Source organism: Amblyraja radiata, chromosome 18 (genome assembly GCF_010909765.2).
Source record: "Amblyraja radiata isolate CabotCenter1 chromosome 18, sAmbRad1.1.pri, whole genome shotgun sequence".
NCBI classification, from domain to species: Eukaryota; Metazoa; Chordata; class Chondrichthyes; order Rajiformes; family Rajidae; genus Amblyraja; species Amblyraja radiata.
Window position 1 is genome coordinate 39,070,784 of NC_045973.1, and position 72,089 is coordinate 39,142,872.

Consider the following 72,089-nt stretch of genomic DNA (forward strand, 5'->3'; position numbering starts at 1 on the left):
ATAGCCACAGGGGAAAAGGATCTCCTGTGGCATTCTGTGCTGCAACTTCTTGGGACTAGTCGGTTGCTGAAGGTGCTCCACAGGTTGACCAGTGTATCATGGAGGGGTGAGATGTATTGTCCAAGATGCTCCACAGCTTGAGGAGCATCCTCCTTGAGACCACCTGCAATGCATCCAACTCTACATAATCTTATGAGAATGGAAGGATTCCATTTCAGAGAGAGAGTGGTTGAGCAGGCTGGGACTATATTCCATGGAGCACAAGAGGATGAGGGGTGATCTTATAGAGGTGTATAAAATCATGAGAGGAATAGATCGGGTTGAGGCAGAGTCTGTTGCCCAGAGTAGATGAATCAAAAAACAGAAGACATAGGTTGAAGTTGAGGGGGGAAAGGTTTAATAGGAACCTGAGGGTAATGTTTTCACATAAAGGATGTTGGGGGTATGGAATGTGCTGCCGGAAGAAATAGTTGAGGCAGGTGCGTATGCAGGTAAATATATGGCTTCTGTAGTGGGCCTAAGTCCAGAAGTTGTATTGGCCTAATATCAATTAATTATTGACGTGGGTTTTCTCATGATAGATTCAATCACAATGTTGTGCCTCTATTTAAGAAGGGCAGCACGGAAAAGCTGGGGAACTACAGACCATTAGACTAATATATGTTCTAGGCACATTACTATAGAGGATTCTCCGGGATAAGATATATATGCATTTGGATAGACTGAAGCTGATTAGGGAATGTCAGCATGGTTTTGTATGGGGGAGATAGTGTTTTATGAATCTGCTTGAGTTTTTTGAAGAAGTAACTAAAAGACTTGATATGGGCAAATCCTTAGACGTTGTCTATATGGACTTCAGTATTTGATAAGATTCTGCATGATAGGCTGCTCTGGTTGGTTATATTGAATGGGTTCCAGGGAGAGCTGGCTGATTGGATAGAGAATTGGTTTCTTGGCAGGAAGCAGAGGATGATAGTGGAAGGTTGTTTTTCAGTCTAGATGCCTGTGACTAGTGGTGTGCATTCAGGATTGGAGCTGCACCCATTGCTGTTTGTGGTTTATGATTAATGTTTGGTGTTATGGTTTATTTTTGTAGATAACAGATACCAGATAATGGATGGTATTGTAGAGAGTGAAGATGGTTATCTAATATTAGAACAGGGTCTTGATCAGTTTGGCATGAGCTGATGAATAGTTATTGGAATTTAATGCAGACACTGCAAGCAAAAAGTGTTAGATGTTGGGAACGCAAACCAGGGCAGGACAGTCACAGTGAATGACAGGTCCCTGGGCATAATTTTTGAGCAGAGGGATCTAGGTGTGTGGGTACATACGTAATTCCTTGAAAGTAGCTTCACAGGTAGGAAGGGTGGTAAAGAAGGCATTCTGTACATTGATCTCTATCCATCAGGGTATTGAGTATAGAAGTTGGGGTGTTATGTTATAGTTGTACAAGACATTGGTGAAGCCTCATTTGAAGTACTGTGTTCAGCTTTGGTCACCATGCCATAGAAAGGGTGTTGTTAAGTTGAAAGAGTGCAGAGAAGATTTATGAGGTTGTTGCCAGGACTTGAGGGCCTGAGCTATGGGGAGAGTTGGGCAGGCTAGGACTTTACTTGTTGGAGTGCAGAAGGCTGATGGGTGGTCTTGTAAAGGTGTATAAGATCATGAGGAGAATAGGTTGGGTCGATGCACAGAGTATTTTATCCAAAGTATGGGGAATTAAGAACCAGCGGACATAGGTTTAAGGTATGATGGGAATGATTGAAAAAGGAACAGGAGAATCTTGATCAGTTGGGCAAGTAGTCTGAGGAATGGTTAATGGAATCTGAGGGGCAACTTTTCCACGCAGAGGGTGGTGGGTATATGGAATGAGCTGTCAGAGGAGATAGTTAAGGTAGGTACAATGTAGTGATATAGGGCAAATGTGGGCAGGTAGGACTAGTGTAGATGGGCATATTGGTTGGTATGGGCAAGTTGGTCTGAAGGGCCTGTTTCCATGCTGTATGACTATGATTTTATGTATTAAGGATAAAACTTCAGTTTCTGATTTGTATTTTAGAGATTCGCCTTAATCCCAATCATGTGAACTATGGATGGACACAAAAATCTGGGGTAACTCAGTGGGTCAGACAGCATCTCTGGAGAAAATGAATACTGTAGGTGACGTTTCAGGTAAACTATGGAATTGGAAGTGGCAAGACAATTAACAACCTCTCTTCACATTTCATTCCCACAACATTAACCAACATGGAAATTCATTGAATTTGCCAATTTTAGGTAACCTCCAACAATCCCCCTTCCCCTCTCCTTTCTAACCCACACTCCCCTTGCTCACCCCTCCCCCTCCCCTGTGCCCCACCTGTCACTCGCAGATATGTCTCCCCTCCCCCTCCACCTAAACTCCTTCTTCTGGCTTCACAATACACAATTCTTCAATCCTTTTGTCTCACACATTCTGTTTTCTCATCTCTGGCCTTTGTATGGAATATATTGAACAAGCTGCCAGAGGAGGTAGTTGAGGCTAGGACTAACCCAACATTTAAGAATAGGTACTGTACATGGATAGGACAAGTTTGGAGGGATATGGACCAGACACGGGCAGGTGGGACTAGTGTAGCTGGGACATGCTGGCTGGTTTGGACAAGTTGGGCCAAAGGGCCTGTTTGCACACTGTATCACTCTATGACTCTATGACTATATTCACCTCTAATCTGCCATGCTATTCCTGCCCCACCTCAGCTTTCTTCCCCACAATCAGTCTGAAGAAAGGTTCTGACTCGAAATGTTAGCTATCCATGTTCTTCAGGGATGATGTCTGACCGTTGTGTTACTCCCACCGTTTGTGTCTTTTTTGGAAAATCACATTCAGGAATAGAATCTCTTAATTTATGCTGTAAATATGAGACCTGGTGACCTGGTGAAACAGCTGAAGTTCCCACAGCACATTGCCACGACCACCCTGAGGCCAGATATCCTCCTGGTCTCAGAGGCAACCAAAAACATCGTCTTGTTGGAACTGACAGTGCCGTGGGAGGACCGTCTGGAGGAGGCCCACGAGAGGAAGATGGCCAAATATGAAGAACTGGTCATAGACTGCCGCAAGCAGGGCTGGAAGGCAAGGTGTATGCCCATCGAGGTTGGCTGCAGAGGTTTTGCAGGGCAATCGCTCTACAAAGCCTTGAGTGCACTGGGCATCAACGGAGTGGCGAGGAGAAGGGCCATCAAGAACACCACAGAGGCAGCGGAGAAGGCCTCGAGATGGCTCTGGATCAGGAGAGGAGGTCCATGGGGAGGAGCGAATGCCACCTGAACACGTCGTGGTCTGATCAACCACGGCTGGGTCGCCTGGGTGAGGGTGTCTGATGTTGAAAGACCCGAAACACCCAATGACCCCAGGTTACATCACTGATGATGTTCAGGAGCATCTATCGATGTATTTGTATCAATGGGTTTAACTTTTTTTTTAAATGTATCAATACATCCAATAATTTACTCTCCCTATGATTACCATTCCCCCCCCCCCCTTGTGTGGCATATATGCAGCAAAGAATGCATCAAATGGCAAATTATATTCATGCATAGTCTCTTCTTTGATTGGATAGCACACAAACAAAAGCTTTTCATTGTACCTCGGTGCATGTGACAATAATAAACTAAACTAAACTAAATTATATTAAGATACCATCTCAACAAATAAACAATGATATATATTCTTTGGAAGATACAGTGCAATTACTTATTAAAAATTATAAAAAAACATAATTTGTATTTGTCTATTAGAAATCATTTTCTATTTTCAGATTTGGTCCACAATTTCTGACCAATTGCATGTTCATAGTTGTATTTTATATTTAATTGGAATTAATTTCGAGATGAAAACAATGTTAAGGTTGAAGACAAAGCGGGGCTGTAACTAGGTCAGGAACCTGCCTATAGCTTTCCATTTGGTTCTGTAAAGGAACAGGAAGGGAGGAGATCTAAAACGTTGACCTAAAGGATATCTAAAATGTAGACACAAAAAGGTGGAGTAACTCAGTGGGACAGGCAGCATCTCTGGAGAGATGGAATGGATGACGTTTCAGGTCGAGAGCCTCTTTCAGACTGGTTAAGGATAAGGGAAATGAGAGATATATATGATGATATGGAGACGTAAATGGTTGTTTGAAAATGAACACCAACAGGTTCATTTTTTTTACATGTTCTATTTTTTTACAGGCAACTTTTGTTACATGTTCTATTTTTATGAAAACACTAGACTAAGTGGGACTAACACTAGACCCAGCATCACACGAGAGGGCTGGTCACCAACGCAATGTTCCACCTCCACCAATTCCAATACTGCTCGCCAGTGGGGGGGCCTGTCTGTTGCGCTAGTATGGGTGTTGCGGGCTGTAGGTACTGGTTTCCAGAGGGCTAGTATAGACATTGTGGGCCGTATGGATGCTTGGGCAGGCATCCAACTGTTGCAACAATTTTAAAAGCCAAGCCAAGGCAAACAATTGGGCTGCAGACACCCGACAACCAAAATTCATTTTGAGAACAGAAACTTGTTAAAAAAGGCGAGGCAAACAATTGGGCTGCAGACACCCGACAACCAAAATTCATTTTGTGAATACAAACTTGTTAAAAAAAAGGTGAGGCAAACAATTGGGCTGCAGACACCCGACAACCAAAATTCATTTTGTGAACGCAAACTTGTTAAAAAAAGGCGAGGCAAACAATTGGGCTGCAGACACCCGACAACCAAAATTCATTTTGTGAACACAAACTTGTTACAAAGGGCTGCAGCCACTTTACAGCTGCATCGAGGGAACTCACAGTGGAGTAGACGTGCGTTCAGTGTTATTCGCAGCTCAGAGAGCCGTGACCTTCTCGCTTCCTGGTCTGGCAGAGACTGTGAGAGGCAGACACTTCCTGGTTTTATAGTCCCTCCCCCTGCCGCCAGCGGGGGCAGCAGAGAGAATGGGGAATTTTGTAAAAACATTAATATCTCTCTCATTTTTCATCGACGGAGCAAATCCTCCGCACTCACATGGCGTAGGGGGGCTCTGATCGAGGTGGCCAAAAATGACAGCCGTAGGTGGCGGCGATCTCTCGGAAATCGCAGCACAGTCGGCCAAAAGCGGTCAAGATCAGAGATTTAGTAATATAAGATTAAGATGTTTTCTTTAAACTCCTTGAGAAGGCCCATGTAGAGAGAAATGTTTTTTCAGTTATTAGATTTGAGCATTATATATTAAATTATATATATATATCTTAGGCCTCCTTCTTGGTGGCTGACCTTGGGTGTCTCCAGGGTGCTATTCCCTATATGGAGGACGCCTGTGCGTGACTTTGTTTAACGTGGGGAGACTGGTCAGGATCCAGTGGCATGGAGTCCAAGACGACAGGAGACCCTTTTCTGCTGCAGCCTTCATCCGCCTTCCCAGACGTTGTGACGCTCCACTAAGGTCAGCCATCTTCCGCCTTTTCCACCGTTGAGATCTTGGTTGGATTGCTCATTGTCAGATTCCTCCCCCTCGACCTTACCGCTATGGGTGACCCTACCAGGAGCATAGCTCCAGACGGCATCACTCTCAGGATCTCACAACCTTCTCCACCACGACAAGGTGACAATCCACGGAGAAGATTATATATATATATATATATATATACATATATATATATATGTGTGTGTGTATATATGTGTATATATTATTGTTTATTTGTTGAGATTGTATCTTGGTATAATTTAGTTTAGCTTATTATTGACAAGTGTACTGAGGTGCAATGAAAAGCCCTTGTTTGTGTGCTATCCAATCAAAGAAAAGACTATACACGAATATACATATATGCTCGAAGACCATTCCTCTCCAGAGATGCTGCCTATCCCGCTGCGTGACTCCAGCATTTTGTGTCCACCTGCTCAATACTAAAATATATTAAGACTAGTTGTCACGTCTAGTTTTAATACTCGTGAAAAAAACAAACAAATGAGGTTTATTCGAGGGATTTGGAGCTATCCAAATACTCATAGTAATATTCGTTTAAATGATATAGAATTCACATTGTCCATGTAGATCTAAATGCAATAGATACAGTCGTGTATTCAGTTTTACAGTCGCGTATTGTGCTGTCAACAGTAAAACCTTGCACAACTCTCTCAGTTCAAATTTCAAGGAATTAGGGAACCCGATGCATACATTGGATGAGATTTACTTAGTTTTTTCCAAATGATTAATTATATTTTTGAGCTTAAAAAAATAGTTCCATAAGCTAGTTGTGAATGAAAATACCTGGGGGGGTGGGATGGCGAGTGGCCAGGGATTTCTGCCTGTGTTTAGCCACATTATTGTACAGTGGCAGAGATCGGTGAGAAATGTAGCTGGTTTAAGAACAATTTATCCCCACCTACATTCTATTAAGTGCATGTTTAGTTAAAAAGGAACTGCAGATGCTGGAAAATCGAAGGTAGACAAAAATGCTGGAGAAACTCAGCGGTTGAGGCAGCATCTATGGAGCGAAGGAATCATGACCCAGATCTATTCCATCACTCCATCGATGCTGCCTCGCCCGCTGAGTTTCTCCGGCATTTTTATCTACCTTCTATCAAGTGCCAATCTTTTAAGTTTCGGCCCATTGCTCGTTTAAATGTTGGTTTCCCTCCTGTGGATTTAGTAAACAAACTCCACGTATTTCCGTGTGCCATCCGGTAGTATATTCAGATGTAAAGTAAAATAAAACTGATCCATATGTTTATCAATTATTATCTACTCTCGCGATAGGTTTTGATATTTTACTCTGTCTGACGGAATACATAAATAGGAAGATAATAATATTCTGAAACACTTGCCACGTGACGTTTAATAAACATTTAAATCCATTTCTCAAAGCACTTCCTCCTATTTTTGTGGATCTTCTAAAAAGTCCTTAGACGGGTACTTTACACTAATCTTATACTGACTGTGACTGTGGCTGCTGTCTTAACTTGCCTTCATTGCAGTGTTCACTTTCACGTTAACTTAACGCTACGCTGCTCCCACTGTGCTAATTCAATACACTACACTAAGATGCCTTTACATTCCTATCTGAATATCCCCACAATCCAAGAATAAAGATCTACACTCACTAACCTGAAACTTCGTCATCTGACCACACTTACTCCGAAGGACCAATTTGGAATTGTACCAACTAGTATAATAAATGAAGACTGATCTGGGGGGGGTTGCTGTGTAAATGTGGCAGCATATCTTTAAAACCAGGTGGCCTGAGGCTCGACTCGTGCCATTTGAACTGGGCACAGGGTTTAATTTAATTGTAGCAGGCGGCCAACTTCAACAGGTATTGAGATGTCCAAATGCTTTGTTTAGAGTCATAGAGTCATCGAGTGATACAGCGTGGAAACAGGCCCTTCGGCCCAAGCTGCCCACACCGGCCAACATGCCCAGCTACACTAGTCCCACCTGCCTGCGCTTGGTCCATATCCCTTCCAAACCCGTCCTATCCATGTACCCGTCTAACTGGTTCTTAAATGTTGGGATAGTCCCTGCCTCAACTACCTTCTCTGGCTGCTTGTTCCAAACACCCACCACCCTTTGTGTGAAAACGTTACCCCTCAGATTCCTATTAAATCTTTCCCGCTTCACCTTGAACCGTTGTCCTCTGGTCCTCCTGTCCAGATGCTTTGTTTGGGATGGCATCGAATAGATATCACTGGAATTTAAAAAAAAAACTCTAAACCACAGATACTTAAAGAGTTAACACTTACAAGTTTTGAGAGAACGATTCTCAGGCTGTAGTCCAGAGTTATCCTGATCAGTCTGAAGAAGGGTATCGACCCGCAACACCACCCATTCCTTCTCTCCAGATATGCTGCCTGTTCCGCTGAGTTACTGCAGCATTTTGTGTCCAGAGTGATCTCCTCAACCCCCTATCCCCACTACACCAGTGCACCCATCTGGGGGTCAGCCACCCTCTGTTCATTGGACTACTAAATCTGTGTTATTTCAAACCATTATGCCATTCATGATTTGCTGGTTTTGCTTTTGCAAGTGGCTATTTGTAACGACACCGGAACGCCAAAATGGCTAGGACCAAGAGTCGTTGGCCGTGCCAGCTGCCACAGAGAAGTGGGCGACCAGTAAGACAAGGGTTTAAATGCAGAAGATGGACACAAAGTGCTGGAGTAACTCAGCGGGACAGGCAGCATATCTGGGGAGAAGGAATGGGTGACGTTTCTGGTCGAGACCCTTCTTCGGTACAGATGCTGCCTGTCCCGCTGAGTTATTCCAGCATTTTGTGTCTAACTTCGGTGTAAACCAGCAACTGTATTTCCTTCCTACACTAGAGTTTAGATCCGTTGCGTTTGAGATACCTGACGTTGAACAGCTCTGCAGTGTAACTAACTATACAGTCTTTGATTTATCTTATACAAGCTTAAAAGTGCAGCCACCTCTCCGACCCGCAGTTCAATAACCTTCGTCGGATTACACTCCACATCCAGTAACCGCGTGGTTTATTTGATTTAATTGTATTCTCCATCAACCAGTCGCACTGTTTTGTTGAGGTGTGTTAGATGCTAGAATCGGGACGTAGCATTACACGGTGTAATAAATACACGTTTATTTCTATACAAGTTTCAAATGCAATGTTTCCTGGGCTGCGCATAAGGAGTTAAATCAATTCACAAAACCGTGAACGATGCGGCGGAATGGCCAAGCCACAAGTCTCAGTGAAGTCTCAGAGAGGAGAGGGGAGGGTGGGGATGAACTTTGTGCGTAAAACCACGTTCCAGCAACATTGTTCAACAAAGGGCAGCCCGCACTGGGCAACCGGCGATAAAGAAACAAACTGAGGCCATCAACATACACCGTCACTGGCAGTATTCACCACCATGGGCCCCGTTCCTATGCATTGAAATGGGTGAATCTCTTGGCCTCTGGTTCTTAGAGTGATACAGCGTGAAAACAGGCCCTTCGGCCCAACTTTCCCACACCGGCCAACACGTCCCAGCCATAGTCGTCCCACCTGCCCGCGTTCGGCCCATATCCCTCTAAACCTGTCCTATCCGCGCACCTGACCAATTGTTTCTTAAACGGTGCGATAGTCCTTGCCTCAACTGCCTCCTCTGGCAGCTCGTCCCATACACCCACCACCCTTATATTCTTATAATATTCATATTCTTATCAAATATAAATAGGTTTGGACTGGGCAGTACGAAAGCGAATAATCCTCATTGGAGAAGCAAAACTAGATACTCGTTCGTGATAAATTATAAATTGTTAGAATTCATGTCTTCCTAACTAGTAAATATGTTTAATATATGATGTATTCAGTACGTGTAATATAATACGTTTTAATGTAAATGAGGATTGTTATGGTAAAGGAAGATCCGTTTCAAATAAAGTTGTTATTCAGCACATAGAGGTGATATTTTTAACTCCAATGTTGCTTTCACAGTAAATTGGAATTAACAACATTCACAGGAGTATAAATATCCACCCAACTCACTCCAAACCACGTGTTGATCACTCGAAAATGCTCGGATATCACCGGGTTTGTTCACTCCACATCCATTGTGAGGAACACATTGATTTTACAAATTGTGTCAATGTATAGGATAGTCTGAATAACATTGCCTAAAGAAGGCGATTGACAATGCAGGGTTAAACACTGCGCTCTGTATACTCCACGTTTTATTTAGCCACCTTTTATTTCCACTTTATTGAATTGAGGCCATCTAAACAAAATAAGCATTTGTAATTTCTGTAAGGACCGCCCTTTAAATTGGGCCCGTTCCATTGCCAAATGTCTCGACAGCGAAACAGACTAAGTATATGGGTTTTATTGTCTGATGAACTTGAATGGGATAATTGGCTCAAAACAACCGAATTCTTTGAGTGTTTGAACTGAGTTGAATCGTGGCCCAGCAATCCGAGCCTATTCAGGCAGAGGTGGAGCAATTGAAACCTTTGCAGTGACTACCATCTTCCAGAGTGTCCAATAATGACAGCTCCGCGTACAGTCTGCCCGCAGTGTTGAATGAGCGATCAGCCCATTCAGTCGAACAATATTTGAAAGAGTAGGATCGGCTGGTGACAGAAATATAGAGGGGTAATTTATTAATCCATACTCCGAATGCAGCGAGGGTGGGGGTGGGGATTTAGAAGTCTATAAAAATCTAACAAGTCGGAACGAGCGAAGTGGCATTGAGAGGCCGGCCGGCACGCCGGCGGATCAGTCACCATGTCCCTGTATTTTTTAACCACACACACACAGCATGAGGAAACCTTTGCTCCATAAAATCCCCATAGGTAGCTCTATCCGTTCTTTGCGGCAAGCAATTGTAAAATCCTTGCGATAAGCACTCAGTGAAAGTTTATCTCGGGAAAAATCCCCCTCTTAACAGATCGATAAAGCTGACAATATATTGCAGCCGTTGAACAAGGTTAAGATTTAGACCGGGGAAAATCCGAGCTGGAAGTATTTTACTACTACTCAGATCAGATTATCGTACCGAGAAGAAATTAAAAGAAAAAAAGTTCGCACTGAAGTTGTTAATCAAATGTAACTTGTGGGCGCGGAACACACTGGGGAACATGCACTGGTGTCTTGGTTGCACCGAGTTCCTCTTTTAAAAATGGAAACTTGCTAGAGATTTCTGCACGACCTCTGTTGGCAAACCCCTCGCCCCCCCCCCCCCCCCCCCCCCCCGCGAGGTAAAAGGTGAGTGTGTGTGTGTGCATTGGAAAGGTATTTTGTGGGTCTGCTGCGCTTTCCCAGCGAACACGCCCAAATAGATTAGTTAGATATATAGAAGCTGGGGGGAAGATCTGGGTCTCATTGTGGCGAGCGACTGCTCCGATCCAGTCCGGTGTAACCCAGCCTTCCGCTTCAATGTGGAAACGTGTGACATGCATACAGATGATGGATAATCTGTGACAGTAGGAACGAGTGCGGGATATCAAGTCTCCACTGGGATTTATAATTTACGACGGGTTTTACCCCTGAGTACACCGACTGTGTTCACAAGGGTTGCCTTGTCTGCGAATACCTTGGACTGTCTTTGACCGGGACTCCAATCAGCGCGAGTAAAAGAATCGCAGCGCTCCGCACAAAAATACTTCTCAGCATGAACCGAAAAACCAGGCGCTGGCTCTTTCATATCTTCCTGTGCGTGGGAATCGTCTACCTTAAAATAGGGTAAGTGACTTTCAGGGGAAGCCTGCCTTTGCCCGGCCGTGCCAGCGTTTTACACTGCAAGCTTTGGCGGTGTGGTTGTGTTTTTGTGTGTATAATAACTATGTCTGCTGTGTGATTAGCTTAACTCTTGAATAGACGAGGAGCGCTTCGCTGACCGAAAACCCACCGGCTGTGGGGAGCGGGGAGTGGGGAGTGGTGGTGGTTGGGGGGGGGGGGGGGGGGGGGGGGGGGGGGGGGATTTTGCCGTAAATGAACGGGACAATTTTTGAGCAAATCTAACTATAAATTAAGCGCTTAAATATAGGAAAGTGACTGGACACCTGTGTCGCTGTGGTAGGCGAGAGAATATTGCAGAATACTGTGAGCACGGAATCCTACCAGACAAACTTTTTAAGATGTTGTGATTTCTAAAACATTTTAGAATGGATCAGTTTCAAAGCGCAATAAAGCGGGAGCGGTTGTTGGGGTTCCCCTGGCCACTTCATCTTTTATGAAGAACATATAATGAGTTTATGGTTGTAAGCGGATATGGAAATGCTACCGATTTAGCCACTGTTCTGGCTTTCTCCTCTGCTGTTGCTTCAGATGTACATAACGTGATAATGGAGACGCGGCTTCACCGATAACATAATGGTGTGGGGGGTTTACACGGGACACAGCCGCCTCTGCCACAGTTCGTTCAGTAATCTCAGATGCGAACCTTTGCCACCCAGAATTTACCGCCTTTGTTCGTGGAGTTCGCTGGGGCATAGGGGGAGCGAAGAATGAAAAATAGTGTCAGAACTGCCCCCAGTGAAGTGCAATATCATTCCCATCAACCCACCAGCAAGATTTGTGTTATATTTTAGCGTTGTATTTCTATCATGGTATTCTTCATGTACAATTAACTAACTTCCACCACGTTGCACGTTTCACTTCTTGGTCAGCATGCAGCTCCACAACTTGCACTATAATGTAATGTGCTGTTCAAGGATATTTACATTTTTCGTGAATACATTCCATAATCTCTGTACTTGAGTTGGTTCGCCTTCTGAGTTCACACTACTACCATTGCTACCATTCCTAAAACGATTGGACGATCTAAACTACTCTAGTTCAGATCATGGTCCTTCAAGTTCCAATTCTCAGAACATGGGCGGCTAAACCCTAACAAAAAAAATCAACTCTGGGCGTAAAGGATGGTCAAGTTGAGAAGGGAAGTTTTGAAAGTCAATAGTCACGACTTACGCCGTTCAAAATGATGTTGGCTTTTGACCATTGGGTAGAGTTATTTAAGTGATCATCCAGATCGAGCTGAGTCCATGTAAAGGGAGAATTCTTTGAAAATGACATGTGCAAACTTACCTGGAAAAGTTCGAGGGAGCTTTACGGATCTCGCAGTATTTGTGGTGTGGAGTGGGTGTTTGAGGTGAATAAATATTTGCCCTGTTGCTTTCTCATTCAATGTGCCCCTATATTTGCCACAGCGGATTCTCTTCAGTGGTGGCACTTGGAGCGAACATTATCTGCAGCAAGATCCCGGGACTGGCGCCCCGTCAGCGGGCAATCTGTCAGAGTCGCCCCGATGCCATTATCGTCATCGGAGAAGGGGCTCAGATGGGAATTAACGAATGCCAATTCCAGTTCCGATACGGTCGGTGGAACTGCTCTGCGCTCGGCGAGAGAACTGTGTTTGGCAAGGAGCTCAGAGTAGGTACGTTAAACCATGTACAATCTGCTCTCGCTTTCAATCTGTCATCATCTGATAGATCATCGCCGTGTAAAGATAACATTGTTCGAAATATACTCCTTGATAAAAGACATCACACGTTCCAATATTTGACCAATTTTAATCCCTGACATCGGTCAGGTGAAAGATCCCCAATCTAAAACACGTTTAGAATTTTCAAGCAAAACCAAATTCCCGTTATTATTTGAAACAAGTGTAGGAAGGAACTGCAGATGCTGGTTTAAACCGAAGATAGGCACAAAATGCTGGAGTAACTCAGCGGGACAGGCAGCATCTCTGTCGAGCCCCTTCTTCAGAAACAAGCGGGGAACCACACATCTCACAGATTCTTACTAAAACAACCAAAGAAACAGGCAAAAACTTGCCTTGCCTTGGCTGTGTTTTTGATAGGAAATCATATGTGAATTTGTACAGCCCGGGAATCCGCGATTTCCATATTCTGAGATTTCTCTAAACCAAAACAATCAAATGTTTATTTCCAAATGTGCCCGAAACGTCACCCGTTCCTTCTTTCCAGAGATGCTGCATGTCCCGCAGAGTTACTCCAGCTTTTTGTGTCTGTCTTCGATTTAAACCAGCATCTGCAGTTCTTTCTGAAGTTCAGTCTGAAGGAGGGTTTCGGCCCGAAACGTTGCCTATTCCCTTCGCTCCTTAGACGCTGCTGCACCCGCGGAGTTTCTCCAGCACTTTTGTCTACCTTCTGCAGTTCTTTCCTACACAATGGTTATTTCCCCAAATCTTTGCTTTTGTAGTTAAGTTGCTTTGGTTGTCCACAAACAACGTTTCTTTTCTCCAGTCACTTTAACCAGGTTCATTCATGCATCAGAATCCTCTCCCACTCTTGGCTGCGATTCAGGGGAACTGGCTCGTTCCTTGGTTACAGCACACACACGTTATCAGTCATTTCAGTTAGTTTAGTTTATTAAAAATCATTGTCAGACTTCAGAGTCCTCAACAGTAACAGAAAAGTTGTTCTTCGAAGCACCTGGTGATTTTTGGCTTAAAGACGATGCATTGAACTTATTCTGACTTCAAATAAATTAAGGTGTTATGTTTGCTGCTGTCCTTGCCCTAGTTAACTGAGCAAACTATCGTGCACTATGAATCATGCAACCATTGTTTCAGTCTGCCAAAGAAAGGGTGTAATTGTAAATCACATGTCCCATTTCTATATATCTATATTATCCCCCACAATCTTTTGGGCAAATGTTTTTAATCTCATTGGCACAGAAGCAAACTGTACCATTTCTCACACAATTAGTTCCTACTAAAGATGGAATTCATTCAGAATGTAGAAAAGGGTGTGGCATAACCAATAATATGACAGAAACATTTCCTCAATAATTCCAATCAAGGGGGTAATGCAGTACATAATGCAATGGTTCTTACAGAAGGGAAACTGAGATTTCTTCCTCCCTCTCCTTCCTTCATGTCATCTCTGACACTCCTCAAATTCACACTTATTTTTATTTTATTCAGTTGTTAAATACATGTGCGTATAAATATATGTTAAATAAAGGTGGTCAAATGGTGCAGCTGGTCGAACTGCTGCCTCACAGTGCCAGAGACCTGGGTTCAATCCTGAACTCGGGTGCTGTGTGTGTGTGGAGTTTTCACATTGTCCATTCCTCCGGGTGCTCTGGCTTCCTTCCACATCCCAAAGATGGCAGGTCTGTAGGTTAATTGGTCTCTGTAAAAAAATTGCTCCTCATCTGTCTAGAATCGAGACAAAGAGGAGAACATAGAAACAGTGTGAATGAGTGAACGATGGTGAGCATGGACTCGGTGGTGTGAAGGAGTTGTTTCTATGCTCTATCTTTCAATCAATCAATCAATCACATAAACAGTTAAAATGCTTTTAATACACAAACAAAGTTATTTCACAGTGTGGCAAAGAAGCAATATTTAGTTAATGGGATGTTGGATGACAACAATCTAATGCTTTTGATCATGGCCAAACCTAGCCATCACTACTGCGTTGGAAAACGTATAACACATTAATGTACAAAGCTCTACATTCTAGAATAACCTTTAGACAATCGGGAGGTATGTTTACAAAAGGAAATCTCAATAAATGGTGGTAACCATCTTTGACATAGAAATATCTGTCAGGGGTAGGCTATCAATTTAAACTGTGAACCCTGTAGGTGATGATGTGTTAGAACATGCAATAACCATAAAACATAGGCAAAAGTTAATCCTGAATCCACTTGTTAAAACATAAAGTTAAAGTCAGCTGCTTGAATTCATTTGCTGCAGACATTATTAACATAGTTTAATTCCTTTATTTGATACATGCACAATAGTTATGCGTATCGCACATTATCACATAATTCATCACATCAGTTTGAATTTGTCAGACATCAAGCAAACTATGATTTTAATTTGATGTATTTATTGAGTTTTAATGGTTATGGCTCTGCCAAGCATTATTTTATAGGGTAAAACTTGGCACAAAGCATTAATGTGTGATCAGAATGTAAAACATAAAAATGCTGTTATTAATCCGAGTCTCTCGGCACTTTTAATAATTGTGCTCCAATGTCTTGATTGCAGGAAGCAGAGAAGCAGCCTTCACTTATGCTATTATTGCTGCCGGAGTTGCGCATGCTATCACTGCTGCATGCACCCAGGGAAACCTGAGTGACTGTGGCTGCGATCAAGAAAAGCAGGGCCACTACAACCAGGAAGAAGGCTGGAAATGGGGAGGCTGTTCTGCAGACATCAGATATGGAATAGGATTCTCCAAGGTCTTTATAGATGCAAGAGAAATCAAACAAAATGCCAGGACGCTGATGAACCTGCACAACAATGAAGCAGGTCGAAAGGTAAGAATTATACCTGCTCATCTTCAATGAATATCTTAAATGATATCATAACATATCATAAGATCACAAGATCGTAAATGATAGGAGTAGAATTAGGCCCTTCGGCCCATCAAGTCTACGCCGCCATTCAATCATGACTGATGTATCTCTTCCTCCTAGCCCTATTCTCCTGCCTTCACCCCATAACCTCTGACTCCCGTACTAATCAAGAATCTCTCTATCTCTGCCTTAAATATATCCACTGACGGCCTCCACAGCCTTCTGTAAAAAAGAATTCCACATATTCACCACCCACTGACTAAAGACCTTGCGCCTCATCTCCTTCCTAAAAGACATCCTAAAAGACCTCTAGTCCTAGACTCTCCCACTTTGGTCAGGAATTCTGAAACACATCTGTTCCCTAGGTTTCAAGGAGTTGCATTGCTTAACTAAGTACAAACAATTATACAGGGCAGAAGAAATGTTAAAAGTGTTGAGAATGCATTACCTATAACGCTGAAGTTGCCCAGGATATTTTCAAGTATTCACATGATTTTATTTTTTGATGTAACATAGACGGCATGGAGTAAAACATAGCTTTAAGCTGAAGGTAGTATATCATCACAATTTGAGGTATTTTAATGGTTTCATTTCAATTTACCAAAAAAGTACTTAAGGATGATGAGTTAATAGCATTTTCGTAAATCTTTGTATTTTAAAAGGTGAACAAAGATCGTTTCTGATCTTTGAAACCCTGCAATTTTCTCTCCATAATTATATTTGGGTGGGCTGATTAGATACGGAATGTCTGTTGTTGCTTCAGACATTGTTTCCAAGTTAGCATCTTTTCTCAAGATGGTATTAGGTTATAGCAACCAGGCTGAGAATGTACAGTGATATTATGTAATGTGGTTGCTTTGATTGATTTTCACTGCCATCAGTTGATTTTACAACCTTTTATTCATAGTGCACCATCAGTCTGGGAAATGTACAAATACACAGAGATTCTCAAGCTAATGGCACAAATATTATTTTGATCTAGGTCTGTGATATTTCATATTCAAGTCATTATAAATGCCCACCCCTTTAAATGAAATGTTGACTGATTCATAGAGTATAAAGAACATTTTGAATCAAAACATATTTGAGACCAACCAGATTAATTTAGTTTGAGGTACAGTGTGGAAACAGGCTCTTGTGGCCGCCGAGTCCATGCCCACCAGCGATCACGCATGCACTAGTTCTGTCCGACACGCTAGGGATAATTCACAGAAGCCAATTAATCTACAAACATGCACGTCTTTGGAATGTGGGAGGAAACCAGATCACCTGGAGGAAACCCATGCATCACAGGGAGAACATAATAACTCCGTACACATAGCACCCGTGGTCAGGATCGAACCTGGGTCTCTGGCGCTATAAGGAAGCAACTCTACCGCTATGCTACTGTGCTGCCCTAAACTAATGCCCAACGTGGGGCAACTGTATCTTCTAATTCCTCAGTTGTTATGTAACAAATACCCATCAGAGATAAAATCTATGGCAGATGTATATATTATCAAGTCTGAAGAAGGGTTTCGGCCCGAAATGTTGCCTATTTCCTTCGCTCCATAGATGCTGCTGCACCCGCTGAGTTTCTCCAGCATTTTTGTGTACCTTATATATTATCAAGAATACACAAAGAAAATAACAATCTTTTGAGATAGTGGGAGTGAGAGGAATTAGCAATGCCTCTTATTTTACCACAATGATATTTAATGCACGTGGAATAATGATGAATTGGAATGCGAACATGTTGAATGTACAAGTCAGTAAAAAAAAAAAAATTCCAAATGTTATGTTTAAGAGCAAACTTAAAATTAATTACTGTCAATTACTAACAAAATTTATCTCATGTGTTGTCAGAGGAAAAAATATTTATCCATCATTCTGTATTTTAAGCCAAACAATAATGTCCTGTAGTTAATTATAGCATACATATCATTTCAATATTTTTCTCTTAAAATAATTAAAAAATAAGTTACCAATGCCATGGGGTGGGTGCTATGGTATCAATTTTCTCTGATCGTGTAATTTGCTTCCACATCTACTTCATGGCAATATTACAATATCATGTTCCACAGTGACATAACACAACTGCACAATTTTTACATGCCAAACATTCATGTTTTTGAGGAAGTGAGATTTCAAGTGTATACTGCCAAACCAAAATTAACCCAGAAAGCCTTAGACACAGCTTTGTATGATAACTGCTAAACTTGAGGCAAACCCTTGTTCAGGAAAGGATTGAGTATCGTTATTGAAATGATTTTGGCTGGAGAGATGGATTACGAAGTTAGCTCCTGGTGGCACGGTGGTGCAGCGGTAGACTTGCTGCCTTACAGCTCTTGCAACACCGGAGACCTGGGTTCGATCCTGACTACGGGTGCTGTCTGTACGGAGTTTGTACGTTCTCCCCGTGACCCGCGTGGGTTTTCTCCGAGATCTTTGGTTCCCTCCCACACTCCAAAGACATACAGATTTGTAGGTTAATTAGCTTGGTGTATGTGTAAATTGTCCCTAGTGTGTGGGTTAGTGTTAAAGTGCGCGGATCGCTGGTCGGGGCGGACCCGGTGGGCCAAAGGGCCTGTTTCCACGCTGTATCATTAAACTAAACAAAAAAAAGCACAATTTTTACCTTCCAAAGATTCTTGTTTTTGAGGAAGTGAGATTTCAAGTGTATATTGTCAAACAAAAAAGAGCCCAGAAAGCCTTAAATACAGCTTTGCATGACGACTGCTATACTTAAGGCAAAACCTTGTTCAGGAAAGGACTGAAACATCAAGTCTAGTTAGCGAAATGATTTTGGCTGTAGACATGGATCATGAAGTTAGCCCCTACTTTGTAAATTTACCTAAAAACACAACACCAATTGGTCTATTTCACAGATGAATCTAAAGTGGAAAGTTCAGGGTTACTTGGTGAGACTGATGGAGCAGAAGAAACTGAAGAAATTAAAGATTCAGTCAAACAATGGCAAAAGAAATCAAACAGATACAAGTGTCAAAGCCTTCCATGGCCTACGAATAATTAAAGTGTATTCATATTCAAATCAATGGCGTTGAACTAGCTAAAAGGGGGTACATTTCCTGGACTGGCGATAAATTTAGCACCTAGTCATTGCAGTAACAAACAAGGCAATTGGAATGTTGCGCTCTGTTTGCAACCATGCAGAGATTAATTCTGAGGTTGAGGGCTCTGGTCAAGCTGTACTTTGAATCCCGCATTCAGATTGAATCATTTGGATGCAAGGGAATCATTCATGGCCTGAAGGGAAGACAGAGAGGAGGGCCATGTCGCTGACTTCTGTCAGCAAAGATTGATTTGGAGGACGCTGGCATGGCCAGTATCACTGGCTATCACTAATACTTGGGAAAGCAATGGTGAAGGGTGACCTGTTACAGAGGGAGAAAAGATGAGAACGACGATATCAGGTCTGGCCTTGAAAGAACGCTCAGGACATTGTGCTTAGTGCCACCACAGTGATTAGTTCACAGTATTATCTCAAACTGAAAGCAGCCATCAAGAGGAATGGATAATGGAAGAATAAATACTTGAAAGCACTCAAAACTTTCTTTAAATATATTGTGATTTTGACAGAATAGCATACCAAATGAAAGTTAAATCAATTAAATAAATCACCTCCCTCATTTGTTCCGAATTTTAATGTTATTGTGAGGTATAACCCAATGTTGCATCCACGATAATCTTGTTTATCATAGTATAACTATGTGCGGCACGGTGGCGTAGAGTTGCTGCCTTACAGCACTTGGAGACCCGGGTTCGATCCCAACTAAAGGGCCTGTCCCACGTAGGCGATTTTTTTGGCGACTGCCGGTGACTGTCACAGTCGTAGCAGGTCGCCGAAAAAGCGGGAACTGAACCCCCCGCCACGACAATGTCCACGACAAGCTACACCAACCTACCACCTAGCAGACATCAAGCTACCGACAACCAACGACCCATTGGGACGTCCACCTATGAACACACCTATGACAACCTACATCCACACAGCCGACAACCAAAGTCAAACTACGTCCACCCGTGACAATCTACGACAAGCAGCGACCCTGTCGGTGACAACTGACGACAACTGAATTCAGTCGCCGGTACCTGTCGCCGGTTGACGTAGGTTGACGTAGGTAATCCCCAATGGAATTCACCGAAGTCAGCACCCAGTGACAACCAACGTCTCCTGGCGACAACCTACGACAGAACCTATGAGAGGATAAGACAAGCTACGTCAAGCCCACAGTCGCCGAAAAGTTTTGAACATTTCAAAATCCAGTGGCGACCAGAGAAACGTTACGACTCTTTAGGCGACTTGTGGAGATGACTCACAACCATACAGGCATCACCCCGCGACCATGTGGCGACAGCCTGGTTGCCTGTAGTCACCGGGAAAATCGCCTAAGTGGGACAGGGGCTTTAGAGTGCTGTCTGTACGGAGTTTGTACGTTCTCCCCGTGACCTCCGTGGGTTTTCTCCGAGATCTTCGGTTTCCACCCACACTCCAAAGATGTACAGGTTTGTAGGTAAATTGGCTTGGTAAATGTAAAAATTGTCCCTAGTGTGTGTAAGATAATGTTAATGTGCAGGGATCACTGGTCCGCACGGATCTGGTGGGCCGAAGGTCCTGTTTCCGCGCTGTACCTCTAAACTAAACTAAACTATAACCTTAATTAAAGTTAAATATTTTGATTCGAATATTTAAAAAAATTCCACAAAGACTACAAGGATGACCAAGTGGAAAATAATCATTTAGAGTTGAGAGATACAGTGAGCAAAGAGGACCTTTGGCCCACCAAGTCGAAGCAGAACCATCCCTACACGGCTACACTCTAGGGACTATTTACAGGAGCCAATTAACCTGCAGACTTGCACGTCTTTGAAATGTGGGAAGAAACCAGAGAACCCTGAGGAAACCCATGCATTCTTCCACAGGGAGAATGTACAAACCCAGGCTGAACCCATCATCAGGATCGAGCCCCAGTCTGGCGCTGTGAGGCAGCATCTCTACCGCTGCTTTGAGGGGCAACTTCATTCCTCTGTGTTTTCTGCATTCCTGATACATTTTAAACCAGTCCCCTGCAGCTATTATTAGTTCTAGTATGAGTTATGAAACACAATACCACTAAATTATTGTGATCCCCTAAAGCTCCTATTCATCCAAATGCATTCCGAAAATCAGGACCTTAAGACAAGATTAAAGATGAGTGCTTAGACCTTCTTAAACAGTAGCCACATACTGTATTAGTTGTTTGGAATGAGATATATTGAACTGGGATTGTATTTTGCTATTGACAGAGTACTGTGGGTGTTTGGACATATTACGGACACAGGCCCTTGGTCTTGTGCTCAACATTATTCTGTGGCCCAGAGCGGGATTGTATGTGTGCCCACAGCAACTACCCTTTCTGAAGTTATTTTGCCAAGAATGGCAGTATTTGATGATGCATTGATACATATGACGTTGGCTACCATTCTTGGATTTTGCTGCATTTGATCATTAACGAGCAGCTTCTTTATCTTATCCAACCCTCCATCATTATACAGTGGCCTCTGGGCATGCAGGTCTCTGCCAGGTTTTCTGTGTTCTTTGCTGATGTGAAGATGGATATTGAACAGAGGGAGGAGATCAGTCAGTCAGAGATCTTCAGGCTTTGGAGGTAATAATTGTGAGGATTTTAGGACATACTTTCATGCCTTAGAGGTAGCAATCGATTTGAATGCAATTGAATATTATTTGAATGATGTGGAATTTATCTAACAGCTGTAAAACTATGCTGACCTAAAGCTTTTTGGGAAATCAAGATTTTTTTATTGATGGCTTTCTTGTTGCCGCTACCCTAGAGCTACCTAGAGCTGAAATTCTTTAACCAGAAGGGAAAGCTAGTACAGATGAGAAACAACTTTGGTGTGGTTTATGAACTATGAGATATGTTTATAGTCAGATAACTTTGTCAGAAGGGATGACCTTTCAGAATGTCAAATGAAGAATGGAATGGAAATAGTGTGTTCAGATTTCACTGATTCTGGCCAAAAGGCAATATATTAATTTAGTTTAGTTTAGTTTAGTTTAGAGATACAGCGCGAAAACAGGCTCTTCGGCCCAGCGAGTCTGCACCGACCAGCGATCCCCGCACACACTAACACTACCCTACACACACAAATGACAATTGACATTAAGCCATTTAGAACGGAGACGAGGAAACACTTTTTCTCACAGAGAGTGGTGAGTCTGTGGAATTCTCTGCTTCAGAGGGCGGTGGAGGCAGGTTCTCTGGATGCTTTCAAGAGAGAGCTAGATAGGGCTCTTAAAAATAGCGGAGTCAGGGGATATGGGGAGAAGGCAGGAACGTGGTACTGATTGGGGATGATCAGCCATGATCACATAGAATGGCAGTGCTGGCTCGAAGGGCCAAATGGCCTACTCCTGCACCTATTGTCTATTGTCTATTGTCTATTGACATTTATACCAAGCCAATTAACCTAAAAACCTGTAGATCTTTGGAGTGTGGGAGGAAACTGTAGATCTCGGAGAAAATCCACGCAGGTCATGGAGACAATGTACAAATTCTGTACAGACAACACTCATAGTCAGGATTGAACCCGGGACCCAGGGCTCTGGCGCTGTAAGGCAGCAACTCTACCGCTGCGCCACCGTGCCGCTCACCGCCTAATGATAATATATAAACATGGGAGGTTTGGGACAGCCATTTCCACTGACCTTTTAACCATCTTACTTCCCAATCTAACTTTCATGATACTAGCATTATTAAAATCCCTTTCTCCTTAAAATACACAAATACCGCGTATCCATCCAAAATTTTATTTTCCTGTATAATTTTTAAATACACTGCGCTCAGATCAGGTCGGGGGTGAGTACCCCTCGCCACAGGTACCATGTAATCCCGTGCTACCTGCTCCATGGTTGGATAGTCGGCGACTAAACCGTCTACCCCACCTGGTTTGCCAGGTGAGGAGGGGGCTGTGGACCCCCAGCAGGACCAAAAACAAGACCTGTCAAAGGGCGGATGAGCTTCTAGCGAGCCACTGACCATCCACACTTCACTAGAAGTTGAGATCACTGTCGTACACAGCATTGTAAGGAACGATGATAAAGCACACACAACAAAATCCTGTACTTCCAGCGGCGGAAGTCCGCAGAAACTGGAGGACAGAGACGTGTGGTGCGTCCGTCATCGTTCCCATTGGAAACCACCACCACTTCGTCGCTAATGTTTTCAACGATGATGCTGCTCAGATTCATTCAAGAAGAGATTCAAGAGATTCAAGAGAGTTTATTGTCATGTGTCTCAGATAGGACAATGACAATGCTTTGCTTCAGCACAACAGAATATAGTAGGCATAAATACATACAGAACAGATCAGTGTGACCATATACCATTGAATATGTATATATACACACATAAATAAGCAGATAAAGTGCAATGGGCTATTAATGTTCAGAGTTTTGTTTGAGTCGAGTTTAATAGCCTGATGGCTGTGGTGAAGAAGCTGTTCCTGAACCTGGATGTTGCAGATTTCAGGCTCCTGTGCCTTCTACCTGAAGGTAGCGGGGAGATGAGTGGGTGGCCAGGATGGTGTGGGTCCTTGATGATACTGGCAGCCATTTTGAGGCAGCGACTGCGATAGATCCCCTGGATGGTGGGGAGGTCAGAGCCGATGATGGACTGGGATGAACCTCTTCGACCACTTCTTCTGAATTTCTTTAATCAGGTTTTCAACCATCCACAGCACTAAAACAGTCTTCCTTAAAGGTTTAAACAGGTGGCACGGTGGTGTTGCGGTAGAGTTGTTGCCTCACAGCGCCAGAGACCCGGGTTCAATCCTGACTACAGGTGCTTGTCCTTTTGAAATGTGTACGTTCTCCCCGTGACTTGCATGGGTTTTCTCCGAGATCTATGGTTTCCTCCAAAGACACACAGGTGTGTAGGTTAATTGGCTTGGTATATATGTAAAATTGTCTCTAGTGTGTGTAGGGCAGCGTTAACATGCGGGGATCGCTGGTCGGTGCGAACTCTGTGGGCCGAAGGGCCTGCTTCCACGCTGTATCTCTAAACTAAACGAAATAAAAAGAGATTTTCAGTGATCCTGGCCAGACGACATTGTTCCTTCTTAACTCTGACTTTTGACATGCTCTTCAATGTTCAACATGATCAATTTGCCCCTCTGTTACCTTTCAATCAATCAATCAATCAGTTTTATTTCTATCTATACCAATCTCCAGCTATGAATCTCCCTCTTGCCTCAGCTTGCAACCTTGCTCGTAAGTATCAAATCTTTCATTTCCTTGTTGTCTCATTTATGCCTGAATAAATGTCTGACCCCAATGCCCTCTCTGTCCCAACGACTGATTATTTTCAATTTCATTGGATGCCTCCCTCTTCAAGATAGTTCTTTGCCCACTCATTTTGTTCACCTAACAGAGGTTGAGGGGAGATTTGATGGAAGTATATACATTAATGAGAGGCATAACCAGGGTAGGCAGAACCTTTTTCCCAGGATGAAAATGTGGGGACAGCCATAAGGTGAGAGGGGAAAAGTTGAATGGAGATGTGCTGGGCAAGTTTTCTTTACACAAAGAGTGGCGGGGGCCTGGAATGCATTGCCAGGGGTGGTGGTGGTGGCAGATACGACAGTGGCATGTAAGAGGCTTTTAGATGGGCACATTGGAATGCAGGGAATAGAGGGATGTGGATCATTTACAGGCACAGGAGCTCGGTTTAACTTGGCATCATGTTCGGTACCAACATTCTATCACCTCATCCTTGCTGATCTAACATTCTGTTTTCCTCGAGTGCTTTGATGTTAAATGACTAATTACAGTGTTTCAGAAAGAACTGCAGATGCTGGAAAAATCGAAGGTAGACATAAATGCTGGAGAAACTCACCCGGTGAGGCAGCATCAACGGAGCAAAGGAATAGGTGGTGACGTTTCGGGTCGAGATGTCATCTTATTCCTCTCAAAATCTGGAGCACAGTCTTACATCCAGAACCTGCTGAACTTCTCATTCATTCAACTTCAGCCTTGTGTATACAGTCTGGCTCTCCATTTGTCCCAAGACTGGTAGCCAATTTGTTTGGAAACCAGCATCTGCAGTTCTTTGTTTCCACAGCCATTTCTTTGCTTCCATCTCATTTCACTGTTGCTGTTCTTAATAACGCCTCTTTGACAGAACTTTGGTTGTCCCTTCTAATATCTCCTTTTTCTACTCTGCGTACATTCCTTTTCAACTATGAACTGCGTGGCAACTGTTTTTCCATTCAGAAGAATATACCAGAACCCATGGTATTAGAGAGCAGATACTAGCATGGATAGAAGGCTGACAGAATGGCAGAAGGTAAAGAGTGGAAATAAAGGGGGCTTTTCCTGGTCATCTGCCAGTGACTAGCGGAGTTCTGCAGGGATCTGTGTTGGAGCCGCTACTCTTCACGTTGTGTATCAGTGATTTGGTTGAAGGGATTTAAGTCATTGTAGCCAAATTTGCAGAATGATATGAAGACAGGTGGAGGGGCAGGTAGAGGAAGTAGGGACCCTGCAGAAGGGCTTGGACACGTTGGGCGAGTGGGCGAGTGAGCTGAGAAGTGGCAGATGGAATACATTCCAGCAAAGTGTGCAGTTATGCAATTTGGTAGCAGGAATAAAGGCATTACTATATCCTAAATAGGGAGAGGATTCAGAAATCGAAGGAGCAAAGGGAATTGCGAGTGCTGGTGCAGGATTCCCAAAATGTTAATTCGCAAGTTGAATCGGTAATGAGGAAGGTAAACGCAATGTTAGCATTTATTTGGAGAGTACTAGAATATAAAATAGGGATGTAATGCTTTATAAGACACTGTGTAGGAAGGAACTGCAGATGCTTATTTAAACGGAAGATAGACACAAAAAGCTGGAGTAACTCAGCTTCTCTCCAGAAATGCTGCCTGTCCCACTGAGTTACTCCAGCTTTTTGTGTTTCTAAGGCACTGGTCAGACTGAATTTGGAGTATTGTGAGCAGTTTTGGGCCCCATATCTGAAAAGGGATGTGCTGGCGTTGGAGAAGGTCCAGAGGAGGTTTACGAGAATGATTCCGGGGATAATTGGGATAACGTATGATGAACGTTTGACGGCATTGTCTGTACTCGCTGGAGTTTAGGATGAAGGGGTACCTCATTGAAATTTACCGAATAGTGAAAGGCTTGGGTAGAGAGGATGTTTCCACTAGTGGGAGAGTCTAGGACCAGAGTGCACATACGTAGAATAAAAGGATGTACCTTTAGAAATGAGATGAAGAGGAATTTCTTTAGTCAGAAGGTGGAATTGGAATTGCAGCAATTGGCTGTGGAGGCCGTCATTGGGTGTTTTTAAAGTGGAGATTGACAGATACTTGATTAGTAAGAGTGTCAAAAATCATGGGGAGAAGGCAGGGGAATGGGGTTGAGATAAAATGATAGATCAGCCATGATTGAATGGCAGAGTAAACTCGATGGGCCGAATGGCCTATTTCTGCTCCTATGGCCTATGAACATAAGTTGTTGCTGAGAAATTGCTGTTACTTTAGTTATATCCATGGATTATTAACAATACATAAGAATCTAAAAAAATATTGACTCCCCTGAATTATTGTGTCTGAATATGAATGGACTGTACCTTGAAGAATCAAATGAGATAAGGGATGCATTAATCTTAATCGTATTTGCCTTATCTCACTGTTGATGTTGGTAAGTTTCATCTCATTTACAGCTGTATATACAGAATTAGTGAGTCATTATTTTGTCTAAATATGAGCAAGTTTGGCATTAAATTATTTTCTTAGATGACAACCATCTAAAGAATTTTACTGCACTCTTTGCAATAATGAAGGGAAGCGCTTGAGGGTTTGACCACAAGGTCAGGAGTCAAGGAGAAGGTGTGGAAAGAAAGAGGAGTTGTGGAAAGATAGACACAAAAAGCTGGAGTGACTCAGCGGGTCAGACAGCCTCTCTGGAGAAAATGAATAGGTGACGTCTGACGCGCTGAGTTACTCCAGCTTTATGAGTCTATCTTCAGTTTAAACCAGCATCTGCAGTTCCTTCCTACACAAGAGTTGTGGGAATATTGGTGAGATATCAGAACTTTCCCATTGGGGCTTTGAGTAGTGAGGTTGTAGTGTGTAACAGAGTGGTATGTGACATAAATGGGAGAGGTGGTTTGGACGCTCAAAGTCAGTCTTCAAAAAAATTTCAGGCCGAGTACTGGAAAGGGAGTTTAGTTGGAGAGATGGAGTCCAGAAGAAACATCCGCAAGGTATTCGAGGCCATGATCCACAAGCTGGTTTGTGCCACAGTGACAATTTCAAATGACACAATTAAAAGTCCCCAAGGCACCAATCCCAGGAATGCTACTGTTATTAAACCTGATATCGGGCCATTGAAGAAAATATTAAAGCAGATAATCAAAAAGTTTCCAAAGAGTTGGGTTCTAAAGAGGAAAATATAGAGAGGCAGAAAGCTGGAGATCTTAGAATATAGAACAGTACAGCACAAGAACAGGCCCTTCGGCCCATGATGTCTGTGCCAAGCCAAGCCCGTTACTTATTTACCTGCACATGATCCATATCCATACGCTTTTCCAGAAGTCTTTTAAATGCCACTAACGTTCCTTGTTCAACCACCACCCCCAGCAGTGCTTTCCAGGCACTCGACATCTCCTGCGTAAAACAAAACTTGCCCCGCACATCTCCTTTAAACTTTGCCCCTTTCACCTTAAAGCTATGCCCTTTAGTATTTTTTTTTCATCCTGTGGAAGTTTTTCTAACTGGCTGCCCTATCTATGCCTCTCATAATTTTATATACTTCTATCAGGTCTCCCACAACCTTCAGTATTCCAGAATAAACAATCCAAGTCTGTCCAATCTCTCCCTGTAGTTAAAGCCCCCCCCCCCCCCCCCCACTAAAATCATGCATCATTCTGGTAAACCTCCTCTGAACCCTTGCCAAAGCCTCCACATGATTCCAGTAATGGGATGACCAGAACTGCATGTAATACTCCAAATGCAGCCTAACCAAAGCTGTATAAAGCTGCACCTTGACTTCCTGACTTATACTCAATACACTGAACTATGTAGGCAAGCATACCATATGCCTTCTCTACCATTTATCTACTTGTGTTGCCACTTTCAGGTGGTTATGGACTTGGAGCTCAAGATCCCTCTGTGCATGAATGCTGTTCAGGGTCATGCCATAATTGTATATATTTCCCCTGATATTTAACATCACAGTGCAACACCTCACACTTGCTTGGATTAAATACCATCTGTATTTCTGTAGCTGCTCTGTATCCCGCACATATCTATGTTCTAGCACAGATCCCTACAGAACTCTACAGGTCACAGGCCTCGAGCCTGAATATTGCCCTTCCACCACGACCCTATGTCTTCTACCAGTAAGCCAGTTCTGAACCAGTCATTATTAATCAGTCACTACAAACCTGTCACTATTAATCCCATGCATCTAAATCTTCTTGATCAACCAACCATGGGGGACATTATCAAATGCCTGACTAAAACCCATGTAGCCAACATCCATTGCCTTACCCACATCGATCACCTTTGTCACCTTCTCAAAAAAATTCTTAGTAAGATACAACCTCCCATGTACAAAGCCACACGGACTGTCTCTGATTAACCTGTTCTCTTCCAAATGGGAATAAATCCTATCGTGAAGAATCATCTCCAATAGCTTCCCTACTACTGACGTGAGGCTCACTGGCCCATAATTCCCTGGATTCTCACTACTTCTCTTCTAAAGAAAGAAACACCAATTAGCTACATGCCAGTCATCTGCGCCCTCACCTGTGGCTGGAGAAGATGCAAAGATCTTTGTCAAGGCTCCTGCAATCACCACATCTGCCTCCCTCAGTAACCTGGGTTAAGTTACATCCAGTTCTAGAGATTTATCCACCTTAATGCTCTTCAAGAGCCACACCACCTCCTCCGTTAGTTTAGTTTAGTTCAGTTTAGAGATACAGCGTGGAAACAGGCCATTCGACCCACCGGGTCCGTGCCGGCCAGCGATCCCCGCACATTAACACTATCCTACACCCACTAGGGACAATTTTTACATTTACCAAGCCAATTTTTACTGAAGTCAATTAACCTACAAACCTATACGTCTTTGGAGTGTGTGAGGAAACCGAAGATCTCGGAGAAAACCCACGCAGGTCACAGGGAAGAAGTACAAACTCCGTACAGACAGCACCAGTAGTCAGGATCGAACCCGGGTCTCCGGCGCTGCATTCGCTGTAAGGCAGCAACTCTACCGCTGTGCCACCGTGACTTCTTAATCTCCAACTGCCCTTGCTTATTAATATTCTCCACATTGATCTCACTGTTCTCTATGTCTTTCTCCCTGGTGTAAACAGGTGCAACGTACTTGTTTAATATCTCATATACATCGCCAGACCAAGCACAAATTCCCTCCTTTATCCTTGAGCTGTCTTACCTTCTTTCTGGTTATCATCTAATTTTTTAAATATAGGTAAAAAAAGCTTTGTGATTTTCTTTTATCCTTTTATTAGAAATATCTTCATCAATGGCAATGCACTAAAATAACTCCTGGTGGCTTATGGGGTCAGAAGTAGAGAAGGAATTCACAGATGGTGAACAAAATGATGATACAAAACCATGAGAGGAATAGAACGAGTAGATGCACAGAGTCTCTTGCCCAGAGTAAGGGAATCGAGGACCAGAGGACATAGATTCAAGGTGAGGGGAAAAAAGATTTAATAGGAGTCTGAGGGGTAACTTTTTCACACAAAGGGTGTTGGGTGTATGGAACAAGCTGCCAGAGGAGGTTGTTGGGGCTGGGACTATCCCATCGTTTAAGAAATACTTAGACAGGTACATGGATAGAACAGGTTTGTAGGGATATGGACCAAGCACGGACAGGTGGGACTAGTGTAGCTGAGACATTATTGGCCGGTGTGGGCAAGTTGGGCTGAAGGGCTTGTTTCCATGTTGTATCACTCTATGACTCTATGGTTTACTGAGTCAAGCCATCAAGCCATTAAATTCAAAAGCTCAATGTATCTTTGCTACTTTGCTGAAGACACAGTGGCAAGAGATGAAATGAGGGATTGGTTAAGAGAGAAGGTACACCAGTTTGGGGAAAAATTAGGTAAAGGAAGATAAAAGGGGGGTGAGGGATTTCAGTTTCAGTTCAGTTCAGTTTAGTTTAGTTTATTTTCACGTGTACCGAGGTACAGTTAAAAGCTTTTGAGGGACACAAACAGCTGGAGTAACTCAGCGGGACAGGTAGCATCTCTGGAGAGAAGGAACGCTTGACGTTTCGGGTCGAGACCCTTCTTCAGAAGGGTCCGAAGAAGGGTTCCGACCTGAGACATCACCCATTTCTTCTCTCCAGAGATGCTACCTATCCCACTGAGTTACAATAGCTTTTTGTGTCAATTTTCAGTTTAAACCAGCATCTGCAGTTCCTTCCTACACTAGTGAAAAAAGCTTTCATTGCTTGATGACTATGGAGTAAATTCTAGCAGCATTGAGTGTGAGAGATTGTAGAATGAAGCTGTAAGTAGAAAATACAGATAGAGGCCTGGGTATGGGAAGCCAATGGTCACTGTAAATAGTAAGATGGGCTGGGAGATAACCATTGAGAAGACTGGAGCAGAATGAGCAAAAACATAAAGAACATCAAAGTCTTCATTAATACTTTGTTCCTCTCTTAAATAAGCAGCATTAAAGGGGATGCTGAACTCAAGTCCTATTAAGTCCTAATCTGGGCACCATATTGGCCGGTGTGGAAAGATATTGTCAAGCTTGAAAGGGTTCAGAGAAGATTTACGAGGATGTTGCCAGGACTAGAGGGTCTGAGCTATAGGGAGAGGTTGAGCAGGCTGGGTTACTATTCCTTGGAGTGCAGGAGGATGAGGGGTGATCCTATAGAGATGTATACAATCATGAAAGGAATAGATCGGGTAAATGCACAGAATCTCTTTCCCAGAGTAGGGGAATCGAGGACCGAGGGTAACTTTTTCACACAAAGGGTGGTGGGTGTATGGAACAAGCTGCCAGAGGAGGTAGTTGAGGCTGGGACTATCCCAATGTTTAAGACACAGTTAGACAACTACATGGATAGGATAGGTTTGGAGGGATATGGACGAAACACATGGGGCTAGTGTAGCTGGGACATGTTGGCCAATGTGGCCAAGTTGGGCCGAAGGGCCTGTTTCCACATTGTATCACTCAATGACACTGACTAAATGCTGAGGAGTAAATAATGTTAAAGCTGCAGAATGAGGGCATGGTCAGAGTGAAGGATGGTAAAGGTGTATGGGAAAACCATGGAAAACTATTCCAGTTTCAAGTAAATGATAGTTTAACTTGCAGTAAATGATGGTGAAACAAATAGAAAGCAAAACTAAAATCACCACAAATTATGATAACTTTGCTGTAAATTATACCTATGGTACAATAAAAGCACACTAACTGATATTGAAATGAATAATAGTGCTGTATATTACATCGGGAGTGCAATAAATGATTTTTAAAATACTTTAAATGGCTTTAAGTCTGATAAAATGCAGAAAATAATTACGCAGATGATATGCAGTGAGTCATGAAAACTGCACACCCATTAATAAAAGCGGAATAAATTATAGTGAATTGCAAGAAAAAATAGTCAAAGTTCATCAAATTACAGTAAATTGTTAAAGAATAATGTCGATATGACTATTGTTGAAGATGTGACGGGGTGGTGGACAAATTCTGGGCAGATAGACCGATACAACATTGAGCTTTGCAGCAGATTGTCACAAGGCTCTTATAGTACCAGTAGAATGATCTGAGTGTGAGGAGGTAAAGAAATGTTGAGGACGCCCCTGTCGCACTTAGGAGACCTAAACAGCAACCTCTGGTGACATTGCCCTCCACCCAAAAAAAACATCACGGTTGAGGTGACCTGCAACCTCCTACCACCTCCCACGTATATGTTGAAAACCTTCCTCGATTATGAAAAAAACCGGCTTCGACTAGACCTGCGACTAAAAAATTATCAATTTTTAAAACGGCAACCAATTTTTAGTCGAGGCCGGTTTTAATCATGATGAAAAAATAGCAGCAACCTAGATGAAGCCTCGACCACGTGGAAACCACTTTCGACCATTAGGGAGAGTGACCAAAATCTCCGGTGACCTCATGGAAACCTTGGGTGGTGGGCAAGGTCACCAGGGGTTGCTGTTTAGGTCTCCTAAGTGGGACACATGACTTCACAAGACTAGGTTTCCTGCTTTGTGCTTATGCCTTACTCAGTCTACATTACAGCCTAATATGCACAGCCCTTGACCGAGCATTACACCAAAGGGAGAAGCAGGGGAAAGTTCATAAGATACAAGAATTAGGCCCTTCAGCCCATCAAGTTTACTCCGCCATTCAATCATGGCATGATCTATTTTCCCCTCTCAACCCCACTCAAAAAAAAACCCCTGACACCCATAATAATCAAGAATCTATCTACCTCTGCCTTAAAAATTTCCATTGATGGCCTCCACAGCCTTCTGTGGCAAAGAATTCCACAGATGCACCACCCTCTGACTAAAGAAATTCTTCCTCATCTCCTTCCTGAAGGAACGTCATTTAATTCTAGGGCCTCTGGTCCTAGACTCTCCCACTAGTGGAAACATCCTCTCCACATCTACTCTATCCAAGCTTTTCACTATTTAGTAAGTTTCAATGAGATCCCTCCTCATCCTAAACTCCAGCGAGTACAGACCCAGTGCCGGCAAACGCTCATCATATGTTAACCCACTCATTCCTGGGATCGTTCACGGAAACTCCTTCTGGAACCTCTCCAGTGCCAGCACATCCTTCCTCAGAATTTTGATTTGTCTCCAATCTTTGAAAGAAATTGCTATCCCATGGCTTCATAATAAGAAAATGTTAGGACAGCTTTTTTCAAACAGCATTAGATTAGATTAGATTAGATTAGATTCGTTTATTGTCATTCAGACCTTTCGGTCTGAACGAAATTTCGTTTCCCTGCAGTCATACATATAATTAAAAAATGACAAAAAACACATAATCAACACAAATTTAACATCCACCACAGTGAGTTCACCAAACACCTCCTCACTGTGGTGGAAGGCAAAATCTTAAAGTCTCTGTCTCTTCCCTCTTTGTTCTCCCTCTGCACCGAGGCGACGGTTCAAACTCCGCGAGTGGTCGCTGCCGCCGCCACGGTTCCGGGGCCGAGTCGGGTCTCCGTTGCCGCTGCAGCCGCCGCCACAGCTCTGAGGCCGAGTCGGGTCTCCGCTGCCGCTGCCTCCGCCACAGCTTCGGGGCCGAGTCAGGTCTCCACTGCCGCTGCTGCCGCCGCCACAGCTTCGGGGCCGAGTCGTGTCTCCGTTGCCGCTGCTGCCGCCGCCACAGCTTCGGGGCCGAGTCGGGTCTCCGCTGCCGCTGCCGCTGCCGCTGCCGCTGCCGCTGCCACAGCTCCGAGGCCGCTAGCTCCGCCATTAGGCCTCGGCGCAGACGGAGACGGGGACCTGGAATACGACAGAAAAAAAGTCGCATCCCCCGAAGGAAGAGACCAAAACATGTTTCTCCCGCCCGCCCCACCCACACACATACACAACTTAATAAAACAAAATTTACTAAAACATGACAAGGAACAAAAAGAAAGAAAAAAACAGACGGACTGCAGGTGGGCCGCAGCAGTGACCATTCATGAGAGAAGACAAAACTGCACTTGGAGACAGTTGATAGGATTATGCATTTCTGTAAGATCCAACAGTCTAAATGCAAGGGAGGCAAACAAAGAGGCCCCTAGTGACAACAGACAAGAAAACCTTCTCATATAAATGTCACAATAATGCTGATAGTGGAAATGATAACGAATAAACAATCAAGATTTTATTTATGGATGGTCATTATATTCACAAGGGACCGCATTACTAAGTTCATGCAATTTAATTATTTTAATTCCTTGCCATGGACTTTCTCTCTATTAACACTAATCATGACACCACAACGCACTGATCTCTGTTATCTGACATGTAATATACTAAATACTCATATAATTACAAATGTTTTGCAAGACTGAGCAGAAACTGGCTCTGGTGCCTTTGGTTCACCTGTTGCTACCCATTAGTTTGAGGACCCTCTGTAAATCATTGATCCTGCATAGGATTAGGTCTAATCTGCAATTTATTGCAAGATTTAAAAAAATGGGATAAAAGGTACATCCATTACATTCTTACATAGCAGCTCTATGAGTATCAGTGCGTTTAAGTCAAAAAGTATATGCTGTATGTGCGTGCATGTCTGTTTGAGAGAACTGCCAACACAGTGTGGTTTGAACTGGAAAAAAAGTTGTTTTGGAAAGTTGTGTTCTGAAGTCTCACTTTTGCATAAGTTCGGAGGTGGTAGTGCTTCTTGCAGCACTAGTCTGTTGTTGCACTAACACTAGTATCCACTGGAGTTTGGAAGGATGAGAGGATATATCATAGAAACATAAAATTATTAACTGATTGGACACGCTAGATGCAGGAAACATTTTCCCAATGTTGGGGGTGTCCAGAACCAGGGGCCACAGTTTAAAAAATAAGGGGTAGGCCATTTTAGAACTGAGATGAGGAAAAACTTTTTCACACAGAGTTGTGAATTTGTGGAATTCTCTGCCTCAGGAGGCAGTGGAGGTCGATTCACTGGATGCATTCAAAAGAGAGTTAGATAGAGCTCTTAGGGTTAGCAGAATCAAGGGACATGGGGAGAAGGCAGGAATGGGGTACTGATTGTGGATGATCAGCCATGATCACATTGAATGGCAGTGCTGGCTCGAAAGGCCGAATGGACTACTCCTGCACCTATTGTCTATTGTCTATATATCTATGTATGTTGTTCTCCCTATCTCACTCTGGGAAGATCTCTCTTTCAACCTTCTGCCAGTCATTACTGCCTGTTGCTCTGGATAGCCTTTGCATCCTCTTGATACGTAGGGCTTCTCTTCTTCCAATGATCTTGTCTACCAAACTAGTCTCTGTCGCTTTCTTTGAAGGACACAAAGTGCTGGAGTATTTCAGCATGTCAGACAGCATCACTGGAGAACATGGAAAGGTGTCGTTTCGGGTTGGGACCCCTCTTCAGAGTGAAGAAGGATCCTCACCTGAAACGTCACCTCAGTTTGAAGAAGGGACTCGACCTGAAGGTCACCTTTCCATGTTCTCCAGAGATGCTTCCTGACATGCTGAATTACTTCATCACTTTGTGTCATTTTTTGTAAACCGGCATCTGCAGTTCCTTGTTTCTACTACTTTGTTTTCTGTGAACATGGGACAAGTGACACCGAGTATTCACTTGCAGTCATTAAGCAACAGTGTCGTTGACCCAAAATACCACCCTACTGCGACATATTGAGACAACATTAGTCTATCACACTCTTAATGCTTGTAATTCAGAGCAGACAACTTGTTAGGCCATAGTGCTTGAAGGTGAATATACACAGCTTAGGTGTGTGGGCAAAATATGACATGCACAATAGTCAAAGTAAATTCAATATTATTTATATTGGAAGTAAGATTAGAGATGTAGATACTTAAATGATACAAGACTATTCATGTGTTGGTAGACAAAAATGCTGGAGAAACTCAGCGGGTGAGGCAGCATCTATGGAGCAAAGGAAATAGGCAACGTTTCGGGTTGAGACCCTTCTTCAGACTCAGCTGCCTCACCCGCTGAGTTTCTCCAGCATTTTTGTCGACCTTCGATTTTCCAGCATCTGCAGTTCCTTCTTGAACATGAATGTGTTGGTGTTCAGATACATCATGGTCTATTTAATACCAAAGTCAGGAACTCAGCAAATGGATCCAACTTATAATCAAGAGGAGTCTGGAACTTTAACCCTACCAGAGTACAATTGCTGAAAATTACTTTGTAAAGCCCCATAAATTGGAGTCAACCGTTTGGAAATGGTTTAACTGCAGAGCAGGGTTCTATGGCACCCATATCTGGTACATTTGTCCTTGTAGAGATATGTGCCTCTCCAGACCTTTTCTCTGATGAAAAACTTAACACATGGTAGCAAAACCAGTGCAACATCTAACATTTCACAGGGCTGAATGTTGATAGTTACAACTTTTACCAACCTGATTATTTTCCCTGAAACTTTGCAATTTAAAAACTGAACATTCAAACTTTGACTCCAGCGAGATTGGTGATCTTCTGCAGTTTTGAACGTAGTCACAAAGTAACCTGGATGATGTCGCCAGTGGAGTTCAAGGCCATGGTCACTATCAGATTCTCAGCTCCAGTATCAGTCCAGTTTGCTGCTGATCTCTGTCACATCTCAACATTTGCTGGGCACTGCTGTGTTACAGTTGTCATCCAAGCTCCCTGCTTAAGGAGGGAAGACTTCATTTACTTTTCCTGCAGCCGACAGAAGCAAGTACCATGGGCACAAGAATTTGCCAGCATTGCAGATTTCCTCAAACAGCAGGCATCCAGGGATAACCCTCACGGAGTAATCCTTAGCGCTCTCTGGCAATGTTGACTGGAGTGTGTGGCTCTATCCCGGGACAGTCTCCCTTACACAAACAACACACCTTTTACAGGTAGTCCCAGCTTTCTCCTCCCCTTCCCAGCTTTCTCCTCCCCTTCCCAGCTGTCCCTAAGCCCACTGTCTCCGCATCTTCCTTTCTTCTTGCCGCCCCCCACCACCCTCACATTAGTCTGAAGAAGGGTCTCGACCCAAAACGTTGCCTATTTCCTTCGCTCCATAGATGCTGCCTCACCCACAGAGTTTCTCCAGCATTTTTGTCCACCTTTTACAGGCATTGCTCCTCCAATACCCAGCCTAAGATCATAAGGTCATAAGTGATAGTAGAATTAGGCCATTCGGCCCATTAATACTACTACACCATTTAATCATGGTTAATCTATCTCTCCCTCCTAACCCCATTCTCCTGCTTTCTCTCCATAACCTCTGACACCTGTACTAATCAAGAATCCAATGATCGCTGTTGCAAATGCTCAGCATAGGAGCACTGCAAGGCTGCGTACTCTCTCCTCTCCTCTACTCTCTCTACACCAATGACTGCACCTCCACAGACACCTCTGTCAAGCTTCTCAAGTTTGCGGATGACACAACCTTGATTGGACTGATCCAGGATGGGGAGGAATCTGCCCTCAGACAGTAAGTGTCACAGCTGGTGTCCTGGTGCCATCGCAACAACCTGGAGCTCAATGCTCTTAAGACAGTGGAATTGATTGAAGACTTTAGGAGAGCTCCCCCTCCCCTCATCCCACTCACCATCAACAACACCACAGTCACATCTGTGGAGTCTTTTAAGTTCCTGGAAACCATCTTCCCTCCTTAAGTGGGGGGCTATCATTGACTCCACAGTCAAAAAGGCACAACAGAGGATGTATTTCCTACGGTAGCTGAGGAAACACAATCTGCCACAGGCAATGATGGTCCAATTCTACACGGCCATCGTAGAGTTTGTTCTCACCTTCTCCATCATGGTCTGGTTTGGCTCAGCCACCAAGCACGACACCTGGAGGCTGCAGCGAATCGTCCGATCAGCAGAGAAGATTATTGGCTGCAACCTTCCCTCCATTGATGAACTGTCCACTGCAAGGGCCAGGAAGCAAGCGGGCAAGATCATCTCTGACCCCTCTCACCCTGGCCACAAACTCTTTGAATCACTTCCCGCTGGAAGGCGTCTCCGGATTGTCAAAGCTGCCACAGCCAGAAATAAAAACATCTGTAGCCTCCCTTTGATCTGGTAATTTGTTGGTTCACATACTTGATCAATGGTGTTTTATAATGTCTTTTATTATGAATGTTTAGTGTTTTCTGAGTCATTCGTAACTGTCACTGTATGTCATGTTGTTACTTGTGGCGGAGCACCAAGGCAAATTCCTTGTATGTGAATACTTGGCCAATAAACATCCTTACTTACTTACTTACTTACTTACATAACCATTGACTTTGCCTCCATAGCCTTCTGTGGCAAAGCATTCTACAGATTCACCACCCTCTGATTACGTCTAGGTCCCTTTGACTGCACCATCCTCCACCCCCCCCCCCCCACTCCTCATCATCACAGCATCCATTCATTAAGTTGCAGCACTTGCCTGTAACCGCTTGTAGTGTGGCATTATATTTAAGAGCTGGTTGTAGAGGTTGTACTTGTGAGTCTAAGTGCCAGTGCCCAAGAGAACATATTAGAAATGGACACAGCACAGTGTTACACAAGGAAACACAATAAGACCATTTAGTGAACCTTGTAATTCAAGTTCTTGATCCTCATGAGACTTCCACAAGCAGCATTAGGGTGACCCACATCATTGTTATAATGCCGTTAAATCTAAAGTACTTCTGTGCAGGATATCTTGTACAGGAAAATTATGAACTCACATCTGGAATACTAAATACACTTGTGGGCTTTTCACTTACACACAGAAATACCTACTTGCTTATGCCCCTGTCCCACTTAGGAAACCTGAACGGAAACCTCTGGAGACTTTGCGCCCCACCCAAGGTTTCCGTGCAGTTCCCGGAGGTTGCAGGTGGTTGCCGGAGGTTGCAGGTAGTGGAAGCAGGTAGGGAGACTGACAAAAACCTCCGGGAACCGCACGGAAACCTTGGGTGGGGCGCAAAGTCTCCAGAGGTTTCCGTTCAGGTTTCCTAAGTGGGACAAGAGCATTTAGGGTCCCCTGCAGTGTAAGATCACGAGATGGATTTCTGCAATAAGTGAGTTTACAGAATGGGCCCATATCTTCTTGGTTTATAGGAACGACATTGAGATGATGTCTTTGGAAATTGAAGTTTCTGAGGGGAACTGGCAAGGTAGCTGATGAGAGGATATGTCCCCTGTTTGGATTCAGGAACTGCGGGACATATGGTTTAGCTTAGTGTAGTTTAAGCTGTCATGTGGACTGAGGTACAGTGAAAAGCTTTTGTTGTGTGGCAAGACACTATGTGATTACAATCGAGCAGTCCACGGTGTACAAGTTCACAAGTTATTGGAGTGGAATTAGGCCATTTGGCCCATTGAGTCCACTCCGCCATTCAATCATGGCTGATCTCTGCCACCTAATCCCATTTTTCTGCTTCCTCCCCATAACTCTTGACACCCGTTCTAATCAAGCACTTGTCTGTCTGTACTTGTGTACATTTACATGATAAAGGGAATAACGTTTAGTGCAACATAAAGTCCAGTAAAGTCCAATTACAGATAGACTGTGGGTCTCCAATGATGTAGACAGTAGTTCAGGACTGCTTCCTAGTAGTTGGTAGGATGGTTCAGTGGCCTATTAACAGCTGGGAAGAAACTGTCCCTGAATCTGGAGTTGTGTGTTTTCACACTTCTATACCTTTTGCCTGATGGGAGAGGGGAGAAGAGGGAGTGGCCAAGGTGCAATTCATCTTTGATTATGCTGCTGGCCTTGCCGAGGCAGCGTGAGGTGTAAATGAAATCAATGGAAGGGAGGTTGATTGATGGTCTGGGCTGTGTCCACAAGTCTCTGCAATTTCTTGGGTGGAGCTGTTCCCAAACTAAGCTGTGATATATTCTGATAAATTGCTGTCTATGGTGCATCTGTAGAAGTTGGTGAGAGTTGGTGGGGACATGCCGAACTTCCTACGCCTTCTAAGGAAGTAGAGGCTTCCTTCTAAGGAAGCCTGTAAGGAAGTGTGCTTTCTTGGTCGATCTCCACTTCGGCACCGTCAATGCAAACTGGGGTATGTGTGCTGATTCACTTCCTGAAGTCGATCACCATCTCCTTTGTCATGCTGACACTAAGAGAAAGGTTGTTGTCACGACACCAGGACACGAGGTTCTCGATCTTCTTCCTGTACTCCGTCTCATCATTATTTGACATCCGGACCAGAACGTGGTGTAGTCTGAAAATTTACAAATTGAATTTAAATTGTACTTGGGACTACTTAAGGATGAGATGAAGAGCAATTTCTCCTCTCAGAAGGTGGTGAATCTTTGTGTGGAAGCATTTCATTAATTTGATAATAGTGCAGAAAAAGCTTGCAACGGTTTTATCTCAATAAATTGGAACTCATTGTCACAGATAGCTGTGGAGGCCAAGTCTAGGGTTGTTTCGTTTATTTTCTAAATACAACACGGAAACAAGCCCTTCGGCCCACCGGGTCCGTGCCGACCAGCGATCCCCTCACTTTAACACTTTCCCACACACACAAGTGACAATTTATACAATTAACCTACAAACTTGTACGTCTTTGGAGTGTGGGAGGAAACTAAAGATCTCGGAGAAAACCCACGCAGGTCACGGGGAGGACGTAAAACTCCGTACAGACAGCACCGGCAGCCGGGATCCGGGTCTCCGGCATTGCATTTGCTGTGAGGCAGCAACTCTATCACTGGGACACCATCGTCAGTGGATATTTATAAGGCAGAGATAGACAAATTCTTAATTAGAACCGGTGTTAAGGGTTATAGGGAGAAGGCAGGAAAATGGGATTAGGAGGCAGAGATCAGCCATGGCTGAATGGCGGAGTGGACTTGATGGGCCGAATGGCCTAATTCTATTCCAATAATTTGTGAACTTGTGGATAACCTGAGATGAGTGAGTTTGGGTGCATTTGATTAACTTGGACACAGCATAAAGAGAAATTGAGCTGAAGGTCCAAAAATCACAATCACTTTTCCATTAATTAATTTATAAATTGCAATTAGAATCTTTGCAGCCACATATTCCTCCGTACCTTTTGGAGGTAATCTAACCTACTCTGGTTCAATAGCTGGCAATGACTCCTTAGGTTTTAAGGATATCTTGAATATAAATGGAATTAGGGTCCGAGTTGCCTGCTTCTGTCCAAGCCTGTAAAAAGGATGACCCATTCATTGGTGGGTGTGTATGATGCTGAGGAATAGAACGCCTTCAATATCCAAGAGGTAATTTTTGAGTAGCTAGCTGGTGATGAGTAAGGGGAAAGGAAGATGATGGGGCTGAATGGTGAGTGAGGGTATAGTGTCCAATTAGAGAAAATAGTCTTTGTTTTTTAGCTTAGTTTTGATGATACAGTATGGAAACACGACATTCGGCCCAACAAGTCCACACCGATCATCGATTCACACTGGCTCTATGTAATCCCACTTTCACATCCGCTCCCTATATTCTAGGCACATTTTTAACTGAGGTCAATTAATCACCAAACCCACATGTCTTTGTGATGTGTGAGGAAACTGGAGAACCCAGAGGAAACCCACACAGTTGCAGGGAGAACGTGCAAACTCCACACAGACAGCACCTGAGGTCAGAACCAAACCCGGATCTCTGGTGCCGTGAGGCAGCGACTCTACCAGATGTACCGCTCCTGTTGCCTTTATCATAATCTTATTTAGTCCATACTATTTATAGTGCAGAAAACAAGTTACAGGAAGTATGAAATCCATGGCAAAGACAGAGCAATAGAAATAGAAATACAGCGCCAGAGAACCGGGTTCAATCCTGACCATGGGTGCTGTCTGTACGGAGTTTGTACGTTCTCCCCGTGACCGCGTGGGTTTTCTCTGAGATCTTCAGTTTCCTCCCACACTCCAAAGACGTACAGGTTTGTAGGTTAATTGGCTTGGTATAAATGTAAAACTGTCCTTAGTGGATGTAGGATAGTGTTAATGTGCGGGGATCGCTGGTCGGTGCAGACTCTGTTCAGAATAAGGGGTAATCTATTTAGGACTGAGATGACAAAAAAACGTTTTCACCCAGAGAGTTGTGAATCTGTGGAATTCTCTGCCACAGAAGGCAGTGGAGGCCAATTCACTGGATGTATTCAAGAGAGAGTTAGACATAGCTCTTAGGGCTAACGGAATCAAGGGATATGGGGAGAAAGCAGGAACAGGGAACTGATTTTGGATGATTAGCCATGATCATATTGAATGGCGGTGTTGGCTTGAAGAGGCCGAATGGCCTACTTCTGCACCTATTTTTTATGTTTCTATGACTCGATGGGCTGAAGGGCCTGTTTCCGCACTGTTTCTCTGAATTAAATAGTATGGAGCTGTCATGCTAGATCCAATCTGTTGTTCAGAATCTGTCCACTACCCTTACCCACTCGCATTTAGCCATTCTAATATGCGTGAGGGTGCAATCTCAGTTCCTTTCAACCCCTCAATCCGCAGAGAGCTTAAAGCAAGTGCTGATTAAGGTTCAGGCTCAGACAAGTTTTGTAAGTCTGCAGAATTAGGGTGGAACATCACCTTATGTCAAAGCCTTTACTGGATTTTCAGCAGTTTTTAAATGCCTGTGAAAATCCAAGACATTTAGTTTTAAAATTGAAGTAAATAAGTAAAAAATATCAAACAAATTAAATATTTGAAATTCATCAAGAACACTTTCAAACATTGAAAACAATTCAGAACATTATACTACGGTAAAATAATTCTAATCCTCACCACTTGAATAAATCTGTTCTAACATTAGGTCCAACCCGATGTAGGATTATAGAGGCAATACCTCAAGGGCCTGTTCCACGAGCATGCGACTGCATGCGGCAAGCGCGACCAAACCGGAAGCGGCGGCCGTGCGGGGGTCGCGCGGAGGTCGAGTGATCCCCGTACAGGGCCGGTCCCACGAGCATGCGACTGCATGCGGCGAGCGCGACCAAACCGGAAGCGGGGGCCACACGGAGGTCGAGTGAGTGACGTGAAGTTTGAGCGAAGTCCGCGGGAAGTTCGCACGTGACGTACGGAGTCAAGACGCTGCGTACGCCGTCAAGACGCTGCGTACAGCGTCGAGACACTGCGTATGCCCATCGAGGCGGTGCGTACGGCGTCGAGGTGGTGCGTACGTCTCCGCACAACTCCATACGGCTCCGGCGATCGAAGTGGGACTGGCCCCGCGAGGCCGTACGGCTCAAGCGACCATGTTAGGTCGCACTTGCCGCATGCAGTCGCATGCTCGTGGGACAGGCCCTTTAGCGTAATGCTGGGAAATCCAAAGAAGACAGGTATTCATCACGTACTTTGGCGGCACTGGGCCAGCACTCGCTGGAGTTTAGAAGGATGAGGAGAAACCTCATTGAAACTTACCGAATAGTGAAAGACTTGGATAGAGTGAATGTGGAGATGGTGCTTCCATTAGTGGGAGTGTCTGAGACCAGAGGTTAGTAGCCGCAGAATAAAAGCACATTTGCTTGAGACTGGCGATGAGAAGAAATTTGTTTAGTCAGAGGGTGGTGAATCTGTCGACTTCATTGCCACAGAAGGCTGTGGAGGCCAAGTCAATAGATATTTTTAAGGTAGAGATAGATAGATTCTTGATTAGTAAGGGTGCCAGGGGCTATGGGGAGAAGGCAGGAGAATGGGGTTTGGAGGGAGAGATAGATCAGCCATGATTGAATGGCGTAGTAGACTTGATGGACCGAATGGCCTAAATCTGCTCCATCATTTATGACCTTATGACCTTATGAAAGCTGTATGGGCTTCACTGACAAATCGGAGTGGGTTGTTCCATCGATCAAGTCTCAGGCTTACGGCAGGTTTGTTGAAGTCTGGAATTTCCCGCTATTGGAACGGCTGAACATCAATAATTCTAACACGACCTGTCGGTGACAGCCATTAAGATCTGCTCCCTTAACGTGATCCACAATTCACAGTCTGTGTGATGAGTTGTCCACGCTCACTTATGGGCTCTGATACAAGTTTTCTGACAAAATAGTTATTTTATGTGGTTTCCTAAGTGGGAAATTCAAGGTTCCATCCATTGCTGCAATTTACTGCCGTTGCAGGAATTTCCTCCTGTGTTTTAACAGTGAAGTGTTGGTAGGAATCAGTTCCACTCACAACCTGGAACAAAATATTTGAGACTGCAAAGCTCTCATAAGCATAATTCAATTATAAAAAAACAAAATATGTTTTTTTTTTCAATTAATGGCTTGGAAAAATATTAAATATTAAAAATAACTAATATTTATGTTAGCCCTTTGCAGCTACTCCCCTCCACTTAAATCAAAGCTAGGACCAATATCAATGAACCATTCGCCATACAGTTTAAGGATAAGTTTAACCATACAGTTTAATGATAACCATTCGCCATACGGGTCACAGTTTAAGGATAAGGGTGAAATCTTTTTGGACCGAGATGAGAAAAACATTTTTCACACAGAGAGTGGTGAATCTCTGGAATTCTCTGCCACAGAAGGTAGTTGAGGCCAGTTCATTGGCTATATTTAAGAGGGAGTTCGATGTGGCCCTTGTGGCTAAAGGGATCAGGGGGTATGGAGAGAACGCAGGTACAGGATACTGAGTTGGATGATCAACCATGATCATATTGAATGGCGGTGCAGGCTCGAAGGGCCGAATGGCCTACTCCTGCACCTATTTTCTATGTTTCTATGTTTCTATATCAGACATCCCGGAATGGTAATCACACATATAAGCAGAGTGACTTGGTCAAGTAGCATCATAAATATGGAATATGTGTTGGAAGTGGAAATGAGTACCTTATGAGAATGATGTGGTTGGCATTTCAAAAGCTTCAACAATAGATCAGACATTAACTTGGGAATTTACAGAAGTAACTGCCATTGTTACTTTCACCATGTAGCAAGCAGAAACATTTAACAAAGGTAAACAATGTCTAAACAATCCTGGAGTAGAAACATAGAAAAATAGGTGCAGGAGTAGGCCATTTGGCCCCTTCGAGCCAGCACCACCATTCAATATGATCATGGCTGATCATCTGAAATCAGTACCCCGTTCTTGCTGTTTCCCCATATCCCTTGATTCCTTTAGCCCTAAGAGCTAAATCTAACTCTCACTTGAAAACATCCAGTGAATTGGCCTCCACTGCCTTCTGTGGCCGGGAATTCCAGAGTAAGGGATTGGTAACTTTGCCATCGGCCTCCCTGCAGCATCTCAGGTATAGATACACTCTCTATCAATGAATGAATTTTCCAAGTATGTTCACATACAAGGAATTTGCCTTGGTGCTCCACTCGCAAGTGACAACATGATATACAGTGACAATTAAGAATGAAACATACAACATTAAACATTAATAATAAAACATTAATAATATATACAACACCCACGTGTTTAATATTCATAAATTACATGCTATTCATACATCACATAAGCATCATGAATTATGTATTGTACATTGATTAACATCAATGTGTAAGGCACACCAAGCTCCAGACTGAAGCATATGATGGTGTTAAGGGACTCTGGTGCTATTTCCAAAAGTGTTCTTTGCTGTAGTGGACAGCATCTAACAATTTGAACAGCAATTTGAATTTCCAGTCTTCTGCACTTTGTTGAATGAATATATTTTAAATGCTCCTCAGACATACACTGGATCTATGTTGAGGTGATCTTTGCATAATCCATGCTGGCTTCTAAATTGAGGTTATGATGTTGCAGCTGGTAAAGGCTGATCAAAGTCATCATACAAAAAATCTGTTACTAATTCATCACTCAAATATATTTATATTCATCTTGGAATATATGCCTGGCAGTAGTTTGATTAGGAATTAATTTCATCCTGGATAGAACAAACAAATCAAATATCAACATTGTCGTAGTACTAGAAACTGTACTAATGTTGTCAACAGATAATTAAGCATTGCCCAGGAACCTTTCATCATAAGTCTCTTTGTGAATGCACATGCTGTCATCCTGAATGGTGTGGGTAACTCAGCATTTTGTGATAATCCAGCTGAGTTGTAAAAGTTGTGTCCTTGACGTTCAATTGATTGTAATGTATGGTTTCCTGCAACTATTTGCTCTCTATCACTTGAGCGGCACGGTGGCGCAGCGGTAGAGTTGCTGCCTCACAGCGCCATAGACCCGGGTTTGATCCGGACCATGGGTACTGCCTGTACGGAGTTTGTACATTCTCCCCATAACCGGGTGGGTTATCCCCAGGTTCTCTGGTTTCCTCCCAAACTCCAAAGATGTGCAGGTTTATAGGCTAATTGGATTCTGCAAACATTGTAAATTGTCCCGAGTGTGTAGGATGGTGTTAGTGTATGGGAATCGCTGGTCGGCACGAACTCTGTGGTCTGAAGGGCCTCTTCCCTCGCTGTATCGCTAAACTAAAAATAAGCTTATATAATCCCATCACATAATGGGTACATGTAGAGTTCTTATAAAATTGGATCAATTATAAAAATGACTGATATTTTTAACGTGGGTCTGATTATATGTATTGCATTTCCTTCATTCCAGATCCTTGGAGAGAATATGAAACTGGAATGCAAATGCCATGGTGTATCAGGATCCTGTACAACTAAAACATGTTGGACAATGCTTCCCAAGTTCAGAGAACTGGGCTACCTCCTGAAGGAGAAGTATAATGAAGCAGTTCAGGTTGAACCAGTAAGGACGCATCGAAACAAGCGGCCGGTCTTCTTGAAGATTAAAAAGCCACTTTCGTATCGAAAACCTATGGTTACAGACTTAGTCTATATTGAAAAGTCTCCCAACTACTGCGAGGAAGATCCGATCACCGGGAGTGTTGGCACACAGGGGAGAATGTGCAACAAGACATCCTCACAAAATAACAGTTGTGACTTGATGTGCTGTGGACGGGGGTACAATACCCACCAGTATTCCAGAGTCTGGCAATGCAATTGCAAATTCCACTGGTGCTGTTATGTTAAGTGCAACACCTGCAGTGAAAGAACAGAAGTCTATACGTGTAAATGAAATTGAATCTTTTATAGGGAGGACAGCTATACCTCCAAAGGAAATATTCCTACGTTTGCACATCATCTCAATCTGGTGGCTGTGAGTTTGCAAAAATTGTCACGCTGTCTTATAGAATGCAAAATGCTTGAGGATCCCAGTCCAATAACAAAGCCACATCCAAAAGCCCATCTGGATTACAAAGCTGTAAAGCATTATCTCCATAAATATATCAGACAGAATTTAAATACACAAAAAAAACTTATTTCAATTAGTCAATTGAAACGAATCTAATAGTCTATTGAAATAAATCCAGATCTGGAATGAAAATGGCACAAAGTGAAGGGCCACAGTGAAATCAGTAGTAGCTTGGCTTCAACATAAACCTTTCAATATTGACAATAAATAGAAGCGAGTGACAATGCCCCTGTGAGAACCTCTGCTGAGAGTGTGGATTATGCAGATTTAGGCTTCTGCATTTGTGAAAAGCTTCTGCTTGTCTTGCCTGTCTGGATCTCACAGGGTTGGCTACAGCAAGTATTACTGTTTTCAGTTTCCCATTGACCCTGACTTATCAGCTTTTTCTTTCCTGGCACATTTTTTCACAGCCATTAAGAACACCATGGCGGACTGAGGGTGGGGTGGGGGTAGGGTGACTTGGACAGAATTACCGACTACACCATTAAGTAAAGAGTAATGACAATATTTAACAATATATTTAGAGAAAAGAAAAAAAAACCTAATATTAATTTATTTTAAAAGAACTCTACTTAACATGGGACACTTCTACAAATAAATTTTGTGAAATGATTTTGTTAGATGCAGCAAGAATTGGATTTGTTTGGCTGTATATATTAGATTTTGCTCAGATATTTCTAATAGTTGTGAGTGCAGGACTGTTCTGTGTTCTGCGCCATTGATTCTTACTGACAGAAGCAGGCATCTTTTGTAAATCTTCTCCTGTTTGCCTGCTGGTTGTCTGGACCATCAAAGTGAAGATGATCATTTTAAACATACAGAAAAAAAAATTGGTTATTTTCCACTTTGAATTATCAATTAATATAAACCATTTGAACTCAAGCAAATTTGATACTCCAGACAAACCCCATCATATGGAAAGGAACCATAGGTTAAGAGAATATATTTTGTAAAAGACTATTTTTATATGAATATTTTATTTATACTGTTTCTGCTTGTATAACTCTATAACCAGTACTTTTCTTAAACCATGCATAAAAGCTGTGATTATTTGTAATAGATATGAGAGAATTTAACAGCATTAAGACTGATTAGATTTTGGATAGACCAGCAGTCGCCCGGAGAAATTCAGATTCAAATAGTAGATGCATCAAAATGCACAAACAAACTTCCTTAGATTAGCTCTGTCAGGATGTGTGTGTACAAACTGGCTCATTATTGCATTTCAAACTGCTTCATATGCAAAACAAGAACAGGGTATGTAGCATCAACTTTGTTAGTTGGCTTGAATTCATGATTGGTATTAACTGGATACTCATTTCTCCCTTTCAGAGGGGAAAAAATAAATTGCTTCCCGCATGCGTCAGTCATTAAAATGTGGGGTTATGACTAGTAAATGTGCTGTGTGTGCTCTGAGATTAAGCTCCATATTGTGGATGTGTCAGAATGATTTTGTCATTAGCATTGCTTCAGACTGTGACTGTACAAACTGGAACTATGCACACTGTCTGATGCACACACATAACAGACAGAGCTGTTATCTATAACAACAATGAAAAGTGGTCTATTTCTTTCACAAAGAATGCTGAGAGTTCAAGAAAGTTTCACAAGAATACATTCAATGTTTGTAGTACTTTACAGCACAGGTAAATCGTGTATATTTATTTGCATGCGTACTGTTGCTAAATGGTCATTAAACTTTAAAGCTATATCATTTTAAACAAAATGGCATAAAAGTCACTGCACATTCCGCAGCTCAAAACAAAGAACACGCACATCAGATGTTATAAAATGTCCACGTTCTCCAAGCCAGAACACAGTGTCCACTTACAACCTGCCTGCTTCACAAATATTTGCAAGGTTTTTTAATGTCCATTATTTATATTGTTTCCTAGGGATTTTAGGTATATGTAATAAACTTACTGCAGCCTAATGTTCAATTTTGATAGCTGTCTCTTTCTGCAAAGGGAAAGTCAGTACTCTTGCACGTCGATGAAAAATTCATAATTAGAAAATTAAAAGGGGCGGCACGGTGGCGCACGGTGGCGCAATGGCAGAGTTACTGCCTTACAGCACTTGTAGTGCCGGAGACCCGTGTTTGAACCCGACGACGGGTGCTGTCTGTACGGAGTTTGTACGTTCTCCCCGTGACCGCGTGGATTTTCTCCGAGATCTTCGGTTTCCTCCCGCACTCCAAAGACGTACAGGTTTCTAAGTTAATTGGCTTGGTATAAATATAAAATTGACCTTGGTGTGGGTAGGATAGTGTTACTGTGCGGGTATCGCTGGTCGGCGCGGACTCGGTGGGCCAAAGGGCCTGTTTCCATGCTGTATCTCTAAACTAAACTAAACTAAACTAAACTAAACTAAACTAAACTCTCAAATATATAGACCTGTTGATCAGGCAAGGATAAGAAATACACACTGCAGTTTGATAACATATAATTCATCCTAGATTTGACCATAATATTCTCGTCTGCCTGATAGAAGTTCATGAATCGCCCTTCCTGTGGATCCCAAACCCAAGTGATGTTTATTACGCATTTCTAAACCTTGTCAGAGCCTACTGTGGAACTTTGTTATGAATGATTGTGAGACATTGAAATGCTGCTTTATTAACCGTTTTCTAGCATTTCACGTTTTGTAACCCCCCCTTTGCATGGCATTGAAAGTTATGCAATTTAAAAAATACTTCCAGACGTAGACATAGATGCGAGAAGGCAGGAAGAATAATTTTTCAAATTTTACTTCTTTAGCCCGTGATCCATTTATGTATAATTTTTAAATATTGCTTTAAAAAAAGTTATCCTCGAGTTGAAAAATCCCAGATCAATCAAAACATTTCAACGTATTCCCTGAATCAGTTTGTATTACCAAATAACACCTATAAATACATCATGGCTTTAAATCTAGATATCATTTTAGATGAATCATAAAATACTTCCAATTCTACAATTCTAAAAATCTTGATGGCATACATCATATTTACTTAAGAAAGAGATGATTGGAATACTACCTCTAACAAGGCAAAATGGGAATGATAGCCGGCAAATGCCCTATGTTTCATTAGTTTAAACTCATCAACAAGGATCTATAATGCCGACCTAATAAATTGTCCACAGTAATATTGCAATGTGTGACTATTCATTAACAGGATGAAGGAAGGCTTTGCGAACAATTTATGGTGATAATTATGCAGCTGAAGCTGATGACTTGCTTGGACAGGAGGAGTGGTATCAACTTAGTGATAGATTGCTTTTGCATCAGACTGCCAGAGTGACATCTGTTTTATTCACAGCTCTACCACAAGTTGCTACGACAACGGCAAATTGCTTTAGAGAATGCTGTGCAGTTGCCGAGAGAACCTTGACTACCCATCACTGAAATGCTAACCATGCAAAACTAAATAACATTGGTAACCCTGTGACAGAAACTCTAAAGTAATGTAGTGATTAATATGGCGAAGGGGTTGGAGAGGAAGGTAAATGTATACCACTGATGCTAGTGATTTCTGTAAGAAATGCACAAGGTCAAAGGAATTCTGAAACCATTCAATTCACAAATATCATACATATACTGAAAACCAAACCATATAGATCACCGACTGACAAAAAGCAGAGCTACAGTGTTTTGAGGCCTTACCCCGATCATCAAATACTTGTATATTTCTGTCATAAATGTGATCCAATATATTTCAACATGAATTAGTCCTCAATTTTGTCACTCCATCTATTTTCTGAGTGAGGCATCAGCACTTGAATTGGCATTTTGCAAAGGATATTCTCAAAATGTTTAGGTATTAAAATGTATTACTCGTTTATTACACCAACTATTGAGAATGATTGAATACACAACCAAAACGATTTTTCACATTCCAATTTTGAATTGAAGCCAACGGCCTTAAAAATCACACATTAATATGCAGGAAAGTAACATCCATTAAAAAATATAGCTTAAGCAAATGATAGATTACTGCGCAGAAGATACAGCGTGGAAATAGGCCCATTGGCCCACCGAGTCCGCACCGACCAGCGATCCCTACACAATTTCAGTATCTGACATACACTAGATACAATTTACACTTATACCAAGCTAATTTACCTACAAAGCTGTACCTGCGATCTCCACACATTAACACTAGGGACAATTTTTACATTTATACCAAGCCAATTAGCCTACAAATCCGTAGGTCTTTGGAGTGTGGGAGGAAATCGAAGATCTGGGAGAACCTACACAGTCACGGGGAGAACGTACAAACTCTGTACAGACAGCACCCGTAGTAAGGATTGAACCTGGCTCTACTGGTAAGGCAGCAACTCTACCGCTGCACCACTATGCCACCCTTAGTTATTAGCAATAATGATTATTAAGCAAATTCATTATTTCCATATTTATTAACAACCTGCATTACTTTTTAAAAACTCATTTCATATTTTGTTACTTTAAAATCACAACAATATCCCAAACCAAAAGCAACTCTCGGTGCAGAGGGATTTAGGCCAATTATTAGCGCCTTGAAATTATTCAATGGAGAAAAGGTGCGCAGCGCATTTAAATATGAATTAATAATTATTAATAATTAAATATTATTAATTTAATTACTAAATAGAGAAAAGGTGCACAGCGCATTTAATTTAGACATCTCGACTCTTAATTATATTCACTGCAGATAAGGTGAATGCACAGAGTTTTTTATCCCCAAGCAAGGAGATTCTTAATTCTTAATGAGGCCATTCATTTAAGGTGAGAATTGAAAGGTTTAAAAAGTGCCCAAGGGACAAATTCTTTACTCATAGGATGGTGCAGATATGGAACGAGCTGCCAGGGAATGTTGTTCAGGCAGAAACAAGAACATTTATTATTGTTAAACCAGAATCTGCAGTTCTTTCCTACACAACAACATTGAAAATACAGTTGGAAAGGTACAGCAATAGGAAAGGGATAAATGTCAAATGGGAATATCGTAGTTGGGCATCTTCGTTGGTACGGACAAGTTGAGCCAAAGGGTCTGTTTCCATACTGCATTACTCCATCACTCCAAACCATATCCCGGATCGATTTATTTTTTGTACTATGTAGTATCCATCCTATTTTATAGAAAACATAGAAAATAGTTGCAGGAGGAGGCCATTCGGCCCTTCGAGCCAGCACCACCATTCATTGTGATCATGGCTGAATGAATGGCGGTGCTGGCTCGGTGCGATGCTCCTCTTCTGTGGAGAAGCTGATCCTGAACTGTGGAATATATTTTCCAGGGATAATCTACACAAAAATTCCTTCAAGAAATCTAGTTCCCTGTTTAAGCATCTAGCAGCATTAAAATTACAATACTCCAAATATTAAATTTGAATCGACATTTATAGAAGAAAATTAATTTAATAACGCTCCAATCGGATTAAACCTTTTCTGGGCAGAAATCGTGAGCAAACAGGGATTTAGGGGCAACACAGTGGCACAGCAGTAGAGTTGCAACACCTTGCAATGCTGGAGAACTGAGTTCGATCCTGACCATGGGTGCTGTCTGCATGGAGTTTGTATGTTCTCCCTGTGACCGTGTGGTTTTCTCTGGGCGCTCCGGTTTCCTCCCACATTCCAAAGATGAGCAAGTTTGTAGGTTGACAAAATGCTGGAGAAACTCAGCGGGTGAGGCAGCACCTATGGAGCCTGCAGTTCCTTCTTAAACAGGTTTGTAGGTTAATTGGTTTCTGTAAATTGTCCTTAGTGCTTAGGATAGAATAGTAAGATTAAACGAGAACTTACCAGTTTGAAGTTTGATCTGTATTTTATGAGGAGTTACGATGAGGGATTACGTGAAGAACCCACTCAGCACGCATGTTTTTCGGTGGGCGGCGCGACTCTCATCAGCAGCGGCCTCTGCAGTCCGTCTGTGTTTTATTATTTTTTGTCTCGTTTTTATGTAGTTTTTGTTATTTTTTTTGTTGGGGTATGTGTGTGGGGGGGTGGGGGAGGGGGTAACTTTAAAATCTTTCCCCTGCACGGGAGACCCGACCTTTTTTTTGTCGGGTCTCCGTTGTCGTTGGGGCTGCAACGTGGAGCGGCCTCCAACAGGAACGACCTGGGGTTCTAGCTGCGGAGCTGCCGACTACTCACCGTCACGGGGCTGGTCGAGTCCGGAGCGGGTGGAGCTGTGGTGGAGCGCTGCTGCCACCCGACCTCCGAGGCTGCAACAGCGGGTTTGGCGGACGGCGGCACCGGGAGCCCGCGGGTCCCTGCTGGGAGACCGCTTTTCGGGGCTTCCGCGATGGCGACTTCTCCCGCCCGAGTTGCGGGGTTGAAGAGCACCTGAGCGGGGCCTTACACCATCGCCCCGAGCGGCTTGGAATGGCCGCGGGACTTTGTGAGCGCACGCCGGGGGCTCTAACAACTAGACCCGGTGCGCGACCTTGCATCACCCGGCGTGGCTTTAATGGCCGCGGGACAATCGCCATCGCCAGCCGGTGGCTTTGACTTTGATCTGACATCGGGGGGGGAGAGTGCAGTGGAGAGATAAGTTTTTTTTGCCTTCCATCACAACGATGTGATGGATGTTTGTGTAAACTGTGTTGTGTCTCGGGTCTTTTTGTTTTGTAATGTATGGCTGCAGAAACGACATTTCGTTTGGACCTCAAGGGGTCCAAATGACAATAAATTGAATTGTATTGTATTGTATTGTATGCGCGGCATACTTCAAAGCAGCGGTGTGGAATCACAGGTAGACACAGTTATTGAAGTAAACATAGTAAAGACAAGGAGACATCAGTTTATCAGTTTGACCCATATTATTGAGGGTGGGAGCGGAGGGCACGTAATCCCTCATCGTAACTCCTCATAAAATACAGATCAAACTTCAAACTGGTAAGTTCTCGTTTAATCTTACTATTTTACTTCGGAGTCACGTGAGTGATTCCGTGAAGACTTCAAAGCTCTGTGATTTCAAACCGTGTAACAGTTATTACTTCACGCACTGCCGAAGTCTTTGAGGGAGGAAGTGTGTTATCGTAATCAACCAATGAATCTGTTTGTAGAAAAATACAATGGTATTTTTTAACAATAACAACAAAGAAATTAAATTACTCCCCTGGGCTTAAATTAAATATTTGCAGTCCGTAAAATCTTTCCTGCAAATAAAACAGGTTTTGCCAACGGCTTATTATAAAATTTCTGAACGGTCTTTCCCCGACCATCCTGCTGTAGCCAGGATGTGGTCTATAGGCACGTCCATTCTTTTAGCCGTCGACGTGGATGCTGCCCTGGTGGAATAAAATTTGTACATGTTAGTGTTTATCCCAGCAGTTTTTAGCACCTGCTTGAGCCATCTTGCAATGGTTTGGCTCGTCACCCGACCATAAGGTTTTTTATGACTGACCCACAAGGCTTTTCATCTCCCTCGAATATTTTGATTGTGTCTATGTAGGATAGTAGGTGGGTCATGGCACATAACCGTGGTTCTGGCGGGTAATCCCGGAATTCCACGACTGGATTAGGTGTTCCTGGTCTGCTCTGTTTGATCAGTCCCTGGATAACGACAGAGATCTGGTCTGGAGCTGTGAGCATGCTGTCCAGTCGCAATAGGTGTAGTGACTGGACCCTCTGTGCAGATACAAGTGCCATCAACATGAGTGTTTTGAGCATAGATTGTTCCAGGTTGAGGGATCTGGCTGGTGGCCATCCCCTGAGGTATGTCAGGACCACACTGACATCCCATGTATGGGTGTACCTTGGTCTAGGGGGTTAGAGTTGTAAATACCCTTCATTAGTTTGACCACCAGCGGGTGGGACCCCATGGCCTGTTGTCCTGGAGCTGGTTTTAAATAGACAGGCAGGGCACTTCTAGCTGTGTTGATGGCTCTGTAGCTGAGTCCTTCATCGTGGTGAAGGTTCGCCAGGAATTCCAGTACGTTGGTAACTGTAGCGGTTGAGTAGGTGGTCCCTGTATCCAAGCAGTACTTCTCCCATTTTTTGATGCTGGACAAGTGCTGTTTTTTAGTGGATGTTCGGAGGGATGCTGACATGGTGTCGACGGTTTGTTCTGATAATCCCAGTCCCAGAAGTGGTTTGTGCAGAATCTGCAACCCAGGAGTTTGATTTTTTTTTTCCATGGCATGGGTGGCTTGTGCCCTACACTGGGTGTTAATAACTCTGGGTCACTGGGGAATACCATCGGAGTTTCAACAACCATGTCATGGAGTTTTGGGAACCATGGCTGCGTAGGCCAGTCGGGTACTATCAAAATACATGAAGCAGAGTCCATTTGTATTGTGCGTAGTCCCCAACTGATGAGGCAGAAGGGAGCAAATGCATAGAAGAAGAATTTCCCCAATCCAACGCGAACGCATCTACCGCTGCTGCCTCAGGGTCTGGTTCCCAAGCGACATACATAGGTACCTGGTGATTTAGCCTTGATGCAAATAAATCGATATCTGGCGTGCCATATTGCTTGATAACTTTTGCAAATTTTTTGGGGTTTAACATCCATTCGATGTTGTCATTAAATTTACGTGACCTGGTGTCTGCCACTGTATTTAGCTTACCTGGCAGGTAAGTTACTGATAGCCAAATATGTCTTTCGGCACACCATTGCCAAATTGTGTTGACCAACTTGTCGCATGATACAGATTTTATGCCGCCCATATGGTTAATGTAGGCCACCACCGTAGTATTATCTATTTGTAACCGTACATGCAAGTGATGCATATTTGTGCATATGCTTTTAAACCATAAAAGTCACCCAACATCTGTAGATAATTAATGCTCAGTGTAAGTGGTAACGATGACTCTGGGTTAGTCCATCTACTACTTGTTAGTGATGATAATAGGTTGAAATTATGCCAAACGTTTTTTGTCCACCACTGTAGTTATGATATTGCTTCAGTGGGTAACTTCATGACACGATCATAATGACCTGTATGTCGTTTTGGTGCCTGTACCTTTGCTCTTTGTAAGTTTTGACAGTGCAAAGGTCCGAATTGTGTAGCCGGAAATGCTGCTACCATTTTCCCAATTACTCTGTTACTTGTTGAATAGTTGGGAGTACGTGGACCATTAAATTGTTGCATGATTGTGCCAATTCAACTGTTTTGTCTCTTGGCAATGTTACAGTCAATTCCATGGTCTTGCCTATTTATTTTAAGGTATCATCAAGATATGCCATGACAATATGTTTTTGTCTTGTGAATATTGCCAGAGCTGGTTTTAGTATCTTGGTGAATAATCTTGGGCTGATGTGATCCATTGGGTAACGCTTTAAATTGCCATAGCTGGCCCATCCAGGTAAATTTCAGGTATCTGCGATGATCCTTGTGAATGGTACTAAATAGTAAACATCTTTAAGATCAATGCTTGCCATGAAGTATCCTTTGGAAATTAGTTGTTTGGCAGTAACAACCGTTTCCATTTTGAGATGTATATACTTAACAAACATATTTAGTGAAGTTAAGTCAATGATGATGCGACATCCACCATCTTTTTGGGTTTAGTGATGAATATTTGATACGAATTCCAAGGGTTCATGTTTCCCATGATACCCTTAGTAATTAGTCTCACCAGTTCAGCTTGTCCCTCTCGTTTCTTTAACGGAGAGGGAAAATACCCTCTGGGGTAAATGTTGAACTGGTGGCAATTTTTCTAGTATGAATTGTATTTTGTATCCACTAAAGCCATTGAGTATATACTGATCACTCGTGATAGACTCCCGTGCTTCTTAAAACAGGTGTAATCTCCCCCCTGTTAGTATTAAGCCCCTATTTTCTATACGTTGGTAGGAACCAGACCCACCTACCTCCATGGTTATGGGTATTCTTCTGTTTCCTGCCGGTCCAACGAGTCTTGCACGTTGTCTGACGTGGCGGTGATGTTGGGGGGTGGCGCATTTTCCATGGGGCCTGCCCTGGGACCTGGCCTGAAAGGCTTACGGGATTGGCATGCAGGCCCTGAGCTTTCACCAGTACCATGAGGTAGACCCTCCTGGTGGACACGTTAGAGGTACTGCTGACTGGTTTACGTGCGGTGCTCATTCCAGACCCTGCCCTCTTGCGCCGATATTTTGGACACTTCGTCCAGTTTTTTAGGCTTGGCCTGTACCTCAAGCATACTCCCGATGTTGCTCAGCCAGTGACCTCTCTTCTTGACCAGCCCAGCTCTGGTTCCCATCAATCCCTCGACAAGGGAGATGGCCAGTGCTGTTAGGCACTGGAGGGGGAGTGTTAGCTCCCTTGGCGGACTTGCCCCTGCTCCTGAGGCAAGTCTCGCTGGAGTTTTTAGCTCCATGACCTTCCTCTGGCTTGGAGAAACAGACACTCTTGTTTCTTGTTTGAAGTGTTGATTCCATCTTCCGTGTCTGTCTCCAGCCTGAGGTTGGTCCTGACCTTGCTGTTAGAGGCTGTCTGTCGTTTGAGGGCGGCATTTCAGCGGTTCTCGGGCGGCGAGTCTCCTTGTCGGGAGTCTGCAGGGGTGCCGGCCGGTTTTTGAATTTCCCTCCAGTCCGCTGCTGTTGGTCAGACAGCTGTTTAGCGGACTGGGCATCAGCGCAGCACTCGTGTCTGTGAACCGCAGCGTGTGCGGTCCCGTTGCTGCCTCTCCCCCCTCCACTGTCGGCTCCTCCCTGGAGTCGAACGGGGGCCGCTTCCCTCTGCTGCTTTGCTCCCCCTGGAGCAAAAGCAAACGCAAAGACCGACTTTACTCTGAAGGTAAGTACTTACCTAACGTTCCTTCCTTCAGGCTCGTAGCGGGAGCGCCTGTCTCCCGCTGTTGCACTGCTGGCGTTAATGACGCGCATGCGTGCTGAGCGGGTTCTTCACGGAATCACTCACGTGACTCCGAAGTAAAATTAGTGTATGGTGATCACTGGTAGGCTTGGACTTGGTGGGCTGAAGGGTCCGTTTCCACGCTGTATCTCTAAACTCTAAACTAAACTAAAACTGTGACTGCATTTGAAAAGAAAATAGTAGGCAAGTCCTGTAGTGTCACATTTTACCAAATCAAATATTCACAATTCAAATCTAATGCCCCAATTAATATCAAAAACTAATCTAATCATAAATTGGATCGATGAAAATGGATTGTAAAGATGTTTTAAGTACTTGAAATTAAACCTATGAAAATTAATTACAAATTTTAAACGGTAATTTGAATATGTATTGTTGCAACCACATAGTTCGATAAAGAACGGGGTATAATTTTGAGAAAAATAACTAATGTTTAACTATAATTTGTTCTAAAAGTCAGCTTCTCATTCCATCGTTTTACTCCTTAACATGGCCTGAATATATTTACAAACAGATTTTAAACAATGGCTTGCTATCCATAAAAAGTCAACTTGAATTTGAAGTCCTGAAGGTATAAGCAACTTTCAAATTCCACGACATTCTAATTATTATTATAATGTTTTACTAATTGTCATTAACTTTCTTGCCAGATTCAAAATAATGTTAAGTAGGAGATATGTAGATAGCAAGAAAGGACCGTATCCACAGCATATGACGTGTTGGCTTTGCTTGCTTATCCTTAGTGTTGCCAAAGAATCTAGTGTTATTTAACAGGTGCACTTCTTGAAAGAAAGACCAATATGCACATGTTCATTCTCTAATAAGTAAACAAGTACAAAGTACTATCTCCAGATATTCACCATTTACGTTACATTATGCTCACTTATGTATGTTTGTGTTGCTGCCTGTCCCATGAATACTATCATTGATGTATTCGCAGTACTCTGTACGATTCTCCCATTTACAAGAATAACCTGACATCAGTTAGGTTATTCGTGGCTAAGGAATATATTTCAAATGTGCTTCTGTTATTGGTGCAGAGTCAGCAGTTTGTTGGCTTAGTCCCACTCAGCAGATTTGAGCAAATGAATCTGTACAAATTATCCAGTGTAGTACTGATAGGGTACGACAGTTTTCTCTGCGGCAGCGCTTAGATGAGGTATTAAAGCAATGCCCCTTCAATCCTCTCAAACGCACTCAAAATATCTGATAGACTGTTCTGAAGAATACCAGTGATTGTCCTGTATTCACGTCAATATCTATCCCTCATCTAACACCGCCCAAATATACATCTTCTGGTCATTATCACCAACACTGTCAGAAGAAGGGTCTCAACCCGAAACATCATCTATTCCTTCTCTCCAGAGATGCTGCCTGCCCCGCTGAGTTACTCCAGCATTTTGTGTCTATCTTCGGTTTAAACCTGCAGTTCCCTACTAGGCATAACAGGAGTATAGAATGTGGGGTGAGGGGAATGATATTTATAAATGAAATTAAAAGCATAAAGAGTGGGGCACAAAATATAGTCACGTGGAATTGCAAATGCTGGGAAACAAAAAGGACACAAAGTGCTGGAGTAACTCAGTGGATCAGGCAGCTTCTCTGGAGGACATCGGTAGGTGATTTTTCTGTTCAGGACCCTTCTTCGCGGTGATGAAGTCTGATGATGTCACGGACAGACAAGATGCGATTTATAAGTACATTAAGTGCAAGAGGATAACCAGCAAAAGAAAGGGCCATTAGGGGCCAGAGGGTAATCTGTGCTTGCAGCCAGAGGGAGGAGGCGAGAACTTAAATGAATACTTATCATCTGTATTCACGAAGGAGAATTCATAAAAGGGCTAAATAAAATTTTAGAATATATTACCATTACAAAAGAGGAGGGAGGAGATGTCACAGCGGGCTTGAGGATGGATAAATCCCCAGACTTGAAGTACTAACACCCAAGTTGATACAGGAAGTTGAGACTCTAACAGAAGAATATAGATCTTTGCCACCGGTGAGATGCCAGCAAAGGTGGAATCTTTATTCAACAAAGGCAGCATGAATAAGCCAGGTAATTACAGCTCAGTGAATCCAACATCAATCGCACAGAAATTGTTGGAAAAAATTCTGAGTGACAAAATTAATGCATAGCGATGATTCAAAAAAGTTAGCAAAGCTTTGTTACAGGGAGATGCTACGACCAATTGGAATGAATTATTTTAAAAGGTTAAAATATATGAATGAAGAAAGAGCTCATGATGCAGTCCACATAGATTTCAGAATAGGGGCTGTCCCACTTGGGCAACCTAATCCGCGAGTTAAGAAGAGTGTCTTCCACCTTCAAGCTCGAGGGCACTCGCCTGGAAAGCCTCGAGCTGGATCGAACGTCCGCGTTGAAACCGTGAGCTGGATCGGCCGACCACACACACACACACACACACACACACACACACACACACACACACACACACACACACACACACACACACACACACACACACACACACACACACACACACACACACACACACACACACACACACACACACACACACACACACACACACTCCCCCAGGGAAAGTGGGGGAGCGCTGTCTGAAATTCACACCCACGATGAAGAGGGAGGTAAACGGTTGCCACAGTGTACGGTAAGTCCATTAGAAAAGGGGGGGGGAGAAGGGGGGGGGAGAAGGGGGGGAAGAAGGGGGGGGAAGAAGGGGGGGGAAGAAGGGGGGGAAGAAGGGGGGGAGAAGGGGGGGGAGAAGGGGGGGGAGAAGAAGGGGGGGGGAGAAGGGGGGGGAGAAGGGGGGGGAGAAGGGGGGGGAGAAGGGGGGGGAGAAGGGGGGGGAGGAAGGGGGGGAGAAGGGGGGGGAGAAGGGGGGGGAGAAGGGGGGGGAGAAGGGGAGGGGAGAAGGGGAGGGAGAAGGGGAGGGGAGAAGGGGGGGGGAGAGGGGGGGGAGAGGGGGGGAGGGAGAAGGGGGGGGGGGGAGGGGGGGGGGAAGGGGGGGGAGAAGGGGGAGAAGTGGGGGAGAAGGAGCGGAGACACTTTTAAGAAGTATAATACAGTTTAACGGGCATTTTACCTACCGGTCGGTTTTCCCTGGTGCTGAAAACTCCAATGAGCCAATTAAAATGCCCGGTCAGCGAAGGAGATTGCCTACGTCTGCCCTCGACTGCCTGTAACTAAATAGCGACCCCATTCCACTGCGCTACGAGTCAAAAAGAACCGTGCTGACCAGAATTTACTTGCGGAAAATTTTTCAACATGCTAAAAAACCTTCCGCGACCTAACTGAGGCCGCGAGTATTCGGGAACTTCCCTCGAGCATGAAGGAGAGTTCCAGCTACCTCGTAGGACCTCCTAGGACCACGTGTCGTCAATGCTGTGAGCTTGAAGGTCGAAGACATTCTTCTAAACTCGCAGATTAGGTTGCCCAAGTGGGACAGCCCCTCTGGTTTGTTATATACATGAATGATTTGGATGTAAATGTAGGAAGTGTGATTAATAAATTCACAGACGCCACAGAGAATTGTGGGGTGATTGGATGTGAAGAGGATGGGTAATATTTCTGAATTGAAAATATGGAAACAGCAATGACAAATTACATTTAATCCTGAAATGCGTGAAGTGATGCATTTTTGGAAGATCAATCAGACTGGGACATATAAAATGACTAGTAGTGCTATAGACAGTATTGAGGAACAGAGCAACTTTTCTTCCCATAGCAGAGGTATCTAAAGCTTGGGGCATAGGTGTAAGGTAAAGGGTAGGACATTTAGAAAGGATCTGAGGAAGATTTTCTTTTCCCCAGAGGAGGTTTGGAATCTAGAACACGCTGCCTAATGAGGTGGTGGAGGATAAGACTTTCATAATATTTAAAAGCATTTGATAAGGCCTTGATTCACCAATCCATAGATGCCCGAGACCAAGTGATGGAAAACGGTTGGCTGTGTTGTGTGGCTCCACTTGTCTTTACATCGATCCGTCCGACAAGCAATTTCACTGGAGACTGCACAGCCACAAATACACAGGTTTTTACACTTTAGGAACTGAAAGTCCTTTGGGTTGAACTTCCACAGTGACTCTCCCAATCATCAGCTGCAATTCAACAAAATACCTGTAGAAAATTGAAAGTAGCAGTAAGTGATTTCTGTAAATCCTCAAAGAAACTTATCAACTAAATCTGATGTGAAGCCAAAGGATACTATTTTTAAATTTTAAATAAAGAGGAACTGCAGGGGCTGATTTATACTAAAGATAGACTCAAAATGCTGGAGTAACTCAGTAGGTCAGGCAGCATCTTTGGAGAAAATGGATAGGTACAGCGCGGAATCAGGCGCTTTGGCCCACCGAGTCCAGGCGACCAGCGATCCCCGTGCATTAACACTGCCCGACACTGGGAAATGTTTTACATTTATTCCAAGCCAATTAACCTACAAACCTGTACGTGTTTGGAGTGTGGGAGGAAACCAAAGTTCTCGGAGTAAACCCACGCAGGACACAGGGAGAAGGTACAAACTCCGTACAGACAACACCCGTAATCGGGATGGAACCGGGTCTCCTGCACTGCGAGCGCTGTAAGGCAGCAACTCGGTACAGGTGATGCTGTAATCCTGCTGATCTTGTCCTCCATGTAATTCGACAGAAGCATTGACAAGCTGCTGCAGTTCATATTGCAGAAAGTCCATGCTCCATTGAATCATTAGTGAGGCGGGAATGTTTGGTTAAGGACGTGAATGGTGTGCCAGTCATTAGGTTTGCCTTGTCCAGGATATTGTGCTTCATGCAGGAACTGTACTTATAGATGTAAGAAGGTATTCAATTGCACGATGCCTTAGTGACAATATTTCACTTCATTATTTCCACCACCATCAATTGACTCCTTGCTTGAAGTCAAAAGGCAATAAAGTCTAACACAATTTCACTATAAGTTCATAAGTGATAACAGTTACTTGGATAAGACAAGTTTGGAGGGATATGGACCAAACACAGGCAGGTGGGATTAGTGTAGCTGGGACATGTTGGCCGGTGTGGGCAAGTTGGGCCAAAGTGCAACACTGTTTCCACACTGTATCACTCTAAGTTCTCCAAGTTCTGATAGGAGCAGAATTGGACCATTGGCTCATCATGTTTCCTCCGCCATTCAATCATGGCTGATCTTACTCTCCCCCTCAACCCCATTCTCCTGCTTCTCCCCATAACCCCTGACACCCGTACCAATCAATAGCAGCATGTCTCAAAGGGAATTTTGAGAAATAATGAGATTGAGAAGTCACAAGGCACATCGGTCAAGGCAATGTGGAATTGCAATGTTTCAGCATTCAACGGTGAGCTCAGAGACGGATGGATAACATGCGACATCTCTCTCGATAAACTGAAAGACTGCTACACCCAACCACAGTTGCTTACTTCCGATTTCTCATTGATGATTACTTTGAAGAATGCAAGAGCCCTGTGTCCAACATGCCACAGTCTATACACAGATTGTTTACTCATCAGGGCTGGGGGGGGGGGGGGGGGGGGGGGGGGGGGGGGGGGGGGGGGGGGGGGGGGGGGGGGTAGGGAGAGATGAGCAATGGTGAACATAGCTACATCCCAAACCATCTCAAAAAAAGATTTTCCTTTAATTGGTCCAAAACTGCCAGAGAAAAATCAAGTAGATGTGTTCTGAGATACATCTTGAGGTTAGATTTTTGAATAGTGATGAAGTAGAGCATGATATTATTTTGTGTGTTTTGGGTTTTCTGTAGGAACTGTAAAAGTATTAAAGTAAAAGTCTTGCTTCAAAATTTCTCTGCTTTCAGTTTTCAGTCTTTGACATTACAATGGACAATCCAAACAATTGGATCAGTGCTTCTCAATGTGGGAGGGAACTGAGGACAATGGTGTTGTGGAGGCTGCTGCAATTCAACAGTGACCACATCAACATTCACACAAGAAAGGCACAAAAAGCTGGAGTAACTCAGCGGAACAGGCAGCATCTCTGGGGATAAGAAAATAGGTGATGTTTTGGGTTGAGACCCTTCTTCAGACTAGTCAGAGGAAAGGGAAACAAGAGATATAGACAGTAATTTAGAGAGATATAGCACAATAAATAAAAGATATGCAAAAAAGTAATGATAATAAAGGAAATAGGCCATTGTTAGCTGTTTGTTGGGTGAAAATGAGAAGCTGGTGCGACTTGGGTGGAGGTGGGATGGAGAGAGAGGGATGACTGGGGTTACTTGAAGTTAGAGAAATCAATATTAATTGTGTCTATCTTCGGTTTAAACTAGCATCCGCAGTTCCTTCCTAGATATTCACACTAGGGTGAACTCACATGGTTTATTCTACTTAACAGTGGTAAAAAAGTCCAGGACTGCAAAGGGGGTGCTGACCCACGCAATCAGAGCACATGTACGATGAAGTTGAAGATCTCGGGCGTGTCCCGGCAGCATGGTCTTGGTCTTTGAAGGAGGAGGCGTGGCATTCTTATGCTTCCTGCAGTTCACCCTTGCCTTGAGAGGAGGTGCTAATTATACAGGTTTCTTCCTGGTGGCCCAGCTTAGACCATTGAAGCTCAGTCACTATATCATTCCACTTGAGATTGATCGGATTTCCAGAGATAAAGGCAATCAAGGGGTGTGGGCTTAGCATGGGACAAATGGTGTTAAGATGGTAGACTAACAATGATCTTGATGACGAGAAGAGTCGGCCTGGAGGTCCAATTGATGCATTCCAGCCTCTGTCTCATATTTTCTTCTGTTCTTATGCAAATTAGAACAGAGGATACATTTACAATGACAGACAATAGGCAGTACTATATGAATCTGATCAAACTGCTTCATGTAAAGACAGCACAATGAACATGGTTGACAAGTAAATAGAGTTCATAAGGTCTTAAGTGATAGGAGCAGAATGAGGCAATTGGGCCCATCAACTTTACTCCGCCATTCAATCATGGCTGATCTATCTCTCCCTCCTAGCCCCATTCTCTTGCCCAGGAAGAACTGGATGTATATGAGGAGCCTTTCATAACTTCATCATCTACAGGACAGTACAGTACAGGAGCATTAGCTGCAAAACCAGCAGGATGCTCCTCAGCTTCTTCCCGCAGGCTATAAGACTGTTAAACGGACTTTGCCCCCTGCCAAAGTATCGCGCACCAACCACCAACCTGGACAGAGCCACTGTCGTGCGCTGCCGATCGGAGCGCCTGTTGATGTTTAGTTGAGAGTAGTGCTAAACTTGTTCATGATATATGTATTTTTATTTCTATTTATTTTTTTATTTTTTTTACTGCACACTGAATGGACACTGGTTTGAGTAACATTTTTTTTGTTTCCTCTGGGTATGTGAGTACTCAGGAAAATAACAATAAAGATATACGACAATACAATACAATCTCACAAAGCATTTCGCAGCCAACCAGGTTCTTGTGAAATATAATCATTAGTGTAATGCAGGAGAAATGACTGCCAATTTGTGTACTTGAATGTCCTACAAACAGCAACATGGTGATGACCAGATAACTCTATTCTCAGTATTAGCGCCAGTGATGAGGAGAATCCTGTTCTTTACAAAATTGCCATGGAATGTTCGACAGTGTCTTGACATCAGAGGGTGGACAGCCTTGGTATCACAAGGGCGGCAGGGTGGCACAGCGGTAGAGTAGCTGCCTTACAGCGCTTGTAGCACCGGAGACCCGGGTTCAATCCCGACTACGAGTGCTGTCTGTACGGAGTTCTCCCCGAGACCACGTGGGTTTTCTCAGAGACCTTCGGTTTCCTCCCAAGCTCCAAAGGCGTACAGGTATGGTGGTAAAAAATGTTCTTGGTAAATGGAAACATTGTCCCTAGTGTGTGTAGGATGGTGTTAATGTGCGGGGATTGCTGGTCAGCTCGGAACCGGTGGGTTGAAGGGCCTGTTTCCGCGCTGTATCTCCTAACTAAACAAAACCACTGCATTAAAATATCTGACTGGAGTAGGTGTTCAAGTCTCTGAACAGAGAAACAACATACAACATTCAGACTCAAAGCAGACAATAATAAGTACAATATTTGTTATATTTAGTTTTGTTTAGCTTAGAGATACAACGTGGAAACAGGCCCTTCGGCCCACTAAGTCCACGCTGCCAGCGATCCCCGCATATTAACACTATCTACACACACTGGGGACAATTTACCAAAGCCAAATTAACCTACAAACCTGCACGTCTTTGAAGTGTGAGAGGAAATCAGAGCTCCTGAAAAAAACCCACGCAGGCCACGGAGAGAACGTACAAACTCCGTACAGACAGCACCCGTAGTCAGGATTGAACCCGGGTTTCTGGCACTGTAAGGCAGCAACTCTAACACTACGCCACCGCGCCACCCACAAAGAAACCCATAGGGACTTGAACTCACAACATTCTGGTCTGGAAGCAAGTATATTGACCCACTGAGCTACTCAACGAGTGTCACGGACAAATTTTACTTCAATGATTTCTAAACAGAAAAGAGAATGTTTTTGAATGTTTTTATTTTGGTTTTAAGGATAAAAGGTGGAAAACTGTGGGCTGGCAAACTGCAGGTGGAATTTTTACCCTGAGGGTTTTGTAGATTTGACTGAACCAAACCTGGTTTCTGCTCTCCTGTTGGATAGCCTGAAGCAGTGAATTTCTTGATGGAGTTGTATTTACAAACATAAATTTTATTGCATATTTCTAATAACACCTGTGCACACCTGGAATGAGACAGCACATGTGATTTACGATGAACACTCATGAACTGAGTTGCTGGAGAATTGCCATAACTCAGTGTCTGTTACTGCACGGTTCAATCAATTCTGCTTATAACAGAACCGGTCTGCAATTCTCAACTGATTTTCTAATTTATCTTTACAGTCTCTAATGGGATACTATGTGCAATCATTACACTTTCCAATATTTTAATGCAAAAATCCATTTACATTGCAAATGCACAAATATAACTGATTATTCATCTGAAGCAGAACATCTTAAATTTTTAGATAGACACAAATGCTGGAGTAACTCAGCAAGACAGCATCTCTGAAGAGAAGGAATGGGTGACGTTTCGGGTCAACACCTTCAGACCTTCTCGACCCAAAACTTCACCCAATCCGTCTATCCAGAGATGCTGCCTGTCCCGCTGAGTTACTCCAGCATTTTGTGTCTATCTTCAGTTTAAACCAGCATCTGCAGTTTCTTCCTACACATTTCATTTGCAATTATTAGTTTGCTTTAAATTGAACTGATCAAACCCATGCCCTCAATTATCTATTCAAAATGTTTTACTTTTACTCGTCCAAGCACATTCAATTCAAAAATGCGATGTGCCCAAGCATTCACACCTTACATTGTCACTTGGACATTGCATGCTTTGTCCTACTGATGTCCTCAAATATTGGTCGATTCACATTATCCCATCGTTCAGCATATATTTTGACAGCATCTCCAAGACCAGAACCTCTGCTGTTCACAGGAGCAAATCCACCAGCCATATGGTCATGCCAGCATCTCCAAGGCATCTATCAAAGTGCAGAGCATTCTGACTTGGAAGTACATCATCAATACTTTGGTGTCTCTGGGCCAATGTATTTGAACTCCACACCCAACAAAGGATTGCAAGTGATACAGAAAGCCATCTCACCAACACTTCTCAATAGTCAGTGGGGATATCTTATAGAAACATATACAATTCTTAAGGGATTGGACAGGCTAGATGCAGGAAAAATGTTTCCGATGTTGGGGGAGTTCAGAACCAGTGGTCACAGTGTAAGAATAAGGGGTAGGCCATCTAGGACTGAGATGAGGGAAAACGTTTTCACCCAGTGAGCTGTGAATCTCAGGGATTCTCTTCCACAGAAGGCAGTGGATGTTTTCAAGAGAGAATTAGTTATAGCTCTTAGGGCTAACAGAATCAAGGGATATGGGGGGAAAAGCAGGAGCGGGGTACTGATTTTGGAACATCAGCCTTGTCATATTGAATGGCGGTGCTGGCTCGAGGGGCTTAATGTCCTACTCCTGCACCTATTTTCTATGTTTCTATGAGTAATAAACCTTGGTCTTGATTGAAACACCAATATCCTACAAATGCATAAGAAACGAGTTCCTCTTCATCTCCAGAAAAGTTAGCATGGCAATTAATCTCTTACTAGCTCTTCATACAAGATCCATCTCTTTATACCAAAATCTCAGTCCTTCCGTGATTAAGGCTTGAACTCTTTTCTATTTAATTCACATTTAATTGCCAATGTCCAATTTTAGGTGGCATAATCATAATAACTATCTCAAAGCGATCTGACATTGAGACTCTGGTCCTTTTTGATTAACTGCAGGAGCCAATATGTATCATCCTGACCACACCAGAAATGTATCCATTTTACCCAGCTACAAAATGAGGCTCTTGCCTCATTAGCAATGACTTGAAGCAAGTCCTAGAAATAACAGCAACCGAGGGAATATGAGCCAGAGTGTGAAGAAAGCACAAAAGACAAAGTGCTGGAGTAACTCAGCCGGTCAGGCAGCATCTCTGGAGCACATTGATATCAACACTCAGAACCCGAAACGTCGTCCATCCATGTTCACCAGAGATGTAGACACAATGAACTGCAGATGCTGGTTTACAAAAAAAGACACAAAATGCTGAAGTAACTCAGTAGGTCAGGCAGCACCTCAGGAAAACATGGATTGGTGATGTTTCGGGAGGTGACCCTTGCCGGAACCTTTCTCCCCCCCGCCCCCCCCCCCCCACCACAATCGGTCTGAATGAGTACCTGTCCCAAAACGCCACCTATCCATGTTCTCCAGAGATGCTGCCTGACCCGATGAGTTACTCCAGCACTTTGTGATTTTTGCTACCAGATTCCAGCATTTGCAGTTCCGTGTGTCTTAGAATGAAGGGGAATTGCTATGTCTTTTACAAGGAAAATAAAAAAGTTGTAATCTTTACGAACTGTGGTACACTGAACAAGTTATAACGTGCATTAGACATAATCTGTGGTTTAGTGATTAAATTACTTGACTACATTTCTGATGACTGATCAGAGACATGAGTTTGAATTTATTCAAGGCAGCTGACAAATTTAAATTCCCCAGAATGAAGGCTTTGGTAAGTCGGGAGGTGATATTATCATTATTATTATTATTATTATTATTATTATTATTATTATTATTATTATTATTATTATTATTATTATTATTATTATTATTATTATTATTATTATTATTATTATGTTATGAATTAAATCTGGTTAAGTTTAAATTTACATCCTTGTACATTCAATGTGAGTAAATAAGTAACATTGGGGAATCTTCACATTGTAATTGAGAAGCCAAATACTATGGGATCCCCGCCAACTGAAATAGTAAGATTAAAGGAGAACTTACCAGTTTGAAGTTTGATCTTGATTTTATGAGGAGTTACGATGAGCGATTACGTGAAGAAGGGCCGTCCGTCTGCGTGCGCGTCAATCTTCAAAGCACAGATCACAGATAAAAAGAAGACCTGAGAATAGTAAGATTGTGAAGAAACTAGAACTTCCAGATGACCTTGATAGTATGAGGGTGGGAGCGGTGGGCACGTAATCGCTCATCGTAACTCCTCATAAAATCAAGATCAAACTTCAAACTGGTAAGTTCTCATTTAATCTTACTATTTTACTTCGGAGTCACGTGAGTGACTACGTGAAGATTTCAAAGCTCTGTAATTTTACGCCGGTTACGAATTCAGGCGTCACACACTGAATGGATTGACCATGGATGAGTGTAATCATTAAAGCATTCAGACATTATGTAGTTAAGTAAAGACACTGATGCTTTAAATGAAAGAAAAGTTTAAAAAAAATAGTTACCCCTCCCAACCTTGGGGGAAACTAGGGGACAGAACTTAAAATGGTATGTGCAAACACCCCCAGTCCGGTTATGGGTTTGTTATAAAACCGGTGGACCGTTATTTCATTCGTCCATCCTGCAGCCACTAGGATGTCGTCAAGGGGCACGTCCATAGCTCTTGCTGCCGACGTACATGCAGCCCTGCTGGAGTGAGATTTAACGATATAAACGTTCACTCCTGCTACCGCCATTACCTCCTTTGACCATCTGGAGATGGTTGGAGTTGACACCTTCTGGTGTAGTTTTGTATGGCTGATGAGGACCGATTGTTCTGAGCCTCTGAGGTTCTCCGTAACTCTCAGATAGTGGTGTTAGTATGTTACCACACACACAATTGTTGGTCCTCTGGATATGCCAAGACACCGAATAGTATGCATCTTTGAGGTCAATGCATGCCATGTGACCATTTTATAGGAAGCTCCTATAAACAGTTGTTAGACCGTAACAAAAATTTACTGTTCTGAAAGTCTGTACTGCACATATGAGTTAAACCTGGATGAAGTGACATCCTCCATCTGTCACCTGTCCTGAAAGGCAATCCTCCCCATAATACTGGGCCTGCCTTGAAGACAACTCCGGTCCGAGTTCCAAGTCTGCTTGGAACCTATGTATGTTGTGCAGTAAAAACAATCACATGTTATTATCTGTTTTTTTAAATCCAGATCTGAAATTCATGTTATTGTCATTTTGAACAAAAACACAAGAGTAAAAATTACCAACATGCAATTGGTCCACAATCCCTTGTTTCGGTAAACCCAGACCCACCTACCTCCATGGCTACCGGTGGTCTTGTAGTAAGCCCAAAGGCCCCTGATGCGGGTTCCTTTTCTCTCCTTGATTGGGAGTAGGACTGGTAGGGAGTGTGGATTCCATGTTTCTCCTGACCTCTGCTTGGGTCTTGGTCTGAAAAACCTCATCATACTGAGCCTGCCTTGTAAGACAATTCTGGCCATAATTCTGAGTCTGCCTTGAAAGACGACTCTGATCATATTTCTGTGCCCAGATTTCAAGCTACCACCGGCTTCAGTGAACCGCTTACCCCCTATGGAGGTGTGGGGTGTGTTGTCGCCTACTGATGAAGTTTTGCTTGTCGTTGGTACCTTGATTGGTCCGACAGCTTTTGCTTCCTTCTTCTGGTCTTACCTGAAGAGAGGATTCGGCGGCTGGTTTCTCCAAAGTCACCCTGATAGCGCTGTTCCCCTGCCGGCACTTGTAGCGTGCGGATATTCTGCCAACTGCTGGCTCTTGAGGCCATATGCATGTGCTTCAGTATGTTCATACTTTAAATTCTAGATCAGTTACCTACTGATCACTCACACTCCCCTCCACTGAGAGTGAGATTTGTAGGCAGCCCTGAAAACAGGTGCTGCCGCAGGCCCCTCAGGATACCTGCGCTGACATGGCCCCTCTAGCGGACCTAAATGAGGTTCTTGATTTGGGTCAGACTGAAACTGACCGTGGATGCTCCTCTCCTCAGAGCAGGAGACATTTGTGCAGCCCTGAAACAGGTGCCGCTGCCTGCGGGTTCTCCATAATACCCGGGCTGTCAATTAGCTAGGTCTCCATCCAGGGAAGCACCCAGTGGAATCTGGATGATTGCAGAAGTACTTCTTTTCTTTTGTTTGTATGGAAGCTTATTATTCATTTTATGTAAAGCACTTTGGTGTCAATGCGAGTTGACTTAAACAGTGCTATATAAGTAAACTTACTTACTAACTTACTTACTTCTGCTTGTCCCTGGGAAGGTCCCCCCCCCCCCCCCCCTGTGCTTTTGTACTCTGATTCAGAGTGGTTTCTTCCATATGTACTTCACCCTCCAATGGGGAAGACATTGGGCTGCCCCATGTGTGAGGCTCCCGGTACGGCCTGCTGTAGAGGCCCGTGCTGATACTGCTCCCTCCTTCGGAGCAGATCATTGTTGGAGCAACTTCTCCATAAGTTGCTCCATGTGGGAGAGTCGTCCTCAGACGCTCTCCGTTGAGGGAGGGTATCCCTCTCCCCCGGACTCATCTGAGTCAACGGGTTTGTCAGACTTGCGGGTGGTTTTTACGTCCCGCAGGACCACCACGGAGCTCCTCCTCCTGCACCAAGTCTTCTCCTGCCGCTTCTACCGACGGTAATGTCGGGAACAAGACCGCCGCCCGCTACTGGGAATGCTGCGGTCTTCGGCAGCCGACTTCCCCGCGGACTGTCTCCTCGACATCTGGGCTCGGAAACTACAAAAAGCTTCAAGCCCGAAAGAACGCAGGTAAGTAATTCAACTTCCCTTACCTGCCCATCCCGATGGCTGGGAGGACGCAGTGCCTCTGCCAGTCCGTCGTGCGCATTGCGTTCAGACGTAATGACGCGCATGCAGACGGACGGCCCTTCTTCACGTAGTCACTCACGTGACTCCGAAGTAAAATCCACCAAAGTCAGTTAATCAGAGAGTCAGGGGAAAGGGAAACGAGTGATATAAACGGTGATGTAGAGAGATGGAGAATAAATGAATGAAAGATTTGCAAAAAAGTAATGATGATAAAGGAAACAGGCCATTGTTCGCTGTGAGCGAGGTGAAAACACGTTACAGACAATGAAACTGAACAAGATGGGGGAGACGGGTGGGGAAAGGATGGAGAGAGAGGGGATGCAAGGGTTACTTGAAGTTAGAGAAATCAATATTCAAACCTCTGCGTATTTCACCCAGTAGTTCTACATCTCTATACATCACCGCCTATATCTCTCGTTTGCCTTTCCCGTGACTCCGTCTAAAGAAGGGTCTCGAATTGAAACATCACCTATTCCAGTGGATTTCCTGCACAATTACCATCATCTGAAAAAAAGCTGTTTATCACGTTGCTCCTT

At 43.4% G+C, this 72,089-nt stretch overlaps 1 protein-coding gene across 1 annotated transcript; it reads left to right on the forward strand.

Moving 5' to 3' along the window:
• Positions 1-10,682: 10,682 nt before the first annotated feature.
• Positions 10,683-48,558, forward strand: wnt7a (Wnt family member 7A). The gene is made up of 4 exons (XM_033037196.1): positions 10,683-11,184; positions 12,651-12,877; positions 15,470-15,741; positions 45,969-48,558. Exons 1-4 carry the CDS (start codon positions 11,114-11,116, stop codon positions 46,446-46,448), a joined length of 1,050 nt encoding a protein of 349 aa, XP_032893087.1. The 5' UTR covers positions 10,683-11,113; the 3' UTR covers positions 46,449-48,558.
• Positions 48,559-72,089: the final 23,531 nt, after the last annotated feature.

Excerpts from the sequence above, each read along its gene's own strand:
- wnt7a (XM_033037196.1), top strand. The coding sequence starts at position 11,114 with ATGAACCGAAAAACCAGGCGCTGGCTCTTTCATATCTTCCTGTGCGTG. Across the intron at positions 12,878-15,469 it reads TGGCAAGGAGCTCAGAGTAG|GAAGCAGAGAAGCAGCCTTC; the intron begins GTACGTTAAACC and ends TCTTGATTGCAG. Across the intron at positions 15,742-45,968 it reads ACAATGAAGCAGGTCGAAAG|ATCCTTGGAGAGAATATGAA; the intron begins GTAAGAATTATA and ends CCTTCATTCCAG.